Below are 71112 nucleotides of genomic sequence, written 5' to 3' on the forward strand. Positions count from 1 at the left end.
CCTGGTAATGAACTAATTATTTGATTCAGGTGTGTTGACCCAGGGTGAGATCTAAAATCTGCAGGACACCGGCCCTCGAGGCCTGGAGTTCGAGACCCCTGATCTAAATAGAACCTGACAGAGGAGGGGGTGCAGCGCAACACATCATACCACAATCTCAAGATCAGAGGAGGAACAATAGTCACTGACATCTGTCTATCTACAAAGCCATTTTTAAGCCTTTGGGACTGCAGCGAACCACAGTGAAAGCCATTATCCACAAATGGAGTAAACTAGCAGCAGTTGTGAACCTTCCCAGGAGTGGACGGCCTACCAAAATTACTACAAGAGCAGCATCAATGACTCGTCCAGGAGGTCACAAAAACCCAGAATAGCATCTAAAGGTCTAACTTGTTTCAGTTAAAATTCAGTGTTCATAATTTAACAATAAGAAAGAGACTGCCCCAGTGTCTGTGGAAAAGTAGCCAAAAAACATCACATAACTTGTATGCCGTGGACTGACGAGACAAAAGTTGAAATTTCTGGAATGTTTGAGTCCCGTTACATGTGGCATAAAACTAACACACCATTTTATAAAAAGAACATCATACCATCACACGTGGTGGTAGTGGGGCAGACATGTAGAAAAAAAAGCAGGAAGAGGGGGAAATACTTTTTCACAGCATTGTGGCTTTTAATTTATTTTCCAGGTTTGTTGAAGAAACACGATACATGTTAAGAAACCGTTTATTTAACAGAAGCTGTTTAGCCGCAGCGTCTGACTCGAGGAATGGCAATGTCAGCACTGAGTCTGTCTGCCTGTCCGCTGTTTTGGCCACAAATAAAATGTCCAACGCTCACTGCAAAGGTTCCCATGAAATTTGGAACCGATTGTCCCCCGAAGATTTTCCTCATATTTTTCTCATTCCCTCTTTCACGATAAAGCTCACATCAGTGGTTTTAAGTAAATTGTCTCACCAACTACGAAAAGGGAGACATTTGAGGCACAATTTAATGCCCCTGCTAGAGTTACCTAAATTGAGCACTTTTATGACTTTTTGCCACGTGTCATCAACAGGTCAAAATCTTAACTTGCTCTGTAGCTGATTCCTGATTCCTTTGCAGCTGATTACAAACTAAACTGGTGTCACCCCCATCATCCTTGGCTATACCTTACTTTAAGTGCTAAGTAGCAAATATTAGCGAGGTGGCACCCTGTTAAACATTAGTATGTTAATACATCATTACAGTATGAGTATGTTAGCATGCTGTCATTAACAATGAAACGCACACGTGCTCATTCTTGATGAAGTTTCAAAGTACATGTGAATCAAAGTCATGCATAATCACCTCGGACAGGTGTCCACTATATTTAAACCATATGCAAGCAAGTGCTACTGGGGATCAAAGGAGCCTTGCTCACCACATTTTTAAGTATGTATACTGCACTTCTAGAATATATCAAAATATGTGAAATATATTCGCTCATCTTCATAACTGTCAGTCAAAGACATTATCCTGTGAGCAGCCAGCAGCCTCTCATTATGCAAAATCAAACAAGGCAGTGGAATTGAGTTTGGTGTCCCAGAGTAACATAAGCAAATATAGCCTGACAACTCATATTGGAGAAGACTTAGAAGTCTGCCTATGCCTGGATATCAATACAACAAAGACAATGGTTTGGGCACCTACAGGCATGAGATACCTTGTCTGCAGAGGGAACAGAACAAACAACTCTGTAAGCCTCAAATCCACCAAATCTGAAGGAATACGGGGAAGTGCTTTGGTATGATCCTTCTACGGAAATGTCCATCTGTGTGCGAGTGTGTGTGTATGTGTGTGTGTTTTTGTGTATAAATATCCTTAGATCTTCTAAACAGCTAAAGTTATGAAGTCAGTGCTTGTATACAATGATAATACAGCTGTTATCCTTACAGACCAATGTTACACAGTAAGACACATTCCCAACTTCCTGTTTTGATGGGTAAGAGTCTCTTTCATTTATTTATTTTTTAAGTAACATGTGGTGATAAAAGATATATATTTAATTAGAGATCAAACAAATTCTCAGATTCTGCAGCTGTCAGAGATCTCAGTTCTAATGTGGTGCACCAGTGCCCTCCTGTGGAGCTCTGCTCTGCACCTCGGCTACAGCTTGTATCTGCTCTCTTCACTGCTACTTGTTAAAAAGAAAAAGGCAAGGAAAGCTGAGGCATTAAAGTAAGAAAAGAAACGGTGCCCTGGCTTAATAAAGTCTCATAAAGTGAGGAAATGGATGTATGAAAGAGAGAGGTAAACAGAATTTTAAGGGGAGAAAAATGTAAATCAGCTTGTGAATCTATTTTCTTTTCTTTTATAAAATAGATTTTGATTAGTGTAATTTCTTATTTAGCTCTTTATTTATTCTTTAAAAATGGTTTTTATTAAATGTTTCATGTTATTTCTATATGTCATTTTTATTGATAAACAGTTCAGTTTGGAAATTATTATTGTTTTTGTTAAAATATCAAATAATGAATTATTTTTATAAAGAAATTTTTAGATAATATATTTGTTTAGACATTAATAAAGTAATGTTTGTAAATAAATTGACTATTGCATAATATTATTTTTACTTTTCCCAAGGGGCTACTTAAGTAAGATGAACTCCACTTAGTATTCATTTTATCTCTTTATGAGCTAAATGGTATGGACCTCCACAACAATACCAGTTTTCCATGTGGCCACTTGGGAAAAATTATTCCCCACATCTGCTCTAGGTCCTCAATACACAAGGACAGCTTCAGGACTGTAGACTGTAAATAGAAGATGGCTGCAACCAAGCAACATTTAAAAAAAAGAAAGAAGACATTTTCCTTTTTTTCGCATCTCTATTTATGTGAAATAAAAAAGGAGTCAAAAATGTTGAAGCTTTTTTTATTTGAAGGTACATCACAGTGAAATAGTGTAGCATGTAACTTCAAGTGCCAAAGCTGTGTAAACCGTACTGTATCACAAGTTTGCATGATGTAACATAACTCTGTGCTTTAGTTTTTCTGTTGTGGTGAATGAATAGAAATTTTTGACTGAAAAATAACATTACAGTGGCAAACTGGGATATGATGGATCACTAAACCTCTTCATGACTTCTGGTCTTAACTTAATCTAAAGACTGGCATTACCTTTGCTGCAGTTCTTTAAAGAAGGTTGGGAGATTAAAAGTTGAAGTTGTATTATGAGCAAAACATCTTTTGATAACATTTCAAGGTTGGAGGGGAAATTAATTCTTAGTGTTCTACTGTAACAGGCTTCTATTTATGTGATTTTGTGGACCAGGACTCGTCATTCTTGTGCCTAATGGGTGCAGAAAATTAGAATTTTTTTAATGTGGAAAGAGAGAAACCACTAAAGGCATGTTATCCTTTTACATCACATTTGTCTTTTTCTGAGAGGACATTTTCCTATCTATTGAAAAGCATGAACAAAAGGCACTGTGAGGAATCATTTTAGAAATATAAAAGATCCTTGAGTTGAGCACGTATTTTATAATTTCATATTAAAAATTATAAAATCTATTTCTTTGATGTATCTGAATAGTTTGAAAGCTGTTTACTATGAGCTGTAGAACACTTTCACACCCAGAAGAGATGGAAAATTCAGATGTTATGATTGGACAAGACATAATGTAGTTTGTCAAATCAATATTATGAATTACAATCAGACCATGAAACAGTCCACCTTCTAACTTCATTAGTATTTGACCACGGAAACTCATGCCACGAAGCTCCCAGCACTATTGTTTGTGCTGATGTTAATGCCAGAGAAGATTTGGAAGTCTGCAGTCTTGAATCAGCAGAGGGTTGCTAATGTTTTCAAATTTGGATAGGGGCTTGATTTTATGCATCTTTGGTAATGGGACTGAAAATGTCTAAATTCCAAGAGTACAATATCCATATAGAGTATCTTTTGTTATTGGTACAGTTAGCTGTGTTCACAACTAACTAACAGAATATTTCCTTGCATTTATATCACTTGTGTATTTTAGTCTTTTACTTCTAATACTTTACATTGTGAACCTGTCAGAAATTAAGACCATTAAGACAGAAATAGTTGTTTATGTTTTATTTAGAGAACTTTTTCTCTCAATCCATTATAAAATAGCAATTAAAAACCTTTTTGTTTGAAAATCCACCTATTTACATATAAACAAGGAGCTGTGCAAATTTTACAAGATATTGGCAAGAAAGCATAATATTTTTGTCTCCTTTTGTCACATAATTGTACAAGAAAAATAAGACAATTTTTCGTAATTCAAAATTGTCAAGTAAATCTACAAAGAGCAACTTAAGTATATACAGTAATAAAACTTGCTGATAAACATCTTGTCATAAAATGCTAAAGGTATAAAGACCAAAATTAGTATGTGCACAAAAATATAAACAATTTATAGAAGGTATGTTCATTTGATTGATTAGTTTTAGAAAACTGATCTGTCAAAGTGCAGTTGTTGCTCTGCATTTCACGTTTACCCAAAATAACCTCTATCATTCATAAATAAAAAAGTGTGGACATTCAACTTATTGAAAAAAAAATGTAATTCACTTAAATCACCGAAATCAGTAATAATATTAGAATCGATTTTAAAATTGACTTTAAAAATCACATTACAGTAAAAAATACCCCCAACCTGGCTATGTTAAATTATTAAGAGCCATTTCATTTCCAAAATCATAACAACCTAGTCTTACTTGGTAAGTCTTTAGTTCTGTGGGTGACATTAAATAAAGGCATCATAAAAAACAAAAACAAACAAAAACTGGCTTACTTATTTGCGACAATTTTCAAGAAAAGGAGTAAAATCACCATTTTTGTTTTCAGAATTTAAATTTTTCATTTTTCTCTGCTCTTCTAAATATGTGGACCGTGAGCTCGCGTCCACTGCAGAAAATCTGCCGCTAAAGGTTTACACCGATGACTGCAATCACACAGTGATGAATAACAATTTCTTTGGAGAGGATTTTCACTGTGATTCGGTTCTTGACGTAAATGTTATACTGACATCAGTGAAGAAATGTATTAACACTACTAGCAGCTGGAGATGGGAAAGGAAATCTCAGTACTAAACAGTTGCAGTCAAAGTTTTGCAGCTCCACCAATAACAGCGTACACCGTCAGTACATTTTGTTTATCATTTCTACATGCACAAGTGCAACAGAAGTCACATTCTGTTGTTCAGACAAGTCTTCTATACAAACTACAGATGACGGTGGCAACCTGCTAGCAACTGCAAGGAGATGTTCAGTGCAGCACCATATACTTCTAGGGAACCAACTTCACATTAGAAACAGCAACAACCTCGAGCAAACATTCACCAATCATTGGCAGAATACATCCTTTTCCCTGGCAACAAGTGGTTACCAAGGGTCACTGACCAGCCTAACTGCTGCCTGAATGGACCATAAGAAATTTATTTCACAGTAGTTGCCAGCAACCTACAGTAACTACTTGCAACTGGTTGGAAAATGCACATTTTCCCCTTCTGACTGGAGATTACCAGATGGTTGCCAACCGATCTCTAGGCCTGTATGACTGGGGCGTAAAAATCGCAGCAGTGCTGGAGCGCTCCAGAGGTTTAAGTCAGGTAAAGCTTTTGATTTTTTTTTTTTTTAAGGGTGGAGTCACGATACCTTATGAGTACATCTTACCTAGTTGCTTTTAATTACTGACGAGCCACATGAAGTATTTAAATTCTCTGTAGAAAATACAAGACCCTAATTAAAAAGACTTCAAAATTTGTGCAAGAACTCTCGCCATAAATCATAAATCCTATGACAGTGAGCTCTAATACCACCTCTACACTGCACACAATACATGACACATAAATTATCATTGATTCCAATCAAAGACAAAGATAAAAAAGAAATAAAACAAAACAACAACAACTGTATCCCCAAAAAATCCTCTCATTCTACAAATCTGGAGAGAAGTGTTGGATATATAAAATTCCTTGATCAACACATTCTAATCCATATGGCTTAAACTGTTAAGAAGGCAACTCAGCAGATGATAAGACCGGTTAAGATTAATCTCTGTAAAACGATCCACAGGCATTGCTAAAATATAGTATAAATGTACGATAAATTAAAATCTCTGTTAACGACTTAAATAAACAAGAGTGTCTGCCAAGCACTTCAAAGAGATTTGCTGCTACAGCACAGACACCACTGACACACGTTTTAAATCTGAAGTGTTCGGTTTGGTAAAGACATTGTTCTTTTGTGTAGCATGAGGCAGTGCATCTTCATCGAGTGTGGTTGGTTGTAACTGCTCCGTGAAGAGCAAGCAGAGCTGAGAGGCGCACTGAATTCAGGGCCAAGTTCCAATATTTGCTCCATTTCTCCACTGAAAATACAAAAGTCCTTTTCTTTAAGAGGCTTTTAAAAGCCAAGGTCTCTTCAGCATGACTCCCACAGACAGATGCCTCATAATTCAACAGTGGGTGATCAAAGGAAGTACCGGCAGGAAGGGTCGGAGCTGATGGTCCACTCTGCCTCCTTAATGCCACTGAGTGAAACTAGTCATTTTAATGCGGGTGCTATTTGAGGAAGCCTTTATAGAGCAGGTGTGAGTGACTGGTTCCTCTTTCATTCTCCAGACAGAAAAGCAGGTCCCTGAGGTTGACTCTAGTGATGCGCTGTCGCATAAACTGTCTGGAGCCTGTTCCACCTGAGCCTCCAGTCTGAGAGGGACACGACCCTGATCCCTGGAGGGTGAAACAAAGCAAGGACATTCAATTTTTCATCAACTGCTTTTGTGAATCCAGAAAACTTCAAAATAAGCACATTCCTACTTTGGGTTAATCACACCTCACCTCTGCATTGGCACCCCTACCCGGTGAGTCCATTTTCCGCTTTTTCCTTGGGCCGATTGCTGCCAGCGCTGTTAGGTTGGCTTCTCTCTGCCTGATTTGAGCCAGCTCCTGCTGCTGCATCTGAAATACAAGTAGTAACACATACATTCAACATACAGGCAAACTCATCACAATGCTTCAAAAAGAAAGCAATCACCCAGGATATTATTTTAGCATATACTTACTTCTTTGGCCTTCTGTTTCAGTCGGAGTTGCTCCGGGTCTTCTTGCCGTGACCGAGACTGCAATAATATCGAGGACATTTTAATATTTCAAAAAGGATATGTAGAATTTATTAAATGACTTGTTTTATTCATTCACTCTCTCAGTTTCCATGTCTGGCATTTGGTGATGGCAGGGAAAATGTATATTAATGACAATGACCCAAGAGCACTCACTTGCCTTCTCTGTATAATTATGCATACAAGATTGTTTCTGTCAGTGATACCGTGTGTCCTTGTTCGAATGCTGTTACCTTGGCAGCTTTCAAGAGGATCTCTCTCTCCTGCTCTTCCTTCCTTTGCTTCTCCATTTGATCCAGCTGCTCAAAGAATTTGAGCTGGGTTCGCATATCGCTCGCCTGCTCATACTGTTCATCTTCCTGGAGTTGGCATGAAGCGAGGACAGACAGGAAAATGAAACAAGAGATCTTAAAACACAGTAGTGAGTGGGTCTCCCCTACTCTACAATTGCAATCAATTATCACCTTAAAAGTCAAGTTCTTCTGCTGTGCAACATGTGACACCTTTTCCAGTATGTCTTGCAGTCGCTGCTGTGTGGCATGGGAAATGTAGTTGATCACATCTGTGCCCAAGTCACTCACACTGAACTTCTTACCTGTCGCAGCAGGAGTGAGTATGGATAAAGCTTTAGACGGTGTCAGCATACTGAGGAACATGCTGTGCATTTTCTCGACAGTGTACGTCTCTCACCAATGTCCAGAACTATCCGGGTGAGTAAAGAGGTGGAAAGGAAGGTCTCGTCCTTACAGGAACGAGTCACCATGCCAACAAGCTCAGAGTTGGTTGCTAAGATACGGGCACTCTCTTCTGACAAGTTGACTCCTGCCATTGAGGCCACATCGTTGATATCGTCATCATCCCTGGAGAAGAGACAGACAGTTTTCTTACTTTTTGTGTCTTAAGCACATTTATACAGAATAAATACAACATAAAAAAAACCCCAACACAACACACACAGAGTACTTGGCACTGTATGATGACAAAGAGAGGTGTTATCCTTATCCTGTTCTGAATTGTGAAAAGCTACTCTAGTAGAGACCAAGACTGAAAATATGGTGCTGGAAGTCAGTATGACAGGTAAACTTTAAGATAAAAGTAACAACAGCAATAAACTGCATCAATTTATCTTATGGTTGGCACATAGAAAGTTATGACGTCACGTAAGTTTCTATGGATACTTAATTATCTGTGAACGCATACACAGACACTGGTATTTAACAGTGAGGTGGGTTTTTTTGGGGGTTTTTTTTTTGGTCTCTCGTACCTGAAAGTGCCTCCTCCTTCCTTCAGCTTGTTCTTCTGAGCTGCACCGAAGGAAGGCTGACTGAAAGCTTGTATTCCTTTGGGTGCTGGAGCCAATGTCTGCTTCACTGCTGGTACTAAAAATCATAAACAGGAGCAAAAACAAGTTTTCTGTAGTGAATTTAGACTAATGAAAGGCAGCTGCACCTAAAACTATTAGAGCACGCAGCAGGATTTGAATATACACTCGACTCTTGTATTCTTGGATTTTGTGTCTTGCAATTACAAACAGTAGCCACAAGGTGGTAGCACTTCCATAGACGTGTTAAATGCATTAAAGACAGAAGCTAAACTCAAGCAGAACAGCTGCAATGATGCTGTTGCATTAGTGGACCATGGGGATGTTTTCATGGATATCCATTTGAAACCGTATGAGGTACCAAAATAATGAAATACAACACTGAGACTGAACATTGAAACCAATTGCACATTGATCACTGATAAACAAGTAATAAATATCATTTAAGCATTAAAGAAATGTTAATATGACCCACTTGTTTGTAGCTGTTTGATAACCTGTGGCTGGCCCACGATGATGCGACTGTGAGTTTGTCCTCTCAGTGTTACCACAGCAGACTGAGCCAGCGTCACTGGTGGCCTCACAATGGTCCCCTGTTGCTGGGGTACTATCTGTGCACATTCAGAAAAAGACTAAGAATGAGAAACCTAAAAGAAAGCACACAAATGAAAGAAGTAGAGACAGGCATATATTCAGAAGCTTCCACTTGTTCATACATGTTCATCAATATATTCCGATACAGGTAATAGCAAAAAAAATGTTACCAGTCCCGGTTTACTGTGAGGCGTCTGTGTAAGGCTGATAACTGTGGTTTTAGTTGTGGCAGGGCTGGTGGTTGTAGTGATGGTGGTGGAGAGAGGAGGTCGCAGCACCACAGCAGTGAGTGCTGTGGAGGCTGCCGCTGCAGGCTGAGGGCTCAGCTGAGGCAGCAGGCTTTGTTGGATGAAGGCCTCTGAATCTGGGGTCATCTGGCGCAGCGCTGGAAGACTTCTCTACAGTCAGAATGAATGAAGTGTGTATGTATTCAGTTCATAATGTGAATGAGTCAGTTAGTTGTGGTTATTGTGCTGGGGTCTTGGCCAGAGCACTCTTTAGAAAGAGAGGCTTTTACCTGGATAAGTAAAAAATATAATAGAAAGAAATCTAACAGAAGCAGCTCTTAGTGATAAATGTTTCAATTTCTATCATTTCTACATATCACATAGTACTCTAAAGAAACTGCAGTGCATAGAATTTAGTTTATGATGTAAGTGAAGTTCATTATGTAAGTGGAGTTCAGAAAAGTTTTTTTTCCTTTTCATTTCTGTTCTTTGACTTTTCAACAAGAAACTATTGCAGAAGCTATATGAAACAACATGCTTTAGAGATTTTTAAATATTATGAAATAGCTTTATTGATTTGATTATGAAAGAGAAATGCAGAGAGAATAAACTTGCCCCATCCTTTCTAGATTTTTAAAGCTACCTGTCTGGCTACTACATCACCATGTCAGCCAGCAGAGCAGATATTTCCTCTAGTTTTTCCAGTAGCATTTAAGTCCATGTGTGACAAATTGCTATAGCTTTTGGCCTGGTCCTGATTAAGGCTGCAAATCCTCCGCTCACCTGCACTCTAATCTCTGTCATGGAGTGGGTACATGTGTGCGAAAGCACACCTAGCAGTAGAAGTCACCAACCACTGGCTTCGTTTTGATGCAGTGAATTTTAGGATTAGCGTTAACTGCTGCCTACAAAACAGGTAAAAGATGGCTTGCAAATTTTACTTTCCAAAATGCTGTTAAAAAATTGGTTAAGGTAAAGACCAACACAACCTTCAGATAAAGTTGCATTTGTTTGGCAGGAATGCAAATTAAAGTCCCATGTGACCACAAAGGAGCTTACCTTTATATTGTGGAGCATCTACATTATCAGCTTTTGGCCCAAAATCACATAATAACAATTGACAACACTGAGTAAACTGTTAAGGGTGAAAATATTCTGCTTTGAGGCTAGAAATAAGGTTTCCATGAAATATTAATCAATTTAAGCAAAAAATGCTGCAGTGATCCTAAGCATGCCTCAGAACCATTAGTGAAAATCTGGCAGATCCTAAACATACCCAATGGACAAGATGTGCAATGATGTGAGAAAATTCTCTAATCAATGGCAAGAGTCTTGATGGCTTTTAAGTTTGTGAGTAATACAGTGTTCAAATGTAAGTCCTAAAGTTACAGAACAATGTAATAACTTTGGTTTTGTCTGCAGGTGTGTCACTAATCTCACCTTGAGAAAAGGTACAAGGTATGGCTGCGGTGATGAGTTGAGCTCCTGGTATAACCTACTGGTAAAATCTTCCGGCTCTATCTTTGCTTCCTGTTACAAGGGAAAAAAAACAAAAACGTGATGGATAAGAATACATCATACATAAGTAAACTTTGAAGGAATTTCACCAGGAGAAAGATTAAGTGTCAACCCAGAGAAGGTAAGAGGGAGAGATAAGTACCAGTAGGTTCTTGACGAGCTCCTTAACATTGGCTGTGGTCTCAGACGACTGTTTCCCGCTGGATGCCAGCTTGATCAGTGTCGACAGAAAATTTCTACATTTTTTCACATTCTCCAGCGTCTCCTGCAAGCACACACACAAATATTTTCTCTCAAATATTTACATAATACATGCAAAAAAAACATTAAGTGGGGTGGAGGGGATAAAAGGTATTTTTTTGCTGTTCATCAATCATGGTTAGCAATTCTCTCTTACAGCTGTGACGGGTGTCGGAGTGACAGGGGTCGCAGTAGCTCCAACAGGCCCCACCCTCTGTGCTACTGCTGTGGAGGCAGATCCGGGCTGCACCGTGGTGGCGGTTCCTAGCGGCTGTCCTGCGGTGGTAGCAACTCCTCCCAGCATGATGGTGTTCTGTATGTGTCAGTGAATATGCACTTGAAATTAGATGCAAGAAAAATGATGAGGTCAGAAACAGCTTTAACACGAGCAGGCCTGTTGAACAGTGCATTTCCTTTTTTTCACATAACACTGCTGTTCTATGAATTTTACTTTTTATATACACAAACGCTTTAGAGCTTACTTTAAAACCATGATCTGGAAAAAAAACCTAACAAGGTTTAGCAAAAACATATTTAAGGAATTTCAATGGCAACAAGGACATAAAAGATGAATAGAAGCAGCAATGTTTTTAAAAGTGAGCAAACAAGCCAGCCAGAGAGGAATTGAAAACAACTGTGTTGACCTTGTTGCAAAATCCCATCCTTTCACACCACAGTTAGGCAGTTTGGCAGAAAAATTGACCATATAATCTATGAAACAGATTCTGTGCTTGTTTTTTTAAAAAACATCTCACAGTAGGAAATCAGTCCTAACGAGTTCATGGAGGATACATTCAGCTTTTACTTGAGCAACAGTAATAAGAGTCTTACTTTAATATTCTCATATACCAAGAACCTTCTGCACAGCTGTTCTCAGCAGAAGGTGTACAGTAACAGGCACACATTCCCTGACAAATGGAAAAATTATGAAGTGTAATTCATTTCGAAGTACAACAACACTCTGCAGACACTTCAGACACACCGCTGGCAATTCTAACTGAAGCAAATGTCATGTAAGTAGCAGCATGAGTTAGACTAATTTGGGTCAACTGTGTGAGATTAATGGAAACAGGATGTTACCGAGATCATAGTGAGGACCACTTGTCCAGATGTGGAAGATGAGCGAGTAGTGGTTTTAATCCAGGTCACAAGGGGGTATGAGAAACAATGACAATGAGAATTGTTTCTTTTTTCCTAAAAAAATACCTTTAAATTATTCTTAATGTTAAAGATTATTGAAAATATACCTGGGTATGGCTATATGTAGGAACTGTTAAAAACAAATTAGGAATGATTCAAAAACTACACAGGAGTTTATGACCAAAATTACATGAAACCATTCAAGGTTCAGAGAATTTGGAGAAATTTCTGCACACAAGGAATAAGGCCAAAATCCAGCACTGAATAGATGTTATGTTTGGGCTGTTAGGCAGACCTACATTAAAAACAGATGATTCTGTAGTGAAAAATCACATGAGCATGAGCTTGGAAAAGCTTTAAAAACTACTGTCAGTGAAAACAGTTCATATGTGCATCCACAGAGGCAATTTAAGACAACTTTTTAAGATACTCTTTCCCTTAGTTTTAGTCTATCTTAGGGTCTCAAATCTATACATTTTTCTAAAAAAAACTTTTTGAAATTTGATCATTTGATTTACAGGTGATTGTATTCCTATTTTGATAATGTTTTACACAACTTCGCTCTGGACAAGAGTATGCAATGCCTGGGTTCAAACCAGGCCAGGATGTTTGACTTAACCCATTAGGGATAGTGAAAAAACAGAGCTTCCCCAGGAAAACCGCAAGAGCATAGGTTGAAAATGCAAACTGAGTCTATGGGTTACACTTGGGGTTATGGAAATGAATCATTTGACTTAAATATAGTGAGAGTTTACCTGCAGAACAGGAGGCCTCTGTAGTGCGGTGGTAGCTGTCACAGTGGTCTGAACTGTGGAACACTGTTTAATAATGGTGGTGGGAGTAACAGGACGAGCCAGCAGTGGTGCACCTGGTGCCTGCAGGACGTATAAAAGAAGAAGTTACGCTTTTGGCAGACAGTGGAGCAGCAGGAGTTTTTTTTTTAGATACCTGCTATATTGCTTAATAAAAAAGCAAAAACAAAACAAACAAAAACATCAGAAAATATTCAAAAATTACATATTAGTAGTAGTATATAGTATATGTTTTTAAGTTGGATGCAACAGTCAATCTGTGGAATGAAAATTAAATCAGAAATACTTGTTTTGTAAATGTTTACCAAGCAGAGACACAGTATTTGTGTTGAAGCAGTAACCAAAACTTAATTACAAACAGAAAGTAAAATAGTGATTAAGTTTACTCTTACTTTCAAGTTACAAGAGAGGTGTAATGTGAAAGAAGTTCAGCACAGCTTTCTCTGCACTAGCTGGCATGTCAAAAACTAAAACCCCTGCTACAAGTGAATGGGTATGACTTCAGTGGTTATCTACTTCCAGTGTTAATGCAGGCTTTCTGCCTCAGGCTCTGTGGACACTCACAAAAAAGGGGCATTTTATGCATCACGAGTGCCACCTACTTCGATCAGATGACGATAAAACGGTGATAAAAATCTATAAAGAACATAAAAATTTAACATGCAATATAAAAGAAAGGAAAATGCAACCCCATTACAAGTAAGATAGGAAATTAATGCAGCAGAAAATTATTAATCTCGGGATTTAGCGCACTGAGGTGTAAAATAAACATTTCTATTTGACTTAATTATTTTAATGCCGAGTGCACTCTCAGTCCTGCTTAGTTCTAAAACGACGGCCGCATGTTAGAGCTCTGAAACTTTCAACTAGACACATTTAAACATTAAATGGTACTGTCCCAAAGCCTAATAAGGGGACTGAAAATCACTTTAGTGAAAATTCAGTGAAAATGTGACAATTTACAGGTGACTTTAAATTAAAAACCCTGAGCACGGCCTGCTTCCAACCAGGTTATGTGTTTAGCATAAGTTTAGCATAAGTCTGTGAAAACCAGATAAAAAGTAACATATTTATGTATATGTAGCTTTAAAAAGGATATGTTAATGTTACTGGTATAGACAGCATTGAATGTGTCTATGAGTCACTGTAGACGGGATGTGGATGACCAGAGAAGAAAAAAAATAAATAAAAGACCGAGACTAATTTGAATTAATATAATTGATGTTGGGAATATAAACAAGAGTTTGCTGGTTTTGCCAGACTGAACTTTATTTCAGTAAAAATTCAATTGTACTCTTTTACTGTTAACGACTAATAAATCAAATGCGAATGGGGAGGAATTACCTTTTTTGGGTTCTGAGAAAAAGTCTGAGAACCAACTGTTACAGAAGGTTTACAGAACTGTACAGGTAACTGAGTCATATTTTCTGCGTTTGACTGTATCTAGCAGATCTGTACCTGTAGGGATGTGATCTGGACTGGTGGAGTGCTTGTGGGAGCTGGAGGTCGTGGAGTCATGGCGCTTTGTGACTGCGACTGAGCTTGCACCTGAGCCAAAGCCTGCTGGGGAATCATCAGCAGTTGCCCGCTCTCACTGCGAACCAGGACCATTCCTGTACGTGCCAAATATCCAAGGAGTTAAAATATTAAAAGGTCATTATCTTCCTGTCCCAATGAGTCACCAAAAAAAGGATGTATGCATGCATGTATGCATCAATAGTGAGCCCTATTTAGTCCTAAGCCACTCAGCAACTTGTCAAACCAAAATGAGCCACAAGCATGTTAGCAGAGTCTGACTGATATATGTGACAATATTAAAACATTTATTTTTTTAGGAGTATAATGCAGGAGAGAGAGACTTGGGGCAATAAAGGAATAGTTTATACAGAAGAACAGCTCCATTTCAGTCTTTACAAAACTCTGTCTGCAAAACAGCAGAGCTATCAGTGATGCAGGGATGAGCGGTGTCTTCAAAGTGAATAGAACTAATAGTAAAGTTAATAAACAATTACCCCACCATTTTCCTGTCTCAACATAACTCTTAAATGCTTAAATATGTATGCCAGTATACCCATATTTAATATTATTGGAATTTTATATTTATTAAAAATTGATATTACCAGAAAAAACATCAGTCAGGGTCTATATGGCAGCATAAATAAAAAAAAAGTTCAAGTCACAATCCACCATGCAAAAAGCTAAAAACATTCTTGTTTCTGCTCAAAATAACATGCCTTCTTGCCACCAATTTATTTTTATTGTATGGCAGTGTAATACTATGCACCAGAGCCTTATGTCAACAGTGTCTGTCAAAGAGGTGACTACATGACTCTACTACATAATAATAACAGGCATTCTAAGACTGGCCAAATAAATGGCCAGAGGTGTTTCATCAAGGCTACAAAGAGGGAATACCTTTGTCTGGAAGAAATCTGCCATTAATACAGTGGCATACAACAAAGAACTATATCTTACAGAGAGGCCACAAAGGGGATTTTCCATTCTAAGTGGCAAATATATGCATTTGTCAAAAATGATGTTGTTTGTTTTAGGTCTGTATTTGATCTGGATTCATTTTCTAATATAATAATTCTTCATTTTATGCTATACTGGACATAAAATAGAATCACTGCACTTTTACAAAACCCTGAAATAACAGTTCACAACTTTGACAAAAATGCTAACCTGGAGACTTTGCATACTCAACACATGCATCCCAGAAAGTTGATTCAGTTCATTTGAACGTGGCATTATCAGTCGGAGAAATGTTTCATTATGCATTCAAGTGACTTTTTCAGTCAGTCACTTGGATAAGTGATGAAATATTTCTCCCACTGAAAACAGTGCATCCAGATAGAGGAAATCAACTTTCTGGGACTTCCTTACGTGCATTATTGAGCATGCATCCAAACACACGTAATGCTTGAGAGATATACTGTATATTTTATCCAGCTGGTGCTATTATAATAGGATGTAATCGTCTCAGACAAGACAAACTAAAAAGAATCAATAGACTGGAATGGACAGCTACATTGATAAACTATATGAAGAATGTGTTGGCTGAGTTCCACTGAGTCCTGCTTTTAATCTGCTACAGAACCCTGCCACCTCTAAAGTTGCTACTAAGCTACTACAATGTGTTTCAAATCATCTATTGCCTGCAAAGGCATCTCGGGAAACCGTTAAAGTTAATAATAATAATAATAATAATAATCTTCCACATGCTCTCAGACTTTACAGCTCATAATAATAATAATAATAATAATAATAATAATCTTCCACATGCTCTCAGACTTTACAGCCCAATTACCTGGAGGCAGCTGAATGTTTTGGATATTTGGGGCGTTTTGTTGAGGCTGAGCGAGTCGAGGAGCTAGCACCTGTGGAACAATAGTTCGTATTCCACCGGGAGGAGTTGCAGCAACTGTTGAAGGTACTGAAGTCCTCAAGCCCTGCAAAACAGTCGGACTCCTCACTGTCGCTGTCGTCCCTGTAGCAACAACTGAAGCCACGACGTGGGCACCAGTAGGCAATATAACTTTCGGGCAGTCAGTTTTGCTAGCAGGAGAGCCAGTTGTGCTGGTAACACTGACAGACGGTGACGTTAAAACTGTGGTTGGACTGCCTGTACTTGGTGAAGGGTTCATGGAGGTTTGCATAGGTGGCCTCACCAGTGTGACTGTGGGAACAGTTTTCACAGAAGGCTGAGACGAGATAACAGACGAAGTCACAACATTTTGCGCGTTCAAAGTAGCTCGGATAATAGTACTAGGTGTTCCAGGCAGACCTGCTGCGCTCGGTTTGCTTACAGAAACAGGTCCGTTGTTGAGGAGTGTGACAGCACCGGGCTGCGAGTTGTTGCTGTCAGCGGGTCCGCCTGCGGTTATTTGACAGTTCATCACCACGGTACTTCCATTCAGAGTTTGCGCATCGGTCGCTCCAGGTTTGCCAGCGCCAGCTGTTGCATCTAGTGTAACCGTAACAACTCCGCTGGCTGCGTCCGACTTGGACTGACTCTGAGTGACTGTCACACTCGGTCCTGCCGTCGATGTGATCCCTGCTGCCCCATCCATGCTTGAACCCAGGGACCCCGTACTGTTACTGACACCTCCTTGCGCTCCTGTCCCTGCAGCAGCGGAAACACATGAAAACAAGGGGAGTGTCGAGCAACTCTCCGATTCGCTTTAGTTTTGGGACACAGACAAGTGAAGCCAAATAAGCTATAACCAGCTGAGTAACGTGACCAAAATTAGCTAATGTTAGCTAACCGGAGTGCGCAGCTATCTTACCTGCTTTAGCAAGCTCTTGTTGTGAAAGTCCCATTTTGCTACCCTGAACATTTAAACTACTACCTACAGCTGAGTTTCCGCCATGATTTTCTGCAGACGGGGCCCTAGCGGTTGTGTTATCGCGCCTTGTTTCTGTTTGTTCAGACTCCAGGGATCCAACTAGGTCACTAACTACTTTTTCGTCCACCTCTGTGCTCAAGAAAACATCAGCCAGCAAATCGGAGCCCGCCGCCATCTTTTCCCAGCTACGCTCGTTCGTGAGACGCATGCGCCGATTGGATGCATCCCCCGTGACGCGACCTTATCTTGCCTTATGATTGGCTGTTCGACAAAAATAAAACCTGGAACAAATGGTTGCGAGCTGCAGTGTAAAGTGCCACCGCAGTCGGACTATTTCGCTGGAAATAAGCGACACTGCTCACGGAGCTGTTCCTTCTGGAGCATTAGCACATCGAGGAAACTGTCAGATAGTTCTCATGCGCTATCACATGATTTCAAAGATGTTTGCATTAAACTATTATACTCTCTGAACAATCCAAAATGGCTGCGTTGATGCTATTTTTCCAGGACACCCGCAGTAACCGCCTAGTGCTCACAGACAGTAGTGATGTGAAACTACCTGGATAGTAAACTTTTGAGAGTGGAGATCAGCACTCAGGCAGCCAGTTTGCACGGTTGTTTGTGCATCACAGGACTCAGCCTTTTAACGCCGTGACTGTGATTTTTGTTGCAACTTATAAAAATTATCTAAAAAATGTTTTTATGAAAAAAATTTGTACCATAAGCACAATCATAATTATTGATCGAATTCGTAACAAATCATAGATTACGCAAAATTTCAAACGAATGGGTCACAAGTGAGTTAAATCAAGCCGTGGTGATTGGCATTCATTTTATTGCCATCAATGATTGCCAGGTGCTTCAATCAAGTCAGCTGTGTACGCCTATAAATTGTTTCCGGTTTTTCTAGGACTCGAAATGTGCCGTGTGATGAGTCTTTATAGAAGTTTATAGCAACGGCCCCGGATATTCTCGAGTCATGGCTTCGAAGCCATACATTGGCTGTAAAGTATCACTCCTCTCAAAAGCCCAAAATCGTTATGAAGGGATTTTGTATACTATTGATGCAGCGAACAGCACAGTAGTTCTAGCAGAAGGTGAGTTATTTAGCTTGCAGTGTTCTTGAAAATCTGTCAGCGTTTCAAAAACCTGCCTTTTAAATTTTTTCTCCTTTTCTAGTTATTGTCATTTAATCTTAGCTGCTGGCAAAGTTTCTGGGCTTCCTTTCCTCGTAACAGCCATCCCTCAAGAGTCTCTCCATCTAAAGCAATGCATTATCAGGGACTGTAACATCTAGTCCTTTTAACTGAATTAGAAAGAAACTGGGCAAGTGAAATATGGGTGGAACTTTCCTAACTTTATCCAACGTTTTTCTTTTCACTAGTCAAGTGTTTTGGAACTGAGGGACGGCCAACAGATAGGCCAACGTCACCCAAAGATGATGTCTATGAGTACATTACTTTCCGGGGAAGTGATATTAAGGATATTGCACTGGGTGAACCTCCAAGGTATCACCATGGCCTGCCTCAAGATCCTGCAATAATACAGGTGTACAAAAACTGCCTGGTTCCACCCTCCTTCTAAAAACAGACTAAGTATGTATATGTGTGTTTAAACATTAACATATTTGGTTCATCCAGACCTCCAGTTCAGGCGCTTCAAGCATCCAATCTACCGTTGGATCACTCAGCCCCTTAAGGATGCCTGCCTACAACCAGGTTGCTGCTAGCTCTCTGCTTAATCAGCAGTATGTTGCAGCTCTCGGCCTTGGTAAATCAATGACAGCAAGTTTCTAACAAGTTAATTGACTAAAAAAACAAATTTTAAATGGGTTCTTTCTATACTACACACTTTGTATCCTTCACCCAGGGCCTTTACTTCAAGGCTTACATGCTCAAAGAGGTCCCATGGTGGAAAAGGCTGTTCAAACCGTCAGTGTAAAGACATTTAGGCAGAGGAGAGGTGCGAGTGCATCCCAGCAGCAGGAGCAGCAACAAGAAGAACAAGGACAGCAGCAGCGGAATAGGAGGCAGCCCAAGGGGACGAGAGGAACAAATATTCAAACCACAAGGGTCACTGAAGCCACCAGTAAGTACACAATGCTGCAGCGATGAGAAGGAAATGCTGTTAAACTACTGTGATGTTTCCCTAAGTGAAACAGGTTGCTTAACTGTGGAGGAGTATGTATGTTTTGGGGAAAATAATGGGGTATTTTTCTAGGCAGCTACATGCACTTAAAACTAAGTGTAGCTGTTGTGGGTGTCTTTGCAGTGCAATCAGACCCAAGTGGATCCACTTCTCAGGACAGTCAGCAGCAAAGTGCTGAAACCAGGCCACCTGCTAGAAAAAGACAAGGTATTAAACATGCAAGTTTCCGGTAGACTTGAAAATCAGAAAGGACATCCTTGTATACAAAACAAACTTGAGGTGCACTTAATAAAAAATAAATAATAATAATCTTAGGACCTCGACGGCGCAGGAACCGCAGAAGAGGCCAGCTGATGGTGGCTAATGCTCCATCTCCCACCCTTAAATTTGACACAGACTTTGATTTTGATTCCTCAAACGCACAATTCATTAAGGAGGCGCTTGAGGAGAAGGTCCAGGAGAGGCTGACTCTAAAAGGTTGGTAATCAGCTGAAGTTGCCACCAATGCACCACTTTTTTTTTTAATACAATGGCTGAAAACCTGGGAATCGGCTTAAGATGGACTGAGTCTGTCCTTCCATTGTCAGTACTTTTTTTTTTTTCTGTTTTCAGATAGGAATTCTGAGGGAAGGGAAACGGAGGGGTTGCAGCAGACTTCAGGGGAGGATTGTTTTGGACCAAAGGTCTACTATGACAAAGCAAAGTCTTTCTTTGACAACATCTCATCTGATAATGGGCTCAGGTAATCAGCTGACTCTCTTTGTCTTATATAAAAGCTGGTCTTTGTACAGATATGTGCTCATGGCTATTTATGTACATCAATGGTTTCAGACTGACGTGGGCCGAGGAGCGAAAGCGCAATCTGGAGACTTTTGGTGTCCCTGGGCGTTTCCTGAGAGGCCAAGGATTCAGAGGTGGATATACCAGAAGAGGACGAGGTGCTGCTCGAGTCTAACTCAAAGAAACACAACTGGGCGGCTGTACAGATCAGTTTCATACAAAGGCAGTAGAGTAAAGCCACCTTGAATATTTCTGTTTCTTACAGTGAGTGGAAGGTACTGGATCCCCTGTAAGAATCTTGCCCCCTTTTTCTTGACAGACCTTTTGATGTTTAGCACAGTGAAGAAATCACAAGGGCAATAATGAAGGCTGTATTGCATTTGGAAGAGGTGCTATGCTGTGCATGTTGGTTTACAGTCTCTGTTTACTGGGATACGTGATGGAACTAAGCCATCATTATTACAGCTGTGCTGTAATCAGCCAAAACGTCTGTCATTAAAAAGTTTAACATGATTTCTTTGACATTTGACCTTGTTTTTAATGTGGGTAAAAGTTACTCCAACAGGTTTTTGTTTTGTTTAAAAAGGGGGGGGGGGGGGGGGACATGAATGCTTGAGTTTCTACTTTCGTTTGCTTCTTGCACATTTGTAAATTCTTGCATTTGCCTTTTGGGAGTATCAATCAGATTTGTCCATTCGATGTTGCATAGTATTAATATAATGAACTAAACGAGCTTTCAGACTTAAGACTTAATTTGGTATATTCAAGGGAATGAGTTGACTGTAAATAAAATGGATGTGCTGATACACCTGTTATGAGACTAAAAGACATTTTGTTGCACAAGTAAGCATTTAAAAATTCTTAGTTGTACAATCCTAATTATAAATAATCTGGGATAGTATCTGCGTTCTATGGCTGTTTCTTTGTCCTTTTAAGAAGGATCACTCCTTTAAACAACGTTTGCAATATATTCAAGATTCGATTATATAAACTGGAAAAAATAAATTTAAAGAGTAAATGTCTCACTGAATTATAAGATTACTGATTCAGTACTTGAGGGGCAAGTGCTGTTGTGAAAAGTGTAAACACTCCACAGTGAATGGTGGGATTCCCACATTTCCTGAAATGCTGAAAGCAACTTTGGCTACAGCTGATCCTTAAAGCTTTTGCGCACTGAGCAGCGTGTGCTCCAAGCAGACTGCTTTCTTGAATCAAACGATACCCCGTCTACAGTGAGGGAAAGTGGTAGGCTACTCACTGCCTGGACTATACCAAAATCTGAGGGAGAGGGATTTTTCGCTTACCATCATATCCCTTTATATGCATGTAATTATTTGCACGTAGACACAAATAATAGCTTAAGGGAAATCCTCTGTTTAATGCCATTCAGATAAGTCAAGTGTTTTCTAATTTTCCATCTTTCGCGACATGGCTCTGGTTTGGTCAGTACCCCTATTCCTGGTAATGGAGAAACTATGTAACCAAATAGAAGGCTGCGCTCGAGATAATAAATATTAGAATAAAAGCGGCTCTTTTATTTCCCATATGACAAAATGTCGGTGGCGTTTTCATCGGCGCGCCCCAGAAGTAAAGGGGAGGTGACACAGCAAACCATTCAAAAGGTAAAAAAAAAAATCCTAAAACGTCGCGACATTTCTATTTAGATATTCTAGCATGGGAGTATGTGATCCCCCTCCAGTGCAGAGAAAGTAGCCAGTGGTGAATATCAAAGAAATGGCAACTGGTATTGTAACGTTACAGTCAATTGAAGGTGCGAACCAAACAAAGCCATCGCGGTGATGTAGACGAGCGCTCGGCTTAACGCCGGCTGGATCTCTGCTTTCTTGGTGATGCTGTCTGTCATCCTCGCAGATATTTTGAGACGAATGGGAATATTTTAGTGTGAGAAATTGGAAATCAGCTTTATATTTCCTCGCAAGATGGTTAACAAGAATTCTCAAAGCAACAGCCCTGCCCTGGTGTTTAATTAAGTAGGCTATAGATTGAAATTGAAGGCAGGTGTTACAGTATATGTCCTAGGGGCACCGCTTTTATCCTTGATTGAACCGTTTAGCGCGAAAGTAAAACGTAAACCCTATCCTTGAAAGCCAGACTTTCAAACGGCGTCCTAAATAAAGACAGTGAAAAAATGAGTTCTTCTTTGGCTCTGTTATATAAAAAGAAAATGAAAAAGATGACCCAGAAAAAAACATTCAAGGGCTGGATAAAGTTCTGAGAATCAAGCACAGCACTGTTTTAATAGAGTATCTGTTAGTTAATAATTTACTATACACTTATAGGACTTCAGATACAGTGGAATGAAGTTGTTTTATTATTTTCCAAAGATGCTGGATGAAAATAATCATTTAATACAGTGCATAATGGATTACCAAAGCAAAGGCAAGACGGCTGAATGCACACAGTAAGTGTTTTTTTCTTTCCTCCCTGACCAGTACCTGCTAAATATCAAAGCATAGCACAATTAAGACTGGTTTTCTTCTTCTTCTTCCAGGTATCAGCAGATCCTGCACAGAAATCTTGTTTACTTGGCCACAATAGCTGATTCAAATCAGAACATGCAGTCATTACTACCTGCGGTAAGTGTGATTTGTGACTCCAGTAATAGCAACTATCAAATATAAGTATACACTGTGTCCACTGGGAAAATAGAACATTGATAGAAAATAGATGCATATAAATACAGTGTGAAAAAAATGAACTGCATATCATTTATGACTGCCACTACTTAAATATTACGTCTCTACACCTTTAGCCTCCCACTTCCAGTATGTCTTTGGGTCCTGGAGGGATGGGCCAGAGTGGGGGACATGCTCAAAGTAACCTCAATGACAACATGGGACCAGCACTGCCCCCGACATCAATGATGCAGAGCCAAATGAGTAATGGTGAGAGTTAATTGCATACCTGCGTTTTACAGATAAGCCCTGAATCACTTATTTCAGCCCAAAGATACCTCCCGATTTTGTTGTCCGTCCAGTGTCTTGCTTGCTCGTCTGATTCTGACTTAGTTGCATGTTTGTCTGCAGACACAGTACCATGTCTTGTCTGCCACAGTGCCCGCACTTCTTTATTGCTTCATTGCCTTTAAGTATCTGTGGTTTTAAGTTCAGCCAATGAGTCAGATTGTTTCACAGTTATGTTACTATATTCCCTCTTCTTGTGAAAAAAATATACACACATCCTTAACATGCGTTACTCTAGCTTTGTTCAACCATGCACGTTTCCTGTGAAGATGAACTGAATGTGGGGCCGTGGTTAACATGATATGGCACCACAGGGGAATGTGTGGTGGCTGCTCTGACTGTGCGTGTGTGTTGTCAGGGCCCAGCCATGCCCCCATGCAGCAGCAATCTGGTCAGGTGCAGTCGGCTATTCCCTCCACCTCCCTCAGCCTGCCAGCAAGCAGCTATGGCAGCTCGGTCCCTGGGTACAGCCACGCTGCGCCCTCCTCCCAGGGCAGCATGATCCAGGGCCCTGGGCCTGGTTATGGCTCTTCCTCCTCTTCTTCCTCCACATCCTCATCCTCTTCTTCCTCCTCCCGCAGCAACCTCAACATGCATTCCAACCAAGGTGAGCCAGGTATCGTAAAGCCCAGTCATCAGGAATTGGTCTTTAAACCATCATGATCTGATAGTCAGGAGTTACCATCTCTCGAGATGCAAGATGCCGTACTTGTTTTTTACTTGTTTATGTGTATTATACAAGATTTGGCATTTAGAGGATGGGAATGTTTTCAGGGTGAAATACTGTACATGGTAAATCAGTAAAACAGTTGGATGATGACCTCTGAAGCTGTGCCCCTTTCGAGCTTGCATAAAAAATATGCTTGCATGCATATCTTAAACTTTCCTCCTGTGTAACAGACAAATACAAAACACATTCAGTTCATCAGTGAGGTGTCCTGCCTCCCTCCTTCTTCCCTTTGCTTCAGGTTTAACTTCTCCTACTTTTTGAGATGCACCCCTTCTTTCCCTGGATGTCCATGTGTATTTATTGTACTTCTGTTAATGCGCTGACTTCGCTGGCTTTGTTTACACTTAAAGCAGCATCTTGAAAGCATTTCTTTAAAGATATTTTTTTAAAAGACCCTTGACTGCTATATGCTATGGATCCCTTTTGGCTTTCCCCCTGTGTCCTGATTGCCTTGGACCTCCTTCTACATTTGTTTGTTTGTGTAACTATACACATTTCTGTCAGGCTCAGATCTGGAAATTCTGCTTATGCTCCAGAAGGCTGTGCATTCTAGAGCATAAGCAGAATTTATCAGCATTATAGATGAAGTTTATCTCTATATATTAATGTACAAGATCTCCCCCTCCCCCCAAATAATCCCACCTCCTCCACAGTCTCCATGATGCACCAGCAGTCTGCCACACCACACTACTCCTCAGCCCAAGCTGGGGGGCAACATTATCAGGGACAGCAGGCTATGGGCATGATGGGTCAGGGCAGTCAAGGAAACAGCATGATGTCTCAGAGGCCCATGGGATCCTACCGCTCTTCTCAGCAAGGTAGGTGGCAAGATTTCTTTACGCTGCTTTGGTATGGCTGTTGTTTCAGTGAGTTTATTTGGACTGATTTGTGTACTTATGTACACTTGTGTGTGGGTGTGTGTGAACACCTGAATGTCTGGAGAATAGTTTTCCAGGTCTTCCAAGTGTGGCGGTGGTTGCCAGTATCTAAGTTTTGAGGTGGATTGAGATGAAAGCCATAGTTGCTGCAAAAGCCCCTGATAAGTAGGTAGTATTGGTAGTATGATGTTCCAAGATTATAAAACGAGAGTGATATTAGACATCTGGAATTGTGTAGGCTCTAGTTGCCTTCCTGTAACTTTAAGAAGTAGCCTGGAGATGTATCACTTGTGTCACATTAGGTTCCCATCTCTGTAAATCACTTAACTTGCAATGTCAGTGCGTGCCTAATAATAGCTCCACTCTGTCCCTTTGTGTCTTTCAAAGGGTGCAGGCTTTGAAGGCATGTAGTAACTTAGATTTAGAAGAAGGATGTGATACTAATTCCAGTGCAACAGGCCATCAGCACTAGTACCCTATTGCATTATAGTGTGAAGTGCTTCCAGATAGATGTGTGTTACAGGAATATTGTGTCCATGGTTAAGCTGTGTGGATTTCCCATCAGCCTTTGGTTGTGCAGCAGCTGGAAGGGATATTTTGATTATCTATAGCTAATTGGTCATATCTGGAAGTGCAAAAGACATGTACAGTTGTGGTGAGAAGTTTATATGCACTCACCATGGACATGAATGTCATGGTAATCTGGGGTTTTAAATGATTTGAATGATTTCTCTGAACTGTTCTTGGAATGATTGTACAGCAATCAGTTGTCTTTAGTGCACTTGTTGTTAATTTAATTGAACTGAAACCAAATATTAGTGTGGATGTATGTATATATTATAACCTGTGTGAATCTGAATTTATTGAATTAAAGATGTATGTTGTACAATCATTCCACTCTAGAAAAATCATCAAAACCCTGAAATTGCCATGACATCTGGCCATGGTGAGTGAATATAAACTTCTGACTACAACTGTATGTTTTAGATTGCGTTGGTATGAGTGCATTCTGTGATTCTGCCCATCTTTGTATGGAATTTTTGGCTTTGTTGGAGATTGAAAGGAGATTAGAGTATGTTGACTTTTGTTGCAGTTTTCAGAGTTCTTGTTATTTTGTAATTTTTTGATTCTCTAAGATACAGTTCAGATAAAAAAACGGAAGTGGAATCTGGAGTTTCTGCACACCACCACCAAACAAATCCTAATTTTCCAGAATAACAGACCTTCTGTACTCTACACTTTATCTTCAAAAATTGCATATATTTCGTTTTTCATTTAAATAAGCAGTGCAATTGTTTCACTTTAATTACTATATCTAAAATTTGGGTAAAAAAATAAATCTTCCTTCATATTATTTTTATTTCATATTAGCAATTTAATCTATTGAAAATCATTTTTCAGTGACTTGTACAGTACTCTATTTACACACAAGTTATAAAACATCATTACTGTAATATTAATTATTTTTTATTTTAAGCTATTTGTAGTTCTCCTGGCCACAGTCACTTAGTGTCCAACACAGCGGCCAGTTGGTTTGACCAGTTGTTTAACCAATCATGGTCTTACCTGTCTTGCAGGATCTGCACAGCAGTACATGGGACAAGACGAGTTCTACGGAGAGCAGTATGGACACACTCAGAGCTCCAGCGAGCCCATAAACCAGCAGTATTACCCTGATGGTAATCATGCACATCCATAAACTTCATACACACAGCTTTCAAACACACAATCCCCATTGTAGGTCATACCATTTCCCTTTAGCACTGTCCTGCAGGCCTGAGCCAGATTTATTGCTGAAGCTCTTCCTCCCAACTTTTCATTGTGGGAGACAAAAGTAATGAAAAAAAATTGAAAACTCTGACATTGGTCGATTTTCTGCCACTGTGTCTGTGTCCATACTGTCCCCTTTGGTGTGCCGAGATTTCAGATTTCAGAGAGCGATATAGCAGCGTGTCACAGAGAGAGCTCAAACTTCATCTGGAGTGGTTTTTTAAAAAAATGCTTTGTGTAATATGTTGAAGTGAAAAGGCTGGCAAAATGGTGTTCGTGTGTAAATTTGTTGACAGACATTTATTATGAACGTTTCAGCTGCAACCTGCAAATAATAACTTCTCTTTCGTCTGTCACTGGATTTTGCCTTAGCAGAGGAGTTTTTGCATGTGTTGAATCGTGTTCTCTGCAGGTCATGGGGAGTATTCATATCAACAGTCTTCATATGGGGAACAAGGGTATGATAGATCATTTGATGAATCCTCACAACATTACTATGAAGGAGGTAATAACATTTCTTAATTTAAATTGCATTTCTATATTTTATTGTTTAAATAAATACTTAACTATAGTAATGTGCATCTGATATGTCTACCTCCAGGTAACTCTCAGTACAGTCAACAGCAGGCCCAGTATCAACAGAGCTCAGGCCAGCAGCAAGCCTTCAGCCAACAGCAGTACTCTTCTCAACAAGGCTACAGCGGACAGCCCCAGGGATATGGTGAGAGTGGACTCATACAGTCGTTTTTGTGCATTCAGGCAAATTTGAACACGCACATAAAACAACTGAAAACATCCACCTAATTGAACTCCTGTGCTACAGGTCCAGTCCAGGGAGGATCGTCTCAATATTCTCAGTATCAGCAGAGTCAAAGCCAACAATATGGATCCTACCGATCTTCCCAGGGAGGCCCTGGGGCGCAGACGCAGAGGCCGTTCTCCTATGAACAGGTACATGAGACGTTTTAACTTAGAAGCAAAATGTATGTATTATTTAGGTATAGACATACTGGCACAAATCTGTGCACGAAACAAGAGTAATAAAATAACACAGGCCCTTGCTAGACCCCCTTTGTCTCAAAGAATTGTAATTGAATTGGACCATGATCTAAAACACTGTTTCCTGCTTCCTTATATAATTACACAAAGCAACAGAAAATCAGATTCATGTAGGACCAGTGAAGTAAAAAAAGATGTTGTAGTGTGTGTCTGTTTTAGTACTAATAGAAACATATACTCTGAAAGCACCATGCAGACAGTTGTGGTCAGAAGTTTACATGCATTCATCATCAGCTTGAATATGGTGTAACTGTTCATTTCCCATGGTGGAGAACATGCATCTTTATTGAATAACTTGTTCTTATGTACATGCTTCTTTAATGACTTAAAAACCAAGAATTGGGTGCACATCTTTGAAATTATTTTTGGGTTTTCTGTAATCCACACAGGCTCAAAATGATATATACAGACTAAAATATATACCTACATCTCCAGTAGTATTTGGTTAAATGTTCTTTAGTAATTTGCACCTCAACCAGACACTTCTAGTAGCCATCAACAAGCTTCTGACATAATCCAAGTTCAGTATTTGGCTGCTCTCATTGGCAGAACTGGTGGAGTTAATTTAAATTGGCTGGTTTCCCAGCAGAGAACCTTTTAAGCATAGACCAAAAATTTTCAGATTTGCAGATTCCAGTTCATGTCATGTTTGAACCTTGGGAATTCCCTGGGTTGTTTCTGAATATCCTAAACAATTTCCTCTCATCTGAGGGTGACATTTTGGTCTTCTTCCAGATCCTGGCAAAGTAGTGACACATCTGAATAATTTATATTTATTTATAATTGTTTGAATTAATGATCCTGGAATCTACAGTTGTTTTGAATTGGTTCTAAGAGACCTTCCCAACTTGATTAAATCTACAATTCTCCTTTTTAGATCTCCACTTTAGAGTTTCTCAGACATTTCCCATTGTTTTAAGAATCGGTCTACATCTTGAAGATGTATGTTATAGTCATTCCACCAAAAATAACAGTGTAAAAAATAACTAAAAACCAAATATTGTCTTTAAATTTATGCCCATGATGAGTATATGTAAATGTCCGACCACAACTTTAAGCAGTATATATATAAATAAATAAATAAATAAATCTAATTAAACATATATTTTTTCTAATTTCAGGGTCAATATGGAAATTATCAGCAATGAGGCACCACAATGTTTTGCTGGTGGAAGAAAATGTGCGATGGAACATTCAACAGTAATGAACTGGGCTCAGCTATGGATTAGATCAGGCTGCCATCAGATTTATTATCCTCTCATTAATCATCATTCTAGCTAAAATAATTAATCCAGTCAAATGTGATGCTTCCCTCCTCCGTTTTAATTTCAACAGGGTTGTAGCTGGTTGTGGTGCTTGCAAAACCAAGGCATTTAATGTAACCATTCTATACAAGCTACTAAAAAGGGCGCTGTGGAGTTGTCAAATGCACCTCAGCATCATGCACAAATTAACTTGTTCTCTATCCCCTAACTTTATTGTTTTAAGAGCTTTTGATGTTATTTTATTTTTGGTGCACAGCGCAAGTGAGACTGTGGGACTAAAAAAAAGCTAATTAGTCTTGAAGAGAATATTCTTTGATATTTGATAGAAGACTATAAATCTTGCTCTTATTCCTGGTATAGACACTGTTATATCTCATGGTACATCCTTAAAAAAAAAGGTGAAAATGTTGGTCGTTAAACCTGACTTGATCATGGGGTTTGTCTGTGTTAGTCAAACTGTGATGTGTTGCTGTGTGGTATAACATTATGTGTTTTCACTCTCTACATATGTCTTGCTGAGGTAATCGACATAATAGATAGTTGACAGATGAAAACTTAAAAATGTGTATCATTGTCCATGATAATCTTACATCGTGGTAGTATTTTTGACACTATATTTTGAGTGGCATCGCTCTGCGCCGGCTTATAGCGTATGTGCAGAGGTAAGGAGTGTTGCGCTCTGATGCCATAAAGTAATGATTTTTACATAAAATTGCATTGCCACTTTGTCTGCACTTTATTTTACAGTGACAGTGTACGTATTGTCTAATATTTTGTATCGTAGCGTGATTCAGGCTGTTTTTAAGAGATGATACTCAAAAAGCCAAAGTAACACAGGAACAGAACAGTGACATGTCCTGCACCTCAACTTCAATAAGTGCAATACACTCAGCTCTGTCAGTCATGTTGAGGTTGGCTCTTATGGTGAACTTTACGTGATTATATGTTGTTTTTTTGTTTGTTTGTTTGTTTTTTTTATATACAGCTGTGATAAAGACAGAGATCGTTTGTCTCAAGTTATTCAGTGTTATGTTACAGGAAAAGAACAGAATGTGATAGACTATTTAAGAATATTACTTCTTTATTTATGTGACTTAGAGGCAGATATGTGAACATATCAAACATAAATCTTACTACTTTAGCAGTTTTTTCTTTGTAATTTTTTTATTGCTATTAGTTGTATTAGATCAAGGAACTCATGTAAAAAAAATAATACAATTGTTGCAGCAGTATAATTTTTGTACATGTACAAGAATTTACCTTTTTCATATTTATTATCGATCTATCTATCTGCAAGTTATTTCTTTGTTTATTTAGTTAAAAAGAAATCAGACAACTTTTTTTTTTATTTCTGTGGTTGTGAGGGTCCAACTTAGCAGTATTCTGTTATAACATCTTGTTGTAACTCAACTTACCTCAGAGGGGAAGAATAACACAACAACTGTGGTCATTCTGCAGGGGTTATCAAGGATGGGAGATACCTGGCTGTCAAACAGCTGATTAACTATGTACCACTCAACACTGACAATCACAGGCGTCTCTAAATTGGTATCAGTTTCTCATTTTAACTGTGAACCAAACATGTGTGGCAAGTCGTTTTCCAGTTCTACATAGTGTGTCATCACTCATGGGTGGTATGCCTTGTTAGTGTGCGTGTCGGTGTGTGTGGATGTGCGAGAAGGAGAGTTTGATGTGCATAATCCAAATATGAATGTTATCTACTTATCTATTGTAAGACTGCATCGCCTGATCTTTTCTGCTGTCTTTTGTTACTATTTGCTATACAAAAATAAATTGACATTCACCTTTTGTGTGTCTGGATTTTGTCATCTGAACATGAGTCAGAGATTCTTTAATATTTCATTGTATGCTCATTAGTCACTTCATTGGGCACACCTGTTCAGTTTCAGATTACTAGGCAATAACTCAGTGCATCACAGAATTTAGACAACTTAATATGCTCAGGTTTAAGCCAAGCATCAGAATGAGGAAGAAAGGTGATTTTAGTGACTTTGTACATAGTATAGTTGCTGGTGCCTGGTAGGCCATCTCTAGGGTTTACAAAGAACGGTCTCGAAAAGAGAAAATATCCAGTGAACAGCAATTCAGAGTAAAAATGTCTTCTTGTCACCAGAGAAGAATGGGCAGACTGCTTTGAGCTAAGAGGAGGGCAGCTTCTTAAATCTATTCAAAGAAGAATTAAGGCAGTTTTAAAGGCAAAAGGGGGGTTGAACCTGGTACTTGCAAGGTTTACTTAATAAAGTCTCCATCATGTGTAGATTGCAACATGGTTAGGTCACTAAACAACTAGAATATCTGCCATGTCTGCAAAATAAAATTGATTCTAAATCAAACTTCAGCAAACTTTTTTTTTTTTTTAAGGTAGACACATTTTAGAGTTTTGAGTTGAAAATATGAATTCTTTGGCGGTTCAGGTATGAGGTTTTCTTTTCTTTTGTAGCACAGCAGGTGGCGGTAGTGTACCACAAAGCAACGGCAAACACTGATTTTGACCGTTGTGGCTTCCGTAGATGTGTTGGTCGTACTCTGTAAACGTGTGATGGGTAGTTGCGGTCGTATCGAAAACGCCAAATAATTATATATAAGGGAAATCCATGAATGGACATTTAGATTTTATAAACCCTTACCTATTTCCCCGATAGTTTCCTGTTTATCACGCTGGTGGTGATGCGTATTAACGTAAACGGTCGACGTGACATTGACAGGTCGCTTTTAGCTACTTTAAAACTGTAACCGGTGTCTGTTTATTGAACGTTATAATGTTGGCAGCGTTATCTAGAGTTAAAATCCCTCGCCGGCCATCCTCGGAATTACTTTTAAGATGTATTTTCGAACAAAAGGTCGAAAGAGGTGAGCTGAGCCCACTCACACTCAGTACTGCGCCCTGCAGTAGGAACGTCGGCGGTGTCAGAGATGTCAGCACCTCGAGTACACTGTGCACCAAAGTCCGCGGAAACCCCAAGAAAAGGGAGATGTCTGAAAAGAAACTGGTATGTTAAGCGTTAAGTTAAAGCGTATTTTACACGTCTTATTTCTCAGCATATTTGCATATTTACAAAGCATAAACATACCTGTTGTGGAGACTATCAGAGTCGTAAGCATGATTCACTCTACTGTGAAATGGCTTCTTTTTGCGCCCCACAGACCCGTCACTTTGTGGACCACCGCCGTGTGAAGCTGGTGGCTGGGTCAGGGGGTAAAGGGGCCAGCAGCTTTCACAGTGAGCCTCGGAAAGAGTGGGGTGGACCGGATGGAGGGAATGGAGGTGATGGAGGAAGCATCATTATCAAGGGTAAGTTCGATTGGTTACAGGAATGTTTATTTGCACTATCTGATTTGCCATGTAGAAGTCAATATACTCTCAAGAGCAAACATAATTTTTCAATCTTCCGTTCAGTTTCTGTGAGCCTGTGTGAATTGAAGCCTCAGCTTTTTGCTCTTAGCTGGCAGGAGTGGCGCCCGATGTAGTGCTGCTGTGTAGCCCAACTGCTTCAAGGTTCAGCAGGTTGTCTTCCTATCAGCTCACCTCTGACCTCTGAAATCAACAAGGCATCTTCACCTGCTGAGAACTGCTGCTCACTGGATATTTTCAAGACTGTTATGTATAAATCTTTGAGACCATTGTGCTGGAAAATTCCAGTAGATGAGTTTCTAAAATACTCAAACCAGCCCTTCTGGCACCAACAATCTAGTCACATTCAAAGCAACTTAAGTCATGTTTCTTCCCCATATGTTACTCTGTTTAAACTTGAGCAATTGGTCTTGACCATGTCAAGATGTTTTATACATTGAGATGTTGCCATTTGATTAAATATATGCTTTAATGAGCACCTGGTGTACCTAATGAAGTGTCCGGTGAGTGTATATAGACAGGAAACAAAACCAGGATCAAATGGACAATAAATTCTTCAATAACAATGAGTTTTGCCATGCTTTTATACGTATTCCTTTTTTGTCTGCTTTCAGCTGACCGCTTTGTCAAATCATTAGCACAAGTAGTTCCACTTTACAAGGGGGAGGATGGGGAATCAGGGGGAAGCAAGAACTGTTATGGTCGGAACGGCAGCCCAACCTACATTCGTGTGAGTCCCTGCATTTCATCATAAACGGCATGTAATCTGTCACACTTTGATCATGAGTCTGGCCTGACCTGACTTAACCTCTCCTGTGATGTTTTTTTTTTTGTGTGTGTTTGCTTTTTTTTTTTTTAACATCTATAAAGGTACCATTAGGAACTGTAGTCAAGGAGCAGGGCATAACCATACTGGACATGACTGAGCATGGTCAGGAGTATCTTGCTGCATTTGGAGGGGCTGGAGGGAAAGGGAACCGATTCTTTCTGTCAAATGAAAACCGTTCTCCAATGACAGCTACTCCTGGAATAACAGGCCAGGAGCGGGTCCTTCAACTGGAGCTACGTACCATGGCACATGCTGGACTTGTGAGCAGACCCTGTTTCTGAAGAGAAAACTGGTGTATGACTTTTCATCAACGCAGATATATTGAAGTGTTTTGTATTCTCTTTCATCCCATCAGGTTGGCTTTCCAAATGCTGGGAAATCATCTCTTTTGAGAGCCATCACCAATGCTAGACCTGCTGTGGCTGCTTACCCTTTTACAACTCTCAATCCTCATGTGGGCATAGTCAAGTACAGGGATCATGAGCAAGTTGCAGGTAGGTGGTTTTAAGCAAAAATTCTAACTGTTTATTGTAAGAGAAAAAAAAAAGGTTATTATTATAGTATATTACAGTATGATAACGTTGAATGATGTTGTGATTTTTACCTTAACTTTATGCAGTTGCTGACATCCCAGGCATCATTCGAGGAGCCCATCTAAATCGAGGCTTAGGAATCTCCTTCTTGCGCCATATAGAGCGCTGTCGTTTCCTCCTTTTTGTTCTGGACTTGTCGGCTCCAGAGCCCTGGACCCAGCTCCAACATTTGCGTTATGAACTGGACCAGTATGAGCCTGGACTGTCCCAGCGGCCTCAGGCTATCATAGCCAACAAAATGGACCTATCTGAGGCCCGGGAAAAGCTGGAAACTCTTAAAAGCCACGTTTCCCAGAGGGTCATCCCTGTTTCAGCTCTCACAGGACAAAACACAGAGGAGCTCATTCTCTACCTGAGAGAGTTGTATGATGGCTACCTCCAAGGGGGAGGTAATGGGTGAAGGGAAAATCAGTGGTAGGAAAAACTGGCCACTTGCGTAATAGAAAATGTGTATGATAAATATTTATATTGGACAATTTAGAATGTATTTTAATTTCTCAATAAATATATAAATAAAACATAAGAGTTTGGTGTTTAATTAATGATGGTATTTACACATAATATTTAAATGTATTATTTTATAAAAGATGAACAGCAAAAAAGATTTTCAATGCTGCCTTTAAGTTTTACTTGATTAATTTTTTTTTTAAGATATGATTTGTCAGGAACAAAGTTATTGAGAGTTCAAAGTAGATGGAATTCCTTGCTGAACCAGCAGAGGGCATGTTTGTCATGTTTTATTGAACCTCAGTGGTAGTTAGGTAAATAAAGCTCCATATAGTCAAAGTAAAGACATCTGAGGATTTGTGGAGAACTTAGTACAGTTACTGTGCTGAGCAGGAAACTTCAATTGATTTTTACAAGCTCATAAAAAGACTGGTGTGGTTGTGTATGTGTGTGTAAATCTTTAGAAAGAGGTGTCACTAGAAGCTAATATTTTTGGGTAAATCTAAATATGACTTGCAGCTTTCTCTCCTGGAGCTGATGTGGTTTCAGAAACGTGTGTGTGTAATTTTCTGTCAGTGAACGTTATATGAGTTTTGAGTAGAACAGAGTAGGCTAGCCCATTATTGTCATTGTGCGTTGTGGGTACACTGCAGCAACTGTGCAGGAATAAAATATAAATATTAAGACAGCAGGAATAAATAAAAAACAGGAGAAATGTATACAAAATATGAGAAAAGCACAAAGGTTGCAAAATGCTTGGTCAGAGTAGAGACTATGTCTGAAAAGCCCAGGGGAAGAAGCAGTTTGAGAGATAGATATGCCAATGCTAATTATAAAACCAGTACAGCCAGTTGGATAAACGTTGTTGTCTATCTGAGTGAGTTGTTTATAATTTGATTATCAAGTCTGCTCCTCCTTTCATGTGGAAGCAATGGGCCACATTCCTAGTGGACTATCTTGGTTTACATGATTAGTAGGAGAAAAGTATAGGCTATAATATGGTATACCTTTTTGTGCACTTTGCGCAAAACATAAACCATGTTAATAAGTTATATTCATTTTGTAAGTCTAAATGCTATTTTTAAATAGTTAAAAAAGCTTTTAATTACAAAGCTGCACAATCAAGTTCCCCCACCAGGGGGCAGAAGAATCAACAAAAAACAGCCCTGATGCGCTGCAACTTTTAAAGTTGAATTTTAACAAAAGATTTGATAATGTTAGCCGGCACAAATAATAATTGCCATATCATTGTAGCCTGTTTCTGGTCAAGAGATAAATACCTTCCAACTCAGGTTTGTTCACCATCATCTGGAAAAAAACAAAGATAATTTTTTTTCTCTTTAGCTAACAGCGGTTTTCTTCACGAGCTAGCATAATAAGTGTGTTTATTTATTCCTGTTTGGTGACACCAGCTTGTAAGTGTTGTAAGTCAAGGCTCAAGTAGACCGGAATTTCGCTATATATTATCCTTTTTCTTAACCAACAAGAGGTTAAGAAGTCTGTAAAACCTCATAGGTGATTTTTTTTTTTTTTTGCTTTTTACTTTATTTCTGGATAAGTTAATTAAAAAAACATGTAACCCAAGCAATTCGATTTAAAACTACACTTTGATAAATGTATATGTATTGCTTATGCTTCTTATGTCTATTACTTCTTATGTCAATAAGATGTATACAGCACTGAAAGCAGTGTCTGATGTTTTCAGAGTGATGTGTTAAATGACCCAAGATATCATCAAATGCCTCTGGGGAAGGATTAGCTGCCAGCCCGGGTAAACAAGGTCAGAAAGAGCGCACTCAGCAATTTCTCCACTTTTAATTAAGTGCAGGCATGAACCTTTACAAGAGGTACTTACCTCACTTTTCAGAATAAATTTGCTTTTTTGCTGGTCTCCTCAAATAGGTTATTTGAAAGAGCTGCAAAACACTATGCTTGATAGTCGGTATGAAGCATTTATGCTGATGCTCTCTGTAGTTTCCTCTTAAGACCAAACTTGGCCTGGTCTGTTCAAAGGACATTTTCCAGAAGTGTCCAGAAGGGTTTGTTCAGATACAGCTTTGTAAACCTAATCAACACTGTCATGTTTCTAGAGAGAAAATGCTTTCTCATTTCAAACAATTCATAGGTTTTCTGTCCTTTTCTAATTGTGCTCTCATTAACTTTAACATTTAACTGTTATCACTGTTGATAACCACATTCACTATCTACCCACTATCACTGTCTAATGATATCCGTAGTGAAAGTAGCATGTGAACCATTCTCAGCTCTAAAGTCAAGTTTTCTTTTCCCATAACCCAGACCCCATCTTACCATACCATCATCTCACACAATTGAGCTATACTCTGGCTTTGCATTTTGTTAAGCTAATATTTAGATCAAGAGCAGCCATTTAAAATGTCTTACTTTTCATAATATTGTAATATATACTTATGAGACATATTAGAGACTATGAGTACATTTGAAGTTAGTGGGCTTGTTGATCATGGCCAGAGTACGGATACCCCAGGCCATTTCAGGGTCAAAGGAAACATGAGAAACTGAGCTGGCACTGAGCTCAAAGTTGTGATCTGTGGAGAGCATCCTGCTGGAGAGTATTCAGATTCTGAAAAATATCGACAAAGGGGTGAAAAAGAAGAGATAATACATTAATACAGAATCTAGCTGTTTAGATCTGTGTTTGTTGGATTTAATACTTTTTTGCTATTGCCTTATTTAGTTGAATTTTTAGAGAATATAGACAGAATCCCATTCAAGTCTTGAAAGTTAGAAATAGAAAGTTGTATGAATTAGCTTGTTTCAGATGACTTAACAATAGCAACAAAAGTCTCTGTAAAAACCTTTCACACGAAAAGGTCTCATATTGCTTTACCCCAGGCTTAGGTTGTCCCTGCAGATGTCGCATTCCCATGTTTGAGGACGCTTCCAGTGGCTGGAAAAATCAAACATTTAAATGTTAATAGTTTTGATCTAGCACAATATCACAGGTTTGCAAAAGTATTAACACCTGCTTTTAAAAATCTGACCGATTTACTCAGTTATAATAAGAATAATTATTACAATAATCTGTACCATGCGTAACATTTTCTTTTTTTTTTTTTATTACTTAGTTTTTATTAAGGGTTTTACATATTTTCTACAACAGAAAAGGAAAACAACAAACAGCCAAAAACAACAATAACAAGACAAGCAGTCGACTGAAAAGCACAGCTTTTTCCCACAAAGCAATTCTGGTAGTGAGAATATGACTTTATATTTATGAATTGACAACACATCTACAGATGTAAGAGCAGCCTAGGAGAGGCATTCAGACGTTTATATAGATGCGAGTAGGCACAGCAGGAGAAAAAAAGAATAAATAAATTGAAAATTTAAAAAAAAACAAAAAAAAACAAAAACAAAAAAAAAACAAAAAAACCAACTTCTAATTTCGGATAGATTTCAACCACTTGTCCCATCTTATGGTATAAATATTAGCTCGCAACCTTAACAAAAAGGTAAGTTTTTCCATTTTATGAATCTCCTCGACAACGCTCAACCAGTCATCCAAGACAGGAGGGTCAGTACAGAGCCACTTACGAGTAATTGCTTTTTTTGCTGCAGCAGTAAGAATCTTCAGGAGATATTTGTCATTGCTTGTTAGTTCTTCGGGTAGATCTCCTAAATAAAATGTTATGACAGGCCGTTGTTTTGATTTAAAGCCTATAGTCTGTTCTATGTTTGATATAACATCTTCCCAAAATTTAGCAAGTTTTCGACATGACCAGAATATGTGGGTATGGTTTGCAACAGTTTCCCCACAGCTCCTCCAGCATGAAGAATTTCCCCGTGTTTGTTGTTTTGGTGTTATGAAAAATCGTACCAAGTTTTTCCAACTAAATTCTCGCCAGTATGCAGAGGATGAGGTTGAAATAGCAGTCCCACACATGTTGTCCCATTGCTCAGAAGTTATAACTGAGGACAACTCTCTCTCCCATCTTTCCTTTATATAAGCTGTTGAAGACCCCCTACTTTTCAATATGCCCTGGTAGAGTTTAGAGATAACTGACTTACATCCCTTGAAGTATGTTTGTGAAATCAGATTAATTATTTCATTAGGTTGTGTATTAGTTTCTTTACATGCGTAACATTTTCATGACTAAATGATTGTGCCATTGAGCCTTCCTTTTGGGACTTTGAAATCAGTGCCCAGATTTCGGATCCTCCAGGTACAGCTTTATTTATCACCTGAAAAGAAACCAAACAAAGAAATGTCAAACGTAATGTAATATCCAACGGTGCAATAGACTCATAATACTTGAAATGTTCAATTCCCTTGTATTCTTATTCCTATTTATTCTATTTATCCCTTTTGTATACTCTGTATTTATATATGTCTCTGTATTTATATATGTGTATATATGGTATATTTCTGCTCACATTCTGTAACTTCTGTCGGTGCTGTGCTATTGGAAACCAAATTTCCCAGAAGAACCCACTCGAGGGATTATTAAAGTTTCATCTAATCTAATCTAATTTTAACCATGGCAGTATTTCATGTTTGAAATACAATTGTCATCCAAGCCCATCATGCTAAGCTGGCATGATGTACTTTTGTAGTTGTCAGTTAATCTTGGAAAAAGACCAGATTCAAAAGTTTTGACATCTTCTGTACAAATTTCCAAACCTATATAACACCTATATAACCCGCCCCCTTTTGTGAGTGTGGACGCTTCCTCTCTTTGCTCTTCAAATGCTTTGCTTCTTTTATTGATTTTTATTGATTTTTATGCTGATTTTTTCCCTTTTTTCTGTATGAGCCTACCTGCGAGAGCTTCTGGACACTTATAGATCATTAGGACTAAAGTGTTCTTAACAGAAACAGCAACATTTTTAGTTACCTTATCCTCAGCGCTCCGTGTGTCTGTGGCCTAGACACAGCTGAAGCCTGATTACAGCGTCTGGACTCCGAACAGCCTCAATAGCCTGGAAAGGTGCTAACTGCTAGGCTAACTAGCTAGGCTAACTAGCAACAAGATGCCTTCCCTCTCCACAGATGACTACCACAAACTCCTGCAGAAGATTGCAGTACTGGAGACAAAAATTCATCGCTTAGAAGTAAATGTGGAGGTAAATGGACTGTGTGGAAATGAAACAACCTTGCCTTTGATTCAAAGCAATGGCGATGAGCAAGCTAGTACACAGCTAAGGAGCACAGATAACATGACCAAGAAAGTAGACTCTGTGCATTACTATAAATCATCAAGCGATAATCCCCCCTTGGACTGTCCTGGTGCAAAACCAAGACACAAATCATGTCTCCTAGAAGGGGGAGGACGTATCACAGGCAGAACACAGCGAGCTGAAATCTCTGAAACCGACTGGCCTTCACTTCCTACGAGACAGAGAAGCTCTTCTACCCCTGTATACGGGAGGAAACAGGACTGGACAACCGTGAATAGAAAGGTTAACAACAAACCTCCAAAACAACTGAATGTGAAACTGCAGAACAGATTTGCTCCACTATCAAAGGACCCTGGATCTATATCGGACAACCATCCATCTAAAAGTAGCGAAGTAAGGTCTGAAAATCTGTTGAAAAGTAAAAGGCCACAGGGAAAGCTAAAGGCTAGGCCTGAAACCCTGATTGTGGGTGACTCTGCCGTAAAGGATGTACAAAGGATGTGCGGTAAGAACACTAAAGTCCTATGCTTTCCTAAGGATATGGTCAACAACCTGAAGGAGAGAATTCTTCAGATTGCAGATGAATATCCAACTGTGACAAATATTGTTCTGCATACAGGGTCAAACGATGTGTCCAAACAACAGTCGGAGGTTCTGAAACGGGACTTTACTGGATTATTAAATACTGTAAACTCTCTGAATGCAGCTGTATTCATCAGTGGGCCTGTACCGCCCGTCAGAGGAGGAGACGAGAGATTCAGCAGATTGTTTGCACTGAATAAATGGCTTATATCAGCATGTACTGACCACTCAGTGCATTTTATCAACAACTTTAATATTTTTTGGGAACGCAGGCATCTGTTTAGAGCAAATGGATTTAATTTTAACAAGTCAGGGGTGAAACTGTTCACCTCCAACTTGTTTTATTCCATACGTCATCCATCTGTGCTTGGTGCCAAGGCTGAGATAAACGAGGAGTTATCTCATAAAGAGGAACAAACAGTACTCCAAGAACAAACAAAGCCCAGCAGAAACCTTGAGGAGGAGCTCCATCTGCCCCCACCCGGGAAGAGCCTCAGAAAGGAGAGACATCTGAGGCAAGAAGAGGGGTCCCTATTTGCCTCCACCTCTCTCAACAACACCAACGACCAGGACCAGGGACCACGACCTTCCCCAGTCCCCCAAACCCCTGACAGGCCATCACCCTCCTCCCCCTCCCTTTCTCCCTCCTCCCCACACCTGAAATTCACTGAGGAGATGATGGAGCGGGTCAATGCTGGGCTCAGATCTACCCCCCGGCCCAATCCCTTTTTGTCCCCCATTAACCCCCCACCAGAGCAGCCAAAGGTTCGCCATCGAGCCCCGCCCTCAACAGAGCAACCAAAGTTACACTGCGCAGCCTCGCCGCCCTTAGTTCCTCCTTACCACCTTCATGCTCTGTCTCCGCAGTCTGATGTGTGATGTGTGGAGGGTCCGGGCTGCGAGGATTATGACAGTGGTGACTTTTCCCAGGAGAAGCTGGGACCCTGTTTATTAGAAGGTTTCAAAATTTCTGTACTTTTAGGTGACAGAAGGAGACATGTGGCCTGGTCAAAACACAAAGAGCTGCACTCTAAAAGATCTTTAAATGTAGTAAACATACCTTGTGTGCCACAGACTGCTCCCAAACACGAGGGGGCAAATAATACCTCTAAAACACTTAAGTTGGCTTTATTAAACGTTAGATCTTTAGCTGGGAAAACATTTTTAATTAATGATTTAATCACTGAGCACAGCCTTGATTTTATGTTTTTAACTGAAACTTGGTTGGACCAAAGTAACAGTGGAGCTGTTCTCATCGAGACGACCCCTCCTAACTACAGTTTTATCAGTGAGGCCAGGGTGAGCAGGAGAGGAGGAGGGGTTGCCGTCTTATTTAATGAATCATTTCAATGTAAGCAGCTATCTCCTGGAAGTTTTCAGTCTTTTGAATATGTGGCGTTACAGCTGAAGGCCCCATCCAAAGTTGTGTTTCTTAATGTTTACAGGCCTCCCAAATACTGCACAGACTTTTTTAATGACCTCAGTGAACTGCTGTCTGTGATCTGTGTTGATTTCGACTGTGTAATTATTGTTGGGGATTTTAACATCCATGTGGACAACCCTCAGGACAAAGGGACTAAAGACCTGAGTAACACTCTGGGCAACTTTGGGCTGACTCAGCATGTAACAGAGGCCACACATAATAGAGGACACACTCTTGACCTACTGATCTCCAAGGGCCTGAGCATTTCAAAGGTTACTGTGTCTGATGTGGGCCTGTCTGATCATTACTGTGTTTTCTTTGAAAGTAAAATCTCAGCCCACACAAATATATCAACAGCAGTGATCACAAAACGGTGTATAACTGAACACAGTAGTGAGATCTTTAACCAGGTCTTCCCATTAACACCTGACCTGTCCAGAGGTTCAGTCAATGAGCTCGTCACTAGCTTCAATGCTAAAATGTTAAATGTAATGGACACTATTGCTCCCATTAAGGTGAAGGTTATCTCTGGAAGGAAGAAGTCTCCATGGAGAAACTCCACACTGGTGAAATATGAAAAAAGAGAGTGTAGGAAAGCTGAGCGCAGATGGAGAAAAACAAACCTCCAGGTTCATTATGACATCTATAAAGAGAAACTTCACAATTATAATTTACAACTGAGGAGTGCAAGGAGGTCCTACTTCTCTGACATCATCACCAAAAACAGTCATAACGCTCGGGTCCTATTTTCTACAGTTGACAGGCTAACAAACCCTCCTGTGTCAGTGGCAGCTGAACTTCATTCGACCATGGCCTGCAATGACTTTGCCAAATTCTTCACAGAAAAAATCCAAAAGATTAGACAAGCAATTGGTACATCAACAGCAGATCCAGGACATGTACTGTGTCCACCAAAAAACTGTTTAAACACCATCAAACAGTTTCACCCTATTAACAACAAAGACCTGGAGGACATCTTAGGTCAACTGAACTCCTCCTCTTGCTGTTTAGATGTCCTGCCAACAAGTTTTTTCAAAAAGGTCTCAAAGACTTTGGAGTCAGACCTGTTACAGATCGTAAACTTTTCTTTAACGTCAGGTGTGTTTCCAGAATCACTAAAAACTGCTGTAATTAAACCTATACTGAAAAAGGACAATCTTGACAAGACACAAATGAATAACTACAGGCCGATCTCAAACCTCCCATTTTTAAGTAAGATCATTGAAAAAGCAGTTTCTCAACAGCTCAATTACTTCTTAACACAGAATAACTGCTATGATGCCTTCCAGTCAGGTTTTAGACAGAACCACAGCACTGAAACCGCTCTGACCAAAGTGTTTAATGACATATGTCTGAATACAGACAGTGGAAAAATGTCAGTCTTAGTTTTACTGGATCTCAGTGCAGCATTTGATACAGTTGACCACAACATATTACTCAAACGACTGGAGAACTGGGCAGGTCTTTCAGGAACTGTACTAAACTGGTTCAAAACATACTTAGAAAACAGGAAATACTTTGTATCAATAGGTAACTTCACATCTGAGCAGACAAGTATCACATGTGGAGTTCCCCAAGGTTCCATCTTGGGACCCCTTCTGTTTAACATCTACATGCTCCCACTGGCACAGATTATAAAGAACAACAAAATAAACTATCATAGCTATGCAGATGACACACAAATATATATCACAATGTCACCAGGAGACCAAGGCCCTGTACAGGCTCTTGGTAAATGCATTGAGGAAACTAATGACTGGTTGTGCCACAATTTTCTCCAGCTAAACAAAAACAAAACTGAAGTAATAGTCTTTGGTGCCAAAGAAAAACGATTACAGGTCACCAGAGAACTTCAATCTATACACCTAAAAACCACCAACCAGGCGAGAAATTTGGGTGTAGTGATGGATGCAGACCTAAACTTAGAAAAACACATTAAGACAATAACAAAATCGGCTTACTATCACCTCAAGAATATTTCAAGGATAAAAGATCTGATGTCTCAACACGACCTGGAAAAACTAGTCCATGCATTCATCTTTAGCAGGCTTGATTACTGTAACAGCATCTTTACAGGTCTACCTAAAAAATCAGTCAGACAACTACAGCTCATTCAGAACTCTGCTGCTAGAGTCCTCACTAAGACCAAAAAAGTGGACCACATCAGTCCAGCTCTGAGGTCTTTATACTGGCTGCCTGTCCGTCAGAGGATAGACTTTAAAGTTCTGATGCTGGTTTATAAAGCTCTGAATGGTTTAGGACCAAAATACATCAGTGACCTCCTGACCCAGTATGAACCTTCCAGATCCCTCAGGTCATCTGGATCCGGTTTTTTATCAGTTCCCAGAGTCAGAACCAGACACGGAGAAGCTGCATTCAGCTTTTATGCTCCATATATCTGGAACAAACTCCCAGAAAGCCTCAGATCAGCTGAAACACTCAGTTTATTTAAATCCAGGTTGAAGACTCACCTATTCTCAGCTGCTTTTGAATAAAGCACCAAATCCACACTTTTAAGCTTAAATTTCAAAACTTACATTTTAACTACTGACTTTATCTACTGTTCTGATTTTATCTACTGTTCTGATTTTATCTACTGTTTTGATTTTTGATTTTAAATACTGTTTTGTTTGTTTGTTTGTTTGTTTGTTTGTTTGCTTGTCTTAATCAATTTTAAATCGTGCTTTTTATTTGTTTTTGTTTTTAATGTCTCTGTAAAGCACTTTGAATCACCTTGTTGTTGAATTGTGCTATATAAATAAACTTGCCTTGCCTTGCCTTGCCTTATATTCTTGGAACTATGTAGTTTTATTAAAGAGCAGAAAATAAAACATTACACAAGCAGGAGTAAGTAGCATCTACAGGTGCACAAAACATTCGCAAAGACCTTTAAATGGTCTCTCAGTCTAGTTCTGTATGCTACACAATAAAGGGGAAGACTTACTTGACAGTTGTCCAAAAGACAACCATTGACACGTTGCACAAGGAGGGCAAGACACAAAAGGTCATTGCAAAAGAGGCTGGCTGTTCACAGAGCTCTATGTCCAAGCACATTAATAGAGAGGCAAAGGGAAGGAAAAGATGTGGTCGAAAAAAGTGTGCAAGCAACAGGGATAACCGCACCCTCGAGAGGACTGTGAAACAAAACGCCTTCAAAAATGTGGGGGAGATTCACAAAGAGTGGACTGCAGCTGGAGTCAGTGCTTTAAGAACCACTACGCACAGATGTATGCAAGACATGGGATTCAGCTAGGGCTGTTCGATATAACGATATATATCGGATGACGATATAAAAACGTCTATCGTTTTATTTTACGCTATCGTTTGTTTCGTGGTGTCGCAAAATAAACTGTTTACGGCAATATTTTTTCATCATTTTGATGGTCACTGTAGTGGCTATATTAATTTCTTTAAGTTCTCTCTTTCTCTTATATTTAATATAACCACACTACAGACAGACAAGCACTTGTTTTTATGCGTTGTCGTTAGCAACAACGACAGTAAAACCACGGCGTGTCCGCTTGTTTATTTTCCACATAAACCTTTCACAATAAAGCTCAAGATCCTGATGAGACTTTTCAAAATAAACTGAATCACGTGAAAGATGCAGAGTATTTACGGATGAGAAGCAAAAAAGAGCCGTCAGGTCCTAAAAAAATAAACCTTAGACTCAAACGTTAGAACAGACTTTTCCCCGCAGCACGCTGTGTAATAAATACTCACAAAGAAAACGGCGGCCGTTACAACTTACGGCTAAAAATGTATAGTTTCATGCATCGGTTAAAACACTCGACTCCAGGTCCATGACGCCCAGCTGGAAACACTTCACGCAAGTCGAGCTGCCCGAGATTCACAGAATTTACAGAAAATGTTGCATTTTTGTGATTTATATCGTTATCGGACGATAGATGTCTTAATATCGGGATATGAGATTTTGGTCATATCGCACAGCCCTAGATTCAGCTGTCGCATTCCTTGTGTCAAGCCACTGTTGAACAACAGACAGTGTCAGAAGCGTCTCGCCTGGGCTAAAGACTAAAAGGACTGGACTGCTCATGAGTGGTCCAAAGTTATGTTTTCTGATGAAAGTAAATTCTGCATTTCCTTTGGAAATCAGGGTCCCAGAGGCTAGAGGAAGAGAAGAGAGGCACAGAATCCACGTTGCTTGAGGTCAAGTGTAAAGTTTCCACAGTCAGTGATGGTTTGGGGTGCCATGTCATCTGCTGGTGTTGCTCCACTGTGCTTTCTGAGGTCCAAAGTCAACACAGCCATATACCAGGAAGTTTTAGAGCACTTCATGCTTCCTGAAGCTGATCAACATTATGGAGATGCAGATTTCATTTTCCAACAGGACTTGGCACCTGCACACAGTGCCAAAGCTACCAGTATCTGGTTTAAAGGACCATGGTATCCCTGTTCCTAATTGGCCAGCGAACTCGCCTGACCTTAACCCCATAGAAAATCTATGGGGTATTGTGAAGAGGAAGATGCGATATGCGAGACCCAAAAATGCAGAAGAGCTGAAGGCCACTATCAGAGCAACCTGGGCTCTCAGCGGGGCGATCGTGGCTCAAGAGTTTGTGTCCTTGGGCAAGACACTTCACCTGTTGCCTACTGGTAGTGGTCAGAGGGCCTGGTGGCGCCAGTGTCTGGCAGCCTCGCCTCTGTCATCACCAATGTGTGCATGATTGGGTGGATGACTGAATGTAGTGTAAAGCGCTTTGGCGTCCATAGGGACTAAGTAAAGCGCTATACAAATGCATTTACCATTTACCTGAGCAGTGCCACAGACTGATCGAATCTATGCCATCCCGCATTGCTGCAGTAATTCAGGTAAAAGGAGCCCCAACTAAGTATTGCGTGCTGTACATGCTTATACTTTTCATGTTCATACTTTTCAGTTGGCCAAGATTCCTAAAAATCCTTTCTTTGTATTGGTCTTAAGTAATATTCTACTTTTCTGAGATACTGAATTTGGGGTTTTCATTAGTTGTCAGCTATAATCATCAAAATTAAAAGAAATAAACACTTGAAATATATCAGCCTGTGTGGAATGAATGTATACATTATAGAAGTTGCACTTTTCGAATGGAATTAGTGAAATAAATCAACTTTTTGATGATATTCTAATTATATGATTGACACCTGTATTTAGGACAGTTTTCTGTTATTTCAGGTTTAATGTTTTTTTAACAGGATGATATGTGTGTAATCAGCTCAAAGTAAATTGCGGTCACTCATTTTTTTGAGAGAACCTGTGAGGTAATAGTAAAAAATAAGTTCAATGGCACAGATGATTAAGACACATTATATTTGGATTTATGTTACAATTATGGCACCTCGTATAGCAACTGCCTGCTAGTTTTGGTCTTTTCACAAGATTTGTTGAACATACAACCTAAAATATCACAAGAACAGTTTTATAATCTGTCCAGTAGTGGTAGTTGATAATAAAATTGTCCAATGCCAATTTTTATTTGGAGTTTGTGACTTTTGCAGGAATTAATTTTCGCACATGTCATACTCCTCTAAGTGGCCATGCATCACAGTTGAATGATTTGTGACAGGCTGCAATTCAGAGCCACTCATTAAAAAAAAAAAACAGCTATAAAAGTTTTATTATTACAAAAATATATATTTTGCAACACTTACTGGATTAGTTGTGACAGTTTTAACGTGAGATATTTCTTGCATCTGGTTCTCATTTTGGTTCCCGACACCTGCCTCAGAGATGGTAATAGTGTTTTAAGTTTTTCCACCAAAACCAGTCACAATTAAGTTTACATACATTCAATAAATAAAACTTGTGCTGTTGGATAATTATATCTAAGTTTTATATCTTGGTCTAAGTTATTTTAATCACTTTTAAAATAATTTAATAGGCTCATATACATTAAAAAAGTCACTTGATAAGAGAATCAACAAATATTCACAAAAAAGTGTCTGTGCTTGTGTGCAAATACATGTTCTATGTATTAGCGTACAGTAAAAAGAAAGTATATGTAATTTTATGATAAAGTATTTACTGGGCAGCCTGATCCTGGATTGTCAGTGTTAAACGTCATCAGTTGTTCTTCAAGGTAATTATCTTGGATTTTTACAGTCTCTTTCTTGCAGAACACCAGAAAAGCCACAGAAAATAAACCTAAAGCATAAAAACCACACAAAGAAATGCATATGTCCTTAAAGTATTAAAGTAATAATTAGTTATTATTCACTTGCATCAGGGAAGACATCTTTAAGGCCAGTTTAATAAAAAAAAAAAAAAAAAAAGAAGGAAAAAACTTAACCCAAAACTCTAATCATGTATCACATTATGATTTTGATTTATTTACGTTTTTCCTTCAAAAAGAAAGTCTTTGACTAAAATAAGATAATTTGTTAGTTTCATTGACAAAGTAGTTTTTCTGCTTTTAAAAAGTGTTTTCCAAAATCTCAAAAAAAAAAGCACTCATCAAACTCTTTTTATGTTCTTTTCCAGAGAAATTATTGTTTTTTTGCCATAACATCATCAGGGTTAAAGTTGCTGCTTATCATTAAAAAAAACTCACAGGAGAATTGTATTTTTGTCTTTATGTATTGATCATCTTTAGCTATAACAACAACAATTACAAGTTATCTTATTCATAATACTTGATTAATTTTGATCACGTGTCCTACCTGTAAACAGCAGCATGGCCAACAAAATAAATTCCTCTCCTCCCAGTGCAGATTTCATCACATGACATTTTGGGGGTTTTGAGTCTAAGCAGCTGCAAACAGTAACTGACAGGTTGTGGAAAGCTGATTTCCCCTGTTGATCAGAAACTTCTAGCAACAGCTCATGGTAATCGTAATAAACTGTAGGCTCTTTAACCAAGTTGACTGAATAACCTGTGTGTCCAAAATGAATGCATTTTCAATTGCATTGCTAACAGTCAGTGGGATTTTTTTTTTATTTAAAGGAGGCTCAGAAATTTATTCAATATATTATTTTTGTGAGTTATAAAAGGTTGAGTATCTGCAGACTCTAAAGCTTACCAGTGACAGGGTCAATCTTCCACTTGCCCTCAACATCTCCATGGAGCTTGAAGGTGAAAGGGCCACTGTAGGGCTCAACATCTGAGTCTAAGGCTGTGATGTTGGCAAAGGATTGTCCATCAGATTGGCACATTTCAATTGTGCTTGCAAATAGGTATGGAGTATGATCATTGTCATCCTTAATGCCGATGCTAAGAGTTGCAGTGCTTGTCATTTCTGGTTTCCCTGGTGATGAAAAAGTATTGCACCTTGTTTAGAAATGTAATGAGGAAATGTAAATGAATGATGGGCCAAATATGTGAATACTTATCGATTCATACCATCGTCAACAGCACATATTGTGAAATGTTGTCTTTAACGAACTCTGACTCTCGATCCAAGGGCTTTGATTGGTTATGTTTCCAGTGTCAGGGTCCACTTTAATCCAACCAGCTGGATCGTTTCCTATCATGTATCTGAAATGGTTTGTTAGACATTTTCAAAGTGTCTACTGATGTAGTAATGCTGTATGTTTTTGTCTTGTAGAAGTGACATGTAGTTGTATAGTTGTCAAGACTTACTTAAATGTGTTTTTGTTGGCAACATCAGGGTCTTTAGCTGTGAGTGTTGCCAGGTATTGGCCTTCCTTAACATTCTCAGTGACCACAGTTTCTATGGAAGTCTTGTCAAAAACTGGAGGCTCATTGACATCCTCAACAGTCACGATCACTTGATGGCTGGATGCAACTGTTCCAGTCATGAAGCTCTTTGCAGACCCAGTAGCAGCAGAACCAGATGTGGTTACTACTTTCCAAAGACCAGTGGTGCTGCGTTTTTCCACTTTGCATGAATAATAGGGGATCTCATTCTCTACAGTGATAGTTATGTTCTTCAAGGCACCATCTTCGTAGTTTAAAGGCTGTAAAAGGAATTAAGATACAAATCTTGTTTGGACTATTCAAAATAAGTTGCTGTTCATCAAGTATTTACATTTTTTAACCGCTACCTCTGCAAAACGTAGATATGGTTAAAGCTTTAGGTGCTCTGTCTGAGGGTCTGATATCAACTCTGGGAATCAGGGAGTCAACTCTGCAATTTGAGTGATTGTAAAATTTAATTGTAAATATGTTTGTGTTACATAATCACAAAAATACCTTTTCCACATGGAGTAGTCCATCGTTTGTCTCAGGATCTGTAGTTATTCTAAAGTTGTTGTTTGTGTCTCCTTGGATTGTATATTTGGCTCTCCAGGCTGGGGTTCCTCTGGTGTCTTCATCATGAACTTGTATACGTGACACAAGAACATTTGTCTGTCCTTCTTTCACTTTTTCTGGGCCCTCAGGTCACAAAAGAGAAAGTTGTAAAATAGGAAATGATTTTGATTGAATAAATTTGTCACATTTAATGATTAAGATTAGGTACAAGATTAGGTATTAGATTAAGATTATGATTTCAGATTAGGCACAGGTGTGTCGGCTGCAGATTGGAGGCGCTTCTGGGTCAGGGGTCACCACGCTCTCACTCTCCCGGAAGCGCGGACATCCAAACATAGCTGGGCCTGGAGGGCCGGGGGAAGAAGGCGGGAGAGAAACACACACGCACCACACAAAACACACCACAAGCAGGACGTCCAGGAAGGACTGTCCGACTGTGACACAATTATTGTGACTGAAATAAGTAACTGCTAACTGTTTGCTGTGTGATGACAGGAAGGTGATTATTTCCATATTGATTGTAATGGTGCAGGAGCTGGATTGTGGTTTTTCTCCATTGTCTTTGGCCTCCACTGTAATGGTGTATTTCTCAGCTGTCTGATGGAGAAAAATAAAATATCGCTCATCTTGAATGTAAATGGATGTCAAACATATTGAATTTAATTGTACTATTGAAATTTGAGGAGATTCATGTTGAAAGATTCAAATGCAAAGTTTTAATTTGAGAATTTTGCCATCAAGCAGTAATTTCTCTCACCTCGTGGTCCAGACATCCTTTAAAAGAAATGACTCCAATGCCTGTCTCATTGATCTCTTTGAAGTAGAACTCAAGATCTTTAGGTTTAGGTACGACTGAAACTATTTTAAGGTCAACTTTGTTATATTTCTCACTTATATCTTGATCTGTTGCTTGAATTCTACCCACTTCAGTGCCTGTTAGTATCAAAAGGAAATAATGATTATTTTATTTAGATTCACTGTCACAAAAATGATCATTTTGACACCATAGCATTAGTAATTTAAAAAACATTTCTTTCCAAATGAGAAAATTACCCTGTAATGTTGACTCTTTTATGGTGAAAGTGTACTTTTCAAGTCTAAATTTTGGAGGGTTGTCGTTTGAGTCCAAAATCTCTATATAAATCCCGAGTTGTGTCTCTATTTCATGTTTTTCTCTGTCATATGCTTTAAATTTAAGCTGCAATGGAAAGGCAAGAATGATGAAATAATCAAACCTCACTCCATGCATAGCTTTTAATTTCCATAAGATTTTTTTTATTTTTATTTCTTCTTACCTTAAGAGTTTGATATTGTTCGTAGTCCACAGAACGGAGGACCTTTATTTCTCCTGTATATGAATTGATTTCTAACACTTGCGTTGGTTCCTCATCGACACCTTGTCCTTGTATCATAAAAAGAATGAGGTCCTTCTCAACCTCAATCTATACCAAACATAAGACACACGAGCAGTGAATTTTGGAATTATCCTTCCTTATCTCATAATATCTGTTACATTTTAAGGCATACACTCACTTTGCCCAGTGAATACGGGAAAGGTCCCTTCATCAATAGTAAAGGAATCAATGATCCAGTTTCTTTTTTGACGCAGAAAAAGTTGTGAAGATTTTCTGTGGACTCCCCAACACTGCAAAAGATTACACTGGAAACATTTCTTGCAGTAAATGTGCAGCACAGCATATTTATGAGTATGATATGAAAATTCTTAGCAGATTTTTAATCTTTAAACACTGGCTATAACTCAGTATGATGTTGACAGACATAATAATTGACCAACATAGTTGTGCAATTCTTAATGATTTAATTCATACGTGCTCCTTCTAGTTCTTGAATGTGAAAATAAATAGTATAAATGTTAAATCAATAAAATGTCATTCTCGTGTTCTTAGTGCTATTTACAGTAAAATTTGTGTTGAAATCTGAGGCAGTAAAAGAAAATTTGTAAGTAAACAATAAGTACTGTTTTAAATATTTAACTCTTGCCAGAACCAAAAGCAGAATCGGGTGTTTCAACTCCATATTATATTCAAGAGATGGCTTGCTTTGACATTTGTGCAGACTACTCACTAAATGCATGAGTGGAAATTCAGCTACGTGCCAATATGAGCTTTAGCAGACAGATGGGAGGGTTTATATTGATAAATGGGACTTTAAGTTCATCCATCCAATAATCTGAATCTGTATCATAAATGTGTGCTATACTTTGCTATACTGTACTGTACTGAATGTATGTAGTTGTGTTTTAAACAACAACCCCGGCGCCCCCCCAACACCAAAAAAACAAAACAAAAAAAACAACAGATAATTATACATATATACTGGATATATAATGTATAGCATACAGTTTCTTCTCAGGCAGTACGTTTATAGGAAACTGATAGGAGATCAGCATGCTAGATAAGCTGCGGCTGGCTCCCTGCTCTGACTTCAGCATTTACCATCTGTGTGTTGTGGGGAAACAGAGCTAGCTTTACACAGGTGTCCTGTTAATAACCACCCTGGTAAGCATGTGTAATCTAGAGGAGTTAGAGTGCAGTATGAAAAGGGTTGATGATAGAACTTGAAGTCAACTCCTGCTATGTCTGGTTTAATAAAACATGCAAGATGAAGAGGTGGAGGGACCACCAGCATTTTCAGATGAGTGGCTCTGAGAACTCACTGACTTAACTGAATGCACAAAGTTTAACCTGATTTTGCAGAAGTAATATGCTAATTCCTTCATTTTTCAACAGTGTTCTGCAGATGGAGGAGTTGGCCGTCCGATTGGGGTCTGGAATGTGGGGCCTCCCTGCTGCTGCAGAGTCGGGGGCGGTCTGCTTCTCTCCACCCCAGGGAAGAGGGTAACACTACCTGGGTCTGGGTGCAGTTTCCCCCTCCAGGGGCAAGAGTACCTAGACCTGGGGTATAGAGTACGCTTGGGGAGTGTGATTGTGTGTACAGTGTCTATTTATGTCTGTCTCCACATTGGGTGAGTGCTGAGTAATTGCATATGAGAGCATGAGGGTGGGAATGGATGTTTGTATCTGTGTGTGCCTGTTTGTCTGTGTCTATATGGAGGGCCTATCTCCATACCTTGGAGATAGGCCCTCCAAGGTATGGAGACCTATCTCGGCCCCTTCGGTGATGGGGTTCCCTCTGCCTCTCGGCCTGGGGCTCGGTCACTCTGGCACAGCTGGCTGCCGGCGGAGCTCACGGGCACATCACTGCAACCCCCCCTGGCTTCTGCTCCGCGGCTGCTGAGTGACCCCTCATCTGGGGCTCTCCTCAGCTCTTTCCGGGAGAGTGGCACGGTTGCCCCTCCGTTGGTCTTCCTTGGTCTCTTGTGCTCTGAGGGCCTCTGGATGTCTGGGGCCTGGATCTCCTCCATACCTGCTTCATTCCCTGGAGGACGGGACTGTGGCTCCCCACACCCTCTAACAGATCATTACATGAAGGAACCTTTTAAATACAAGCGCGCTCATGCTCACAGGTGTACACACGGGTGCTCACAGACACAAACTACACCCTTTTTGGCTCCTACCTCAAAGCACACTGTGCGCTGTCGATCTTACGTGCTGCACAATAATATTCAATATTTAGTATTTACTGTTGCCCTTTATCACCGTTCCTCTTCCCCGCTGTTTTTCTTTCCCTCTTTCTTTCTCCCTTTTCTTTCCCCCAGTCATGTCTATCCTGTGTGTAGCAGGTGAAAATAAAATAAAATAAACAATAAAAGCAAAGGTGAATCAAATAGACCAATACGGCAAGGCCGGGATGGTCCATTTGGTAAAGTAAATCCGTTGGGCATCTTTCTTTGCCTTTAGACAATAATTCTGATGGCAAAAGAACCAAACAGGACATGCGAAAAAACCAAAACAAAACAGTGTTCTGCAGATAATCACAACTAACCATTTGAACAGTGCTTTAATTCATCTGTTTTTTTTTTCCATTTTATAAATACATTCTTAAACAAATACACCTGATATAAACTTTTAAGTCAAAGTTTAATGTATTTTGGAGCTCATTAACAGCTGTTTATTTGGAGAGTTGTGGTCCTTACTACAGCCAACACAAACATATGATTATATATGTAGTACATGATGCACTACTCGAGATTAAACAGTATCTCCAAAGTGTTGTGATTTACAGATTCGCTTGCTAGGCCTCTTTGGGTTTTTATCATCCAGCATTAAAATGTGCTGGATCAAAACATGCTGCTACAGTCTGTAGCGACCCCTTGTGGATAAGGGAGCAATCAAGTAGCAGTGGAGGTTAAACAGAAATATTTAAAATGAGCTCAACCATAAACAACTGCATCATTAATACTGATTCACATAACACTGTAAGTACTTTTTCTTTTGATTGAATTTATGTATGGTTTCGCATTAATACAGTTTTATGTATAATATGCTATTGTTACTTTTGCTAAGGGATCTTACATGATTTCTCCAGCACATCATTGTGAGCTCAACGAAATAATTAGATATAAACTTTATAATGTTTCAGCCAGTTAGGTGTGCAGAACAGTGGTGATGTAAGACTTTTGCACAGAACTGTACTGCAGCCTTCCCACTTGAAGTTGATGTGGTTTTAGAGAATTCTGTGTCACATATTCTTGCAGTGGGCATGCTATGACTTTTGACAGATGGACAAAAAAAACACTGGGGGGTGCCAATGCTACCCCTCAGCCTCCTAGTAGATACAACTGTGGTATCAATTTCAAACTCCTTGTCGTCTTGTTCTCAAGATATTGCATTCACAGGATTTTCAGAAAACCTGACCTCTGACCTTGAGGTCAAGGTCACCGAGATGCAAACTCATCTGAAATTTTTAGTAGCTGCACCTTTTGTATGAAATTCAAAATCCTACATCACCTCATTTTGTGGTCAAGGTAACTGGGATTCGGACCCTTTTGGGACCTGTACAACTGCAGTGAAAACTCTGGCTGCATTGACTGTCCCAAGTCAGATATTAGATGCATATCTAAAGATGCATGTGTAATTTACTTTTTGTGAATAAAATGTTGACAGAGGTTGCCAAAAGCAGCACGTTTTTATTAAGTGTGTAGTGTGAAGCCTTACAGGAGGTACTCATCTCACTTTCCACCATAAATTTGTTCTTGTGTTCCTTGTCTTGTCCTCAGACATTTTTCTTGAAAGCTGATTCCATTCCTTACAATAGTTAATTAATAAATTATGTTGATTTTTCTAAAGACTAAACTTACGAATGAATATGTATTCCTAAATGGAACCCCCCCCCCCAAAGGTTTATGATTATGGAAGTTGAGACATGCCATAATCAGTGGTGTAACCAAGCTGATGAGTAAATCAGATGCTATCATGTGAAATACGAACTACAAGCCATGATTCAATAGTTTGTAGAACCACCACCAACAAACAGAAGTCTAAAATGGTTGTGGAGGAATTTTGTCCCATGTCGTTGGTTCTGTTTTATAAGGTTTGCAGGTTTTTATTTATGCAGAGTTTTTGTAAAGTCCTACCACAACGTGATTCGTTAGTTTTTGTTTTTTTTAGCTATTCTGTTGTAGATTTTCTGGTGTACTTGGAACCATTGTCCTGTTGCATGACCCTGTTTTGGCCAAGCTTTAGTTGATGGACTTATTATGATTTATTATCAGTATTTTTCTGAACAAGTGGAGCAATAGAAGTTGACTGCTTTGAGACTGGGCTTCCTTTTTACTTAGAGTTGTTTTTATCTCTTTTATGTTCAGATTTCCATCTGTTGCAATAGACTAATAGACTAGTCTTTACTAAAAGCACATTTTGGCATCAAATATGTCACCCCAAATAAATAAAGCTTTGTCTACAGAAAAGTTTAGGATTTTGACTCTTTAACCCATCTGACAAATCTAAAGCATTGATAAGAAACCTGAGATTCATTTTACTCATCTTTGGATGTTTTTTAATTAGTGAGAAAAATGTGCAATGACAAAGCTTACAAGAATGCCATTTATAATGAAAAACTAATTCAGTCAGGCTTGTGTAGAAGCTTCTGACAGATTTAGACATTAATGAAATGTAAGCCATTAGATATTTACTAAGTTTAGTAAATATAATTTTAATGCACTTCCCAACATTACCTTTGCTGGTATGAGGGTTCAGAAGTATTTTTACTGTATGAATATGGCTTAATATAACTAGGCACGAATACAAATATAATAATTTCTTTGTAAAACCACAAGGAGTCAGTGTTTCACAAGAATTAGATTAATAAACATGATAGTGATAGTTCTATAGTGAGAATCTTGTTTGAGAGGTTCAGATAAACACGTTTATTAGTATTACCACTATACAAACATTTGATGCACATAAAACATGGTTACAATGATCCTTAGCAGCATATTAACGAGTTTATTAGATGCACCCTGATCCTTCACCAAAGCAGTCAGCAGACTTACTGTCCTGCATGTACAAACATGAACACACCCATACAACCACAGATACCCGAGAGCACGCCCACACCAGCACCTTTTGATAACATGGAGTCTAAACAACAAAATGAGAACTAGTTTGACAAGTTTGTCGTGCCAAAATGCAAATACCATGGAATTACATTACAGCGGCAGTCATCATTTATTCTGGAGAAAGCTTTTATTTGCACAAGACACACCTGCATGCCTTTAAGATTCATGCATTCAAGCTTAACTCTGTTTTTTTTAAATGCCTGACAACCTCTAATGGACAAAGAAAACAGTTGACACGCTTGAAATATATTATGTCGCAATAGAAAAAGATAAAAAAGTGACCTTAAAAAACACTTCTGAGAACAGAAGCTCAAGATAACCCAAATGAAAGTAGAAAGCATCACCCATCATTTCCCAGAGTGCAAATAAGCAGATTTGATAAATACCATATTCACCTTTCTGCATTAGTTTTTGCATTACCCAGTCTTTATTGTAAACACTATGACATGACACTGCGTCTTACCATACCATGCTCCCAGACAACTGAATAAATATTTATGACTTTTCATATTGTACCTTATACTTGAGGTCTAGTGACTTTATTGTGAAATGTAAACCTCATTAAATGTGAGTTTCTGCCAGTTTAGTTCATGGCTTTCTTCTTGGACAAGAGTTGCTGTTTGGATTTCCTGTATTGTGGTGACATCACTAGGCATGCAGATTGAGGCCAGAGTAGTGAACTTGTCACACAGATCCATTTCAGGGTCAAAGGAAACATCAGCAATGGAGATTGCATCAAGCTCAAAGTTATGCTCTGTGTCTCCCTCCTCATTATATACATGAGGCACATAATCGCCCAGTTCCTTTCCTTGTTCCTGGAGAGTATTTATCATTTTTGATATTACCTCATTTAGTAGCTGGTTTCGGTGGTCTAGTCCCATACAAATCTTAAAAATTAGAAACAGGAAGTTGTATGAATTTTCTTTTTTGAAATATTATTATATTAGAATTAAAATAGGAATTAAGGTAAGACATAAGACTTTGTAGTTGACCATAAATGACAAAACTGTAGAAAATTTTGCTTTACCCCATGCTTAGATTGAACCTGCAGATGTGCCATTCCTTTGTTTGATGATCCTCCGAGTGACTGAAAAAATCAAGCATTTAAATAGTTAAGTCTTTCAAACTTGACAGAATTAAATGAACAAAATGTCATTACTCAGCAAAATTCTTAACACCGGACTATTTAAATCTGACACATGTACTTAATGATAACAAGAGTAAGTACAAGTTTTATAAGAATAATATCTGTACCATGCGCATAAAGCTTCCACGAGTAAAACCTTGTGCCATTGAGCTTTCCCTTTGAAAAGCTGAGATTATTGACCCGGTTTGTGATGCTCCACGTACGGCTTCATCTATCAGCTGAAAAGAAACCAACCAAACAAACAAATGTCAAAGCATGGCAGCATGTCATGGTTAAAATCATTTTAATTAGCATCCATTTGTCATCCAAGCCTATCATACTGAAAAATGTTAGAGCAAGGCTGTCAGTTGATGCTGTACTTTTCTGTGTTTAAAACCTTTTAAAAATAAAAGAGCAAGGGACTAAAGAAGAACACATTTTAAGTGTGTTCTTCTTCAAGTTTAACCAAGTAGCATATATTATGCTACTTGCATACTACTTGCATAATAATGTGCACACACAGTGGCTGCTCTCTTTCCCGACAAAACTGTGTTCCCATCTTTGACTTGAATGAAGGATTTTTATCAGTTATTCAGTGTTTTAATGAGTATTTGGCAGCAGGATTATGTGTATATAATCATCTCCAATTCTGTAATAATGCCAATATTCATCTTTATTCTCTATCCTGTAATATGAGGCTGTTGTTACATCGACAATACCTGTTAACAACAAAAGTTGTTCCATAGTAGGAATTGCACGCAACAGCCACTTCATTAGGAATAACTGTTCAACTGCTCATTAATGCACATTTCTAATTAGCCAACCACATTCCATCAACTCAGTGTTGCTGGCAGAGGGGTGATGGGGAGACGGGTGTACTGCTTTGAGTTGCTAGGATGGCAACAGTAAAAACTACTCGATCCTACCAGGTTAGGCAGAAGCGCATCTCTTAATGGAAACAGGGAAACCTGAAACAAATGGGCTACAGTCTTCTGATGGCTCCTTCCAGTAAAATAATGTGCAACACCAAAACTGGTTTCGTGAACATAACAATGAGTTCGCTACACTCAAATGGCATATTTTAATTCACAGTCTCCAGAACCACCACCAACAATCCAACAGAGCATCTATGGGATGTGGTGGAATTGGAGATTTGCACTTCTGCAAAAACTGTTAAACACTATCATATCAATAGGAACCAAAATTTCTGAGGCATATTTCTAGCACCTTGTTGAATACATCCCATTCTGACGACAAAAGGGTACTAGCAAGGTGTAACTAACAAAGTGGCTGGTGAGTGGAAGTTATAAAATAGTTCTGGAAAATTTAACATCAAAAGGACTCATTTTGCCTTACCCCATGCCTGGATTGCCACTGGAGATGTTTCATTCCACTATTTGATATTGCTCCCAGTGACTGGAAAAATCAAGCATTAACTGGTTAATACTTTTGAAACTTCACAGAAAAGCAAAATGTCAAGAACCAGCAAAATCCTTAACAACCACTTTGTCAAACAGATGTACTACTACTACTACTACTAATTATACTAATACTAATAATAATCTCAGTACCTTCCGCATGAAGTTTCCACGAATAAATGCTGACCCTGATCCTTCCCCCTGGTACTGTGAGGTTAGTGAGTTCATTTGTGATCCTCCATGTACTGCTTCATTCATCAGCTGAAGAAAAAAAACAAAACAAACACATCAAACCATGACATTGTTTCCTGGCGCAAATTATTTCAATAAGAATCCATTTGCTAAGGTCTATGATAATATACAATGTAAAAAAGCAAGGCCAGCAGATTATTCTGTGCTATTTTAGTTTTCAATCAGTCTCATAAAAAAAAGGACCAAAACCCGAAAGAAACAAAGACTTAATTTTTTTTCTAAGGCTAAACAGTTTCTTGAAAGAGCAGGGGACTAAAAACAAGGACAACTAAGTAGCATCTATTAATGAGTATTATTAGTTGTTCTGTGTTCTTTTGAGTATTAGGTAGAAGATGTGTGCGATCCAGGCCAATTCAAGCATGAGTTGCTGGCAGAGGGGTGAGAGGGGAAAGGTCAGACTGCTTTGGACTGACATGAAGCCAGCAGTAGTAACCACTTGTTACTACCAGGATAGGCAGAAGAGCACCTCTGATTGCACAACACCTCAACTGCGAAGCAAATGGGCTACAGCAGCAGCAGATGACCACACTGTCACTCTTGTCAACTAAAAACAGGAAACTGAGGCTATGTTTTACATAGGCTCACCAAAAATGGACAAGAGAACATTGGATGTATTGGCTTCTGTTGTGAAGTATGGATGATAGGAGCAGAATTTTGTATAAACAACATGAAAGCACAGATTCATCCATCCTTATAGAAATGATTCAATCAGGTGGGGGTGATGTAATGGCGTGGGGGATATTTTCTTGGTATACTTTGGACCCCTTAGGTCAAACTCAACATCATTTAAATGCCACAGCCTACCTGAGTATTACTGCTGACCACGTCTGTCCCTTTATGACCACAGTGTACCCAAATTTGGATGGCTGCTTCCAGCAAAATAAGGCACCATGTCACAAATCTCAAATCATTTCATGCCGGTTTCTTGTAGAATTAAGTCAGTTCTGACAGAAAAAGGTGGTCCGGCACTAACAGAAAGTTTCATATGAAAAGAAATATTACATACCCCACTCACAGATTGTCCCTGGTGATATCCCATTCCCATGTTTGATCCCTGCTGTGACTGAAAAATCAAGCATTTAAATACTTCTGAGATTTGATAAATTTCATGAACAGAAAGTTATCATGAGCAAAATTCTTAACTTCTACCTGTTTAAGTATCACAGGTTTACTTAGTGATAATAACAAATAAAACAACAGTAATCATAATATCTGTACCATGTGCATAAAGCTTCCACGAATGAATGGTTGTGCCACTGAGCTTTTTTTTTGACTCTTGACGAATTCTGAGTTGGTTTCTGAGTCATTTAGAAGAAATGCCTGAAAAACATCAAATATTTCTCACAATGCATGGTATATTACAAAAATGCTCTTTACAAACTAGTTATTACAATAATATATATTTTGTAGCACTTACTGGACTCATTTTCACAGTTTTAACTTGAGATATTTCTTGCATGTTGTTCCCATTCTGATTCACAATGGCCACCTTGACAAAGTAATGATGTTTTAGGGTTTTTATACCAAAAACTAGAAGTTATGTTTACATAATTTCAGTAATTACAATTGCTGAAGTAGGGATAATTACATTTAAAAAGTCAGGCAAAATGAAAATATCCAATTTGTACAGTTTGTAATCTTTAATTTAAAAACCAACAAATATCTGTGTGAGTGAGCATTTGAGTGTGTGTGTGTGTGTGTGTAAGTGTGATTTATGATAAATGTATTTACTGAACAGTCTGTTCCTGGATTCTCAGTGTTAGACTTCATCAGTTGTTGTTCAGAAGATAAATCGTCTTTGATTTCCAAGATCTGTTTTTTGCAGGACATCAGAAGAGCCAAAAGTAGCAAACCTGTAGTATAAAGACCACACACACACATACATGACATACAAAACATGCTATATGTTTATTGCTGTTATAATTCTATTACATTAGGGAAAGGCTTTGACTGAAATGAATCCCTGTTATTTTGTCGTCACTTTTACTTTAAAAAAATATTTTAAAAAACTTATTTTCAAAATCTTAACAAGCATAAGAAATAAGTACTTAAATCTAACTGAAAAACACCCATCGAAAACTCATTTACATTTTTTTTCCAGAAGAAGTCTTTCCTATTGTCCAAAGCTTATTATTATAAGTTATTTCTTATTGTTAGACCTTTTTTTATTATTATATTTTAACCGTTTTTAAATAACAACAACAAATATAAATGAGGTTATCTTATTTATAATAATTGAAATATTTGAAACATGTGTCCAACCTGTAATCAGCAGCATGGCCAAAAAAATAATTCCCACTCCCCCTGCTCCTAGTGTGGTGCCAGATGTCCTCACATGACAGTTTGGGATTTCTGAGTCTAAGCAGCTGCAAACAGTAACTGACAGGTTGTGGAAAGCTGATTTCCCCTGTTGGTCAGACACTTCTAGCGACAGCTCATGGTGATTGGAATGAACTGTATGCTCTTTAACCAAGTTGACTGAATAACCTGTGTCCAAAATGAATACATAATCAGATGTATAACAGTCATTGTGGCAGTCTATGTATATACTAATTATACTTTTATATAAAGGAGGCTTAGAAGTATATTTAATACAAGTGACACTGTTTTTGTGAGTTATAAAAGGTTGAGTATCTGCAGACTCTAAAGCTTACCAGTGACAGGGTCAATCTTCCACTTGCCCTCAACATCTCCATGGAGCTTGAAGGTGAAAGGGCCACTGTAGGGCTCAACATCTGAGTCTAAGGCTGTGATGTTGGCAAAGGATTGTCCGTCAGACTGGCACATTTCAATTGTGCTTACAACCAGGTATGGAGTATGATCATTGTCATCTCTAACATAGATACTAAGAGTTGCAGTGCTTGTCATTTCTGGTTTCCCTGGTGATGAAAAAGTATTGCAACTTGTTTAGAAATGTAATGAGGAAATGTAAATGAATGATGGGCCAAATATGTAAAAACTTATCGATTCATACCATCGTCAACAGCACATATTGTGACTACATAAATGTTGTCTTTAACAAACTCTGACTCTCGATCCAAGGGCTTTGATGTGGTTATGTTTCCAGTGTCAGGGTCCACTTTAATCCAACCAGCTGGATCGTGTCCTATAATGTATCTGAAATGGTTTGTTAGACATTTTCAAAGTGTCTACTGATGTAGTAATGCTGTATGTTTTTGTCTTGTAGAAGTGACATGTAGTTGTATAGTTGTCAAGACTTACTTAAATGTGTTTTTGTTGGCAACATCAGGGTCTTTAGCTGTGAGTGTTGCCAGGTATTGGCCTTCCTTAACATTCTCAGTGACCACAGTTTCTATGGAAGTCTTGTCAAAAACTGGAGGCTCATTGACATCCTCAACAGTCACGATCACTTGATGGCTGGATGCAACTGTTCCAGTCACGAAGCTCTTTGCAGACCCAGTAGCAGCGGAACCAGATATGGTTACTACTTTCCAAAGACCAATGGAGCTGCGTTTTTCCACTTTGCATGAATAATAGGGGATCTCATTCTCTACAGTGATAGTTATATTCTTCAAGGCACCATCTTCGTAGTTTAAAGGCTGTAAAAGAGCATAACTGTTGGAGTCAAATTGTTAAATGTTGTCATTGTGTTACTTTAATTTGTAAGTCTTAGTTCAAGCAGCACGATCAAAGACATTCCTTTATCTCTGACCACCTCTCCAGCCAGTTTGTTGGTGGGGGAGGCTATAGTGTTTTATTAGGGACATCCTATCTGAAGGTTCTGTTTTCTTGCTTAGTAAGCTTCCTGCTTTTATGACCCTTTTGGTGAGCAGGAGGTCACACAAACGGACCCCAAACACCAACACACACGCTCACCTACATACACGCACACACACACACACACACACACACACACACACACACATTCTCGCACATACATACATGCACACACATATAGACACACGTGCACACACATAGTGCCTTATCTTTTGTAACCATAGGGGGGTTTTACAATGGGAGGTGCTTGTGTCTAATGTAACTGTGTTAAACTGTGTGTCATGGAAATAAAAGACTGCGAGGAAGGCTGTTTATTTGATTCTGGCTAGGAGACAGGTGAGGAGCGTTCAGCTCCCACAGCCAGTCTCCCTTGCTAGCAAGTAAAAGCTGTTCGTCTTGTTTCCTTGCTTGTCGTTAATGGGAATACGTTTCTAAACCAGCGGGGCCTGTGGAAGCACAGACCCAACAATAACTTATCATGCTTTTCCAGGGCTTTTTAAATCATAGCTTTGGTTAAAACTGTTTGCTACCCGATTAAAATTGCTTTTAGCTTGAATAAAGCCATATCGATTTGTTAAAATCCCGAATCGATTTTTAAATATAAATGTACTATTCTGGAGGTTTTCCATTTAAATAAAGCCTGCAGATGAGCGGTGAGCGGTAGCTAACATTCTTTAATCAAAACACAAAGAACAGACAAACCAAGCTTGGTGGAGAGCCTGCATGACCGCGGGGCAGACGGTCAGCAGAGTCTCCCTCAGCCTAACATGGCTCTCAGTTAAATACCTTCTCCAGGAACAAAAGGCAGTACACAGCTGTTTCACACCTTAAGATTCACACTCCCTTGCTACCTCCCAGAGTCCTCAAAGAGACAAAAGATTCTTCCTGTGGAGTTGTCTGCTTCCCCCAACTTCTTAACTAGACCCCCACCATTTGTCTTACTGTATGAATGTGAGACATGTTAAAATTCAGTTGCACCAAGGCATTATACAATAAAATAATGTGAATGATACATAAATAAAAGAAATTCCTATACAGTACTTTGCCAGAAATGCCAGAATCTCACAAAACTATTTCAGCAACCACAAAACAGCTAAAACAGTAAATGAGAGCAGGTAAATGGATTCCACAAAAAGACTCACACACAGAGCGCGGACCCGACGCATCACAATGAGTGAGATGTCGGCTTTCTTTCACGTAAACAGCCAGTGCTGAAAGTCGACAGCTCACAGATTCTGATAGGTCGGGGCTGCGCTTTGTGTTTTTGTCTTTTTTTGCACTAGATTGTAAAGCTGTAGGTTTTGTCCCTCTCCAACCAAAATAGACTGAACCAGCAGCAAAAGAAGATCAAAACTATGCTTCGCCGCTTCACATTTCGCTTTAGATAAACATTGTCATGAATTCCCTCTTACTTTTGCTGTTTTGCTTCCACTATGATAAAATCACACTTCCTGCACAGCTCTCTCTCTGTCTCTCTCAGTGCACTTCAAGAACAGTTTCCCAATCTCAAATCTGTTTTCTACATGATTCGCTTGCTTATTACCAAGCAGTCTACTGTTGTTTACAGCACTGTTGGTCACTGCTTTTTTTTTTTTATATAAATGACTTCTGACAAAAAAGTCTCATTTCTGCTGTTCAATACTGAATAAATATAAACTTTTTAAATTTATGCCAAATTGCAAAACGCTTAGCTGTGTCTAATAAAACCTCTGTAATTTTGTTCTGCTTCACTTTAGCAGCATCAGGTAATGTTCATATGCTGAGTCATGGTTTTCTTCCATTTTTGTTCTACTTCAAATTATTTTTAAGGTTATCTGCTATAAAAAGCCAGGCCAGGAAAATCTCTTTCATATTTTTCTGTGTTTTATATACTAATTTTTGAAGATAAAAAAGAGCTTATGTTGGTTAATTTAAAAATGTGACAGGGTTTTCACCACAGAGACTGTTTTGAACTACTTAGATTGGAAAGTTTAGTCTACTGTAAACATAATCACAAAAATACCTTTTCCACATGGAGTAGTCCATCGTTTGTCTCAGGATCTGTAGTTATTCTAAAGTTGTTGTTTGTGTCTCCTTGGATTGTATACTTGGCTCTCCAGGCTGGAGTTCCTCTGGTGTCTTCATCATGAACTTGTATACGTGACACAAGAACATTTGTCTGTCCTTCTTTCACTTTTTCTGGGCCCTCGGGTTACAAAAGAGAAAGTTGTAAAATAGGAAATGATTTTCATTGAATAAATTATTGTGACTGAAATAAGTAACTGCTAACTGTTTGCTGTGTGATGACAGGAAGATGATTATTTCCATCTTCTATATTGATTATGATGGTGCAGGAGCTGTATTGTGGTTTTTCTCCATTGTCTTTGGCCTCCACTGTAATGGTGTATTTCTCAGCTGTCTGATGGAGAAAAAGAAAATATCGCTCATCTTGAATGTAAATGGTTGTCAAACATATTGAATTTAGTTGTACTATTGAAATTTGAGGAGATTCATGTTGAAAGATTAAAATGCAAAGTTTTAATTTGAGAATTTTGCCATCAAGCAGTAATTTCTCTCACCTCGTGGTCCAGACATCCTTTAAAAGAAATGACTCCAATGCCTGTCTCATCGATCTCTTTGAAGTAGAACTCAAGATCTTTAGGTTTAGGTACGACTGAAACTATTTTAAGGTCAACTTTGTTATATTTCTCACTTATGTCTTGATCTGTTGCTTGAATTCTACCCACTTCAGTGCCTGTTAGTATCAAAAGGAAATAATGATTATTTTATTTAGATTCACTGTCACAAAAATGATAATTTCATCGCAGTAGCATTACAATTGTAAATAATATTTCCTTCCAAATGAGAAAATTACCCTGTAATGTTAACTCTTTTATGGTGAAAGTGTACTTTTCAAACAGAAATTTTGGAGGGTTGTCGTTTGTGTCCAAAATCTCTATATAAATCCCGAGCTGTGTCTCTATTTCGTGTTTTTCTCTGTCAAGTGCTTTGAATTTAAGCTGCAATGGAAAGGCAAAAACGATGAAATAATCAAACCTCACTCCATGCATAGCTTTTAATTTCCATAAGATTTTTTTTTATTTTTATTTCTTCTTACCTTAAGAGTTTGATATTGTTCGTAGTCCACAGAACGGAGGACCTTTATTTCTCCTGTATATGAATTGATTTCTAACACTTGCATTGGTTCTTCATCGACACCTTGTCCTTGTATCATAAAAAGAACGAGGTCCTTCTCAACCTCAATCTATACCAAACATAAGACACACGAGCAGTGAATTTTGGAATTATCCTTCCTTATCTCATAATATCTGTTACATTTTAAGGCATACACTCACTTTGCCCAGTGAATATGGGAAAGGTCCCTGATAACCTTCATCAATAGTAAAGGAATCAATGATCCAGTTTCTTTTTTGACGCAGCAGAAGTTGTGAAGATGATCTGTGGACTCCCCAACACTGCAAAAGATTACACTGGAAACATTTCTTGCAGTAAATGTGCAGCACAGCATATTTATGAGTATTATATGAAAATTCTTAGCAGATTTTTAATCTTTAAACACTGACTATAACTCTGTTGACAGACATAATCTTCATAAACACAATTAGTAAATTATCATATTCTCATGTTAATTGTGCTATTTATGATGAAAACATATTTTTTAAATATTTGTGTTGAAATTTATGGCAGAAGTAATAAAATATTACATGTAGTTTTAAATACTTACCAGAATCAAAAGTAGAATTGGGTGTATTAGTTCCATATTATATCCACAGAACGGCTAGTTTTGAAGTGAATTCGTCCCAGACTACTACTTGAATGCACTTGAGTAGAAATTCAGCTGGATGCCAATGTGAGCTTTGGCAGAGAGATACCGGTGGGAGGGATATCTTTATAAGGCTGTATACGTCTAGCCATGAGGTAATCGAAATCTTTATCTGTATCTGTATGGGTGTGTACAGTTTTCACCTTGACTAACAGTACCGGTTTGCTTGAAAATCTAAAATGATCCTAGAAAAGAAAAAGAAAAAAACCCCCTAAAAACCACACAAAATCACATATAAAAACATAATTAGTCTATGATATTATATTATGTATTATAATATATTATATAATATAGAATAGATAGAATTGTATATATGCATCTGTGTGTCTGTGAGTATATGTATTTGTAACTGTATCTTGGGCATCTTTTATAGGTTCACTTAAATACATTGGAATAGATTATGTGTTTTTGCAACAGGCTACTCATCACAAAATGTCTAAAGGGACAATTTAAGATTAGTTTTTTCCTCACTTGTCTGTGTGTGCACACAACACAGAATCCCTTGATTTAGATACCTTTTGTGATTGAAGTGGCTATTTACAGAAAGGCAAGCAGACATGGTGGCCCCCTCAAACCACACAACAACAAAAGTATATAAAAATATATCTACAATTACCAAATATGTTCTGTTAGCTGACACAAGTGGTGGAGGCATTTTTGCAAGGTCAGTGTTAAGTGGCTTAATGAAGAAAATCCCAACACACAATTCTCTTCTAAAAGATTTTGAAAAATTACAAAAATGTTCAAAATATGAAACAAACGGAGGCTGGCTGAAGACTGTTACACAATACTGATTGTATTTTAATACAGACTATTTAAATGTTGACAATATAGACTAATACATGTAGTCACAGGACTGATTCAAAGGAAGGACAAATGCTTTGTTTGATTTGCCCCGGATGTCACACATGGGAGTGACCTCACTCCAGAGTTAACTGCATTCCATTTGTAAAGTTGGAAAAGCAACTTTTCAAATGCTGTATGTCAAGGTACAGTCATTCATCAATTACCAGCAATATAGTACAAGGCCTTTTGTGTGATTAAAACTGCTTCATAAGAACACTAACCAAGTTCTATTTGTGAATACAAATAGAACTTGGTTAGTGTTCTGTGTATGATTTATTAGGTGAATGATATTTTTAAAGTTTTTGTTTTAATGTTTTTAATCTATTACTTGTTAAATGTTTACCTAAACACATATAGTCCAAGAGTTTGGTTGAGGCTTTCAGCACCTTTTTGTCTTGAAGTGTACCTTTTCTCATTGTGTCCAGATGTTCGATATAAACCTTATGAGACCACAGCAGGTGTTTCCAAAATGCGCCTGGCATGTTCAGACTTCTAGTGGAAGTCAGTTACAAGTATAGCATGTTGGGGATAGGCTATACAAGTCTTTCTTTCAAGTGTTTCGGGTCTTACAGATCTTTCCAAAGCTACTTAACTTGACAATGCTTTTGTGACAATTGTGGTAAAGACGCGATGAAGTCATTACAGAACTAAATGAATAGAAACCCATAGTTTTCCATTGGTTAATGATGAATGGTTTGAGTGCCTTTTTGTACACATTTTATTAATTTTAGAGTTATATAGCTTTATAGATATTCTTTCTCGGCTAAGAAATGGAATGGTGTTTTCTTTTCAGCTTTTGTGGTATCTTCATTTAGAAAGCATGTTTGAAAATTGTACCAAAAAAGCAGCCCAAGAATCAGATTCATTCCCTTCTTTTTCAGAGGTCCAACAGATTTGAAGCATGTGACTTTTATTTATAATACACATTTAAAACACAAACTAACCCAAGTTCTGTCAGTACAAGACAAAATTATTCTTTATGCAAATACTGATAAGTTTTGTAGTAAAAATCTTTGTGACTAAAAGAAAAGAAATGGATCAAAATTGGGGTAAATAGCAGATTTAAAAAACAACCTATTGTTATTCATTATTTTAAATATTTTCATGACTAATAGAAAGCTCTACTGTTATTTACATTTTTTATTTGTTTTTAATTTTTAATTTGAATTTTAATTAACCCTGACAGCAGAAGTTGGCAGCTTTCGTTACAAACTGTAACACTGTATAAATATATAAAATCTTGAAGCGCTGACCTACTGAAAGCTTGCTAGAACACAGAAAAAAAATAGTTAATAGTATTTGCTGATGCCACAGTCAGTTAAGTCAAATAGTTAAGTCAAATAAATAAATCCCTTTAAATTTTTACCGGAACATCTGACTCCTTGAAAGCAAATTAGAAAGAAATTAGTTGTGGCTCAAGACTTTTGCATTTAGTAAAAAAAAGAAGAAAAGGTGAGACTAACATGGTTTATGTACTTCCACTACCTCGCCTATTAGTACAGTCTTGAGGACAGAAGGAGTTAAGGACTTTTAATCTGTTGCTTCAGGTTTTGATTAATCTGTATCTCTTCCCAGAAGGTGGAAGGGTTGGTGAAGTGGGTATTGGTGTTGTCCACAGTGGCTCATAATAATAATAATAATTATAATAATAATTTAAGTGATTTGATTTATTTCATTTAGCCATTGAGCTGAAGGAACTAAGCAGGAACTTGCATAATTATCTGGAAATACTGAACAATTACACCACTCCTAACTGGGGTTATAAAATGTAACTCCCAAGTTTTTTCCCCAAAGGTTTTGTTACCTAGTTATAGTCCATATCCCCTTTTCTCAAGAAGTGATTTGATCACTGATAATAAAAGCTTTCATAGTTGTTTCGCTTTCTTTCAAACTAAGTGACAGAAATCTTTTCATGTATTTTAAACACATCAAATTGAGTAGCAGCAATAATTTGATCCTCTTTAAAACATTGTGTTCAAAGCGTTGCAGTCAAATTCAAATAAAGGAAACCCACATGCCAGTGTCATGGGAAAAGTAAAACCATCAGTTTTGGGAAATCAAACCAGATTAGATGTCAGCAATTTGAGCCTCCTTACAGAGTGACGGGTGAAACTTATTTACCCCTACAACTACTGAAGTTTGTGGTGTCACTGTGCAGCTATGGAGATCTCCAAAACCTTCAGAAAAAAAAAAAACTTTGTCAATTCCTCTGAGTTGGGTAGGGAAAAGGAAGAAGATCACTTTCTGGAAAATAATGTACATGGGAGTATACATTTTCAGTGACTGACCAATTTGTCTATGATTTGCCTATTTAGTGATGAGGAATAAAGCCCCGGCTCCTGTCTGCTAGGATTTTTTTTTTTTTTTTTACTGTTGGGATGTTCGTCTTTAATATTAAAATAACTAACTGTTTTAAGGCCTGAAGCAAAACAGCCTTTCAGAGCCTTTACCAGCAGCACTGATGAAATCACTTCTTCGGAAAACAGATAAGAACTGTTTTTGGACAACACCCTGCGTGGGAAGATCATTGCCAAAACCACCCCATGCAAAAAAAACAAAGTAAAATAACTAAACAAACTGTGTTTCTAAAACAAGCAGGCTTGCTTTAAAAACACAGAAACCCCCTATGCGTTCTTGTCCAGTCACTTTAATCCAGTCATTCTCAAACTTTCCTACTGTAGAAGCTAAAAAAAATGTTCCACACCCCGCAGTTTTAAGAAAAAAGTTTAGAATAATAAAAGTCAGCGAAAACACATCAGCAAGTTCAAATTTTAGTTTCCTTTTGAACCATGATTTACCACACCTCACTTACACCAGCCAGAAGAAATGGAAAAAATCAAAGTGAACTTCAAGATTCTTTACATGTCTTTAATGCCCTCATTATTGCCTCATTTGATGCCTTCACCTGTCTGTTTTTGTTTCATATTATGTTTTATTATTTATATTCCATGTTTTGTCTTTTTATGAATTCTGGCAATTCATTTGCACTTGTAATAGAGAAAGGTTCTGAGGAAGTTATGCATGTGACGCAAACATGTTCATAGATTTGTTTTGCATATTACCCTCTGTGGCTCACCTTGACTACCTGCTGACATTTGTCAGTATTTTAAAAAAACAAGTTGAGACACTTGTGCTGAAAGAGCTATGGCTACACAGCGTACAGTCAGCACAACACAACAAAGCACATTGTCAAGGAGCTGCCACAAAGTTTTACAACCAAAGCTCAAAACTTGGCACAAGTACAGACAACCCAACTCAGTGTTACAGTGATATTTCTATGCAGTGATGTTTTTGAAGCCACACTTTAAGTAGTCGGGTTAGAGGAGCATTGTGCAAACATAAACTGAATAAATATAATTAATTGCTGTCATTAGAAAGTGTAAAAAAATCTTTGTATAATTTTAAAAAGTTGAAGTATTTCAGCCCAAAAACTACAATCTTTATTTTAATTCCTAACAAAGAAAATATTTTTTACAAATATGCACATTTGCTTTCTATTCTATACAGTTTCAGATTTTTCTATATTACTTGTAAATCACTTTAAATCAGTGCTTTTATTGTTTTAGCCTCCGGAACAAGTCTGTTACTGTTAGATCAGCTCAATCAGTCCAACCGTCCAGTAAACTCAAAAAATATACCTGTATACACTTGCTCTTCTAAAAATAACATTTCATGATGTATCTTGCTTTTTTATTGTTGTTTTTTAATTTCATTTTTATTTTCATTTTTTATTTTTTATGTCATTCATTTTATTATGTATTTTATAAAAATGTGTTATTTTTGTAAAGTATTTGAAGCACCTTGTGACTGGTTTAGAAAGGTGTTATAGGAATAAAGTTTGTTATTTTTGTATCATGAAATGCAAATACGAAAACTAAACATT

General features: G+C 38.5%; 4 protein-coding genes and 2 pseudogenes across 6 annotated transcripts; 3 read left to right on the top strand and 3 right to left on the bottom strand.

Moving 5' to 3' along the window:
* Positions 1–4101: 4101 nt before the first annotated feature.
* On the bottom strand, positions 4102–17487 carry LOC134618702 (transcription initiation factor TFIID subunit 4-like). The gene is made up of 16 exons (XM_063464219.1): positions 17252–17487; positions 16273–17088; positions 14421–14575; positions 12906–13025; positions 11168–11323; positions 10913–11035; positions 10693–10782; positions 9196–9423; positions 8907–9042; positions 8375–8489; positions 7801–7970; positions 7575–7705; positions 7344–7469; positions 7054–7110; positions 6830–6949; positions 4102–6721 (listed from the first exon to the last, which is right to left on the bottom strand). The coding sequence occupies exons 1-16, from the start codon at positions 17484–17486 to the stop codon at positions 6554–6556; spliced, it is 2946 nt and encodes a 981-aa protein (XP_063320289.1). The 5' UTR covers position 17487; the 3' UTR covers positions 4102–6553.
* An 803-nt stretch (positions 17488–18290) lies between these two features.
* lsm14b (LSM family member 14B) lies at positions 18291–20508 on the top strand. Its single transcript, XM_065469662.1, has 8 exons — positions 18291–18408; positions 18696–18859; positions 18952–19081; positions 19196–19399; positions 19583–19666; positions 19775–19936; positions 20072–20201; positions 20291–20508. The coding sequence occupies exons 1-8, from the start codon at positions 18291–18293 to the stop codon at positions 20412–20414; spliced, it is 1116 nt and encodes a 371-aa protein (XP_065325734.1). The 3' UTR covers positions 20415–20508.
* Positions 20509–21740: 1232 nt separating this feature from the next.
* Positions 21741–30723, top strand: LOC134619347 (calcium-responsive transactivator-like). 3 transcript variants are annotated; one of them, XM_063465131.1, is made up of 11 exons: positions 21741–21861; positions 22585–22661; positions 22752–22836; positions 23013–23145; positions 23582–23830; positions 24607–24771; positions 26409–26510; positions 27014–27106; positions 27203–27322; positions 27425–27552; positions 28782–30723. In XM_063465131.1, the coding sequence occupies exons 1-11, from the start codon at positions 21793–21795 to the stop codon at positions 28806–28808; spliced, it is 1248 nt and encodes a 415-aa protein (XP_063321201.1). In that variant the 5' UTR covers positions 21741–21792; the 3' UTR covers positions 28809–30723. The 3 variants fall into 3 exon arrangements, with proteins under 3 accessions (XP_063321201.1, XP_063321202.1, XP_063321203.1); XM_063465132.1 differs by lacking the exon at positions 26409–26510; XM_063465133.1 differs by lacking the exon at positions 23582–23830.
* A 736-nt stretch (positions 30724–31459) lies between these two features.
* On the top strand, positions 31460–34189 carry mtg2 (mitochondrial ribosome-associated GTPase 2). Its single transcript, XM_063464209.1, has 6 exons — positions 31460–31936; positions 32091–32238; positions 32913–33028; positions 33169–33387; positions 33483–33621; positions 33747–34189. Exons 1-6 carry the CDS (start codon positions 31706–31708, stop codon positions 34118–34120), a joined length of 1227 nt encoding a protein of 408 aa, XP_063320279.1. The 5' UTR covers positions 31460–31705; the 3' UTR covers positions 34121–34189.
* A 13151-nt stretch (positions 34190–47340) lies between these two features.
* On the bottom strand, positions 47341–52941 carry LOC134619235 (cadherin-like protein 26; annotated as a pseudogene).
* Positions 52942–56565: 3624 nt separating this feature from the next.
* The window catches only part of LOC134619236 (B-cadherin-like), a 17653-nt pseudogene continuing 3106 nt past the window's right edge, over positions 56566–71112 (bottom strand).

Source organism: Pelmatolapia mariae, linkage group LG20 (assembly GCF_036321145.2).
Source record: "Pelmatolapia mariae isolate MD_Pm_ZW linkage group LG20, Pm_UMD_F_2, whole genome shotgun sequence".
NCBI classification, from domain to species: Eukaryota; Metazoa; Chordata; class Actinopteri; order Cichliformes; family Cichlidae; genus Pelmatolapia; species Pelmatolapia mariae.

What these genes read in the sequence shown, in the direction of transcription:
- LOC134618702 (XM_063464219.1), bottom strand. Translation starts at nt 17,486, where the DNA reads ATGGCGGCGGGCTCCGATTTGCTGGCTGATGTTTTCTTGAGCACAGAG. An exon ending in AAACATTCAGCTGCCTCCAG is followed by an intron (nt 14,576 to 16,272) that starts GTAATTGGGCTG and finishes TGGCACGTACAG; the next exon opens with GAATGGTCCTGGTTCGCAGT. An exon ending in TATCAAACAGCTACAAACAA is followed by an intron (nt 8,490 to 8,906) that starts GTGGGTCATATT and finishes TATGATTTTTAG; the next exon opens with TACCAGCAGTGAAGCAGACA.
- lsm14b (XM_065469662.1), top strand. Translation starts at nt 18,291, where the DNA reads ATGGCTTCGAAGCCATACATTGGCTGTAAAGTATCACTCCTCTCAAAA. An exon ending in AAGATCCTGCAATAATACAG is followed by an intron (nt 18,860 to 18,951) that starts GTGTACAAAAAC and finishes TGGTTCATCCAG; the next exon opens with ACCTCCAGTTCAGGCGCTTC. An exon ending in TGTTGCAGCTCTCGGCCTTG is followed by an intron (nt 19,082 to 19,195) that starts GTAAATCAATGA and finishes CTTTACTTCAAG; the next exon opens with GCTTACATGCTCAAAGAGGT.
- LOC134619347 (XM_063465131.1), top strand. Translation starts at nt 21,793, where the DNA reads ATGTCGGTGGCGTTTTCATCGGCGCGCCCCAGAAGTAAAGGGGAGGTG. An exon ending in CACAGCAAACCATTCAAAAG is followed by an intron (nt 21,862 to 22,584) that starts GTAAAAAAAAAA and finishes TATTTTCCAAAG; the next exon opens with ATGCTGGATGAAAATAATCA. An exon ending in CAACATGCATTCCAACCAAG is followed by an intron (nt 23,831 to 24,606) that starts GTGAGCCAGGTA and finishes CCTCCTCCACAG; the next exon opens with TCTCCATGATGCACCAGCAG.
- mtg2 (XM_063464209.1), top strand. Translation starts at nt 31,706, where the DNA reads ATGTTGGCAGCGTTATCTAGAGTTAAAATCCCTCGCCGGCCATCCTCG. An exon ending in GCAGCCCAACCTACATTCGT is followed by an intron (nt 33,029 to 33,168) that starts GTGAGTCCCTGC and finishes ACATCTATAAAG; the next exon opens with GTACCATTAGGAACTGTAGT. An exon ending in CCATGGCACATGCTGGACTT is followed by an intron (nt 33,388 to 33,482) that starts GTGAGCAGACCC and finishes TCATCCCATCAG; the next exon opens with GTTGGCTTTCCAAATGCTGG.